Here is a 60,948-nt window from a genome sequence, read left to right as displayed (position 1 = left end):
TCCTCTCCAAAAGTGCTTGAGCCCAGGAGTCTGAGGTTGCGGTGAGCTATGGTCGCACCATTGCACTCTAGTCCAGGCAACAGAGTGAGACCCTGCCTCAAAAAAATAAGAGCAGAGGTGATGCAAAAAGGAAAATGAAAAACTCAGTTTACTGTTAGGAATAGCAAAGATAGTTCTGTTGAAAATGAGAGACTATATTTCCAACATACTGAATAAATTTACAAATTCAAATATCAGAAAACAGAATTTCCAGAAAATTTTTATGCATATTCACTACCAAAACCATATATAGACAGTCAATAAAAACATTTTCTAAATTAATTATGCATGTAAATACATCTGCTAATTAAATGAGACTGGTAGATACATCTTCGTTAAGGTGTTAGTTTTATGCTGGCTTCTGTATATTTTCAATTATGAATTAAGGGCAAGAATCACCATCTGCCTGTGAATACACTGCAATAATTTAAAAATTTCATAGAGCTATATTCTATCTTCTAGTTTGTAAACAAATGTCTCCATGGACCTTTCAAGTGTTTATAGTTGGTGCACTGTAACTCAACACTTTTGTGTAATACTGCTCAATGGAGCATAGGACACTGTAATTATAGCACAATTATAATCATAGTCTAATTATTGTAAAACTCCAAACCATTTTATTAAGATTCTTTTGGCAATGATGAGAACCTACATGAAAGTGTGCCCAAATGATTTCAGATTGTATACTAAAATTTATTAGACTTGTAATAGAGTTTATCCTAAACATATACATAAAATATAGATAGTGACAGTTGACGAGGGTGTGCTGGTCTAAAGCTTCCCTATATCCATATTTATGTATGAGTTCCGAAAACATAATAGTGGAGTATGATCTTTTCAAATTGCAGTAAAATATACGTAAGATAAACTTCACCATTTTACCTATTTTTGAGCGTACAGTTGCAGTGGCCTTAAGCACATTCACAGTTGTACAACCATCACTACTATCCACCTTTTCATCACCCCAAATAGAAACTGTGTCCACTAAACACTAACTTCCCATCCTCCCACCCCCCCAATCTCTGGCAACCACCATTCTACTTTCTGTCTCTACGAACTTGACTCTTCTAGGTACCTTGTATAGGTGAAATTACACTTGTCCTTTCGTGATTGGCTTGTTTCCCTTAGCATAGTGTCCTCAAGGTTCATCCATGTCACAGCACATGTCAGAATTTCATTCCTTTCTAAGCCCAAACACTATTCCATTGTATAAAAGTTAATTCAAGGTGTACAGTACTATAATAAAAAAAAAATTAGGGGTGGAGTTAGCACCATATGGCTTGGGGTCAGAAGGCAGTTTCCTCCCTAAAATCTTAATGCCATGCTACATTCCTTAAAATGTAATGGCAAATTCAACTCAGAAGCTGAGAAGAAAGACTAACACAAGCACTGATAATAGCAAATTAAAGGGAAGTATGTGTAAATGAAGAAGAGACAATGAGTTCTGCCTTTCACATGGTGGCTGAAGAAAAGATAATTAATGTGCACCTACACTTTCTGTGACCTCCTGATGGAGAGGTAATCAAGAATTTAGGATTATTTTTTCTGACATATTCTTCAGACTGTTGTATAAGTTGAATGATGATAATTTGGTTTAAAATAATATATGCCTTTGTTTAAATGAAATAAAGGAACAAAACATGCACTATGTGAAACAGGCTAGAATTAGACTCATCATTTTAGAATTAGGAATAATTATACAAAAACAAATTAAAATGATAAGATTCATAAAACTTCTTTAATTAACATACAAAAATATACAATTTCTCAGGTTCATTATGGTAAGCCTGTTAGACACTTTATAAAATATTCATGTAGACATTAAAATCCTAATGTTCCTAAATTTGTTTATACCATGATATTATAAAAACATTTCACATATATGTTTACCAGTTTCATATGAAAATATATTCTCCATAAAGCATAACAACAACTTGCATTTTATAAAATATAGTAATATAAATTTTAGAAAAAATTTGACATCTTTATCATAAATTCCAAATTTCAAATCTGTCTTATAATAAAGACAGATTAAAATAATTTAGTTGAATTTCATCAGAATTAGTTCAAAGTAGAATTTCAGAACTACTATCTGGAAATGAAAGTATATGAAGACCATCTTTCAGTGTTGTTTTAAAATTACTCATACAGGATTTTGATTAGTTTAGCTACCACATGCACATTGAGACTATTTCCAAGCAGGCGATAACGCTGTTTCACTGTTATCTTCTCAGGAAATCCTAGAAAAGAGAGATAACAATTTATATACAATCATTTGTAACAGTAACTTCCAGAGATAAAAGGATGTATCCTTTAGTAAAGGCACAGTGGTCACTCCATAAATAAATCAGTAAGGTCTCCATGAAGTTTTATTAACAAATAATTTGGAGCCAAAAATATTATATATCATTCATTACCTTACCTACACAATGAGATAGTGTTGTATCACATTATGTTATATCTCATGCTCAGCACACACACATACACATAATACTCACAGAGCTCAGAGAAATCTATGTATTAATGCACTTTTATAAAAAGCAGTGAATACCATTATTTCAGTTATTTCTTTTACATAACACCAGCTGTATGGAGACATTAATAGAATTTACAAAATGCCATAAAATTCACCCTTTTAAAGTGTACAATTCAGTGGTCTTTAGTATAGTCACAGAATTCTTCAAACATCTCCACTATCTATTTCCAAAACATTTTTATCACTTCAAAAAGAAACCTGGTACCCATTAACAATCCCCCTCCATTTCCTCCCTACCTGCAACGACTTATCTACTTTCTGTTTCTATGGATTTGTCCATTCTGAACATTTCATATATACAGAATCATATAATATTAAGATGTTGTCTTTGGTGTCTGGCTTCTTTCACTTACCATAATGTTTTCAAGGTTCATTCATGTTGTACAATGTACCAATACTCCATTCCTTTTTATGGCTGAATAACATTCTATGGTGTGGATATACCACATTTTATTTATCCATTCATTTAATGATAGACATTGGATTGTTTCTACTTTTTGGCTGTAATAGATAATGCTGCCATGAACATTTATGCATAAGTTTTTGTGTGAATGTATGTTGTCAATTCTCTTGGATATATACCTAGGGGTGAAAATGCTGGGTCACACAATAACTCCATGTTTACCTTTGAGGAACTGTCAGGCTATTTTCCAAACAGCTGTACCATTTCATTATCTGACCAGCAGTGTATGAGGGTTCTAATTTCTCCCACATCTTTGCCAACACTGCTCTTGTTTTAGCCATCCCAATAGGTATGAAGTGATTATCACATTGTGGCTTGATTTACATTTCCCTAATAACTAATGAATAACATCTTTTTCATGTGATTATTGGCCATTTATCTATCTCTGTTGGAGAAATGTTGATTTAAATCCTTTGCCCGTTTTTAAATTGGATTGTTTTTCTTTTCATAGTTGAGTTGTAAGAGTTGTTTAAATATTCTAGATATAAGTCCCTCACAGTTGTTTTTCATACTCTGCTTCCACAAATTGCCTTTCTCACATTGGACTTCTATTTGCTACATTCTTTTTCAAAACAAAAAGGCCCACAAATACTACATATACTGGAAGAAAGCCTTACAAATATCAGCATAAAAGACTGCCCATGCATAAGAATGTGCACTGTAATGTCAGTTACAATGCCAGGATTTTACATTCAGTAACCTTTGGCATAGAGAATCAATAAAGGAAAAGTAACTCATACAAGAAAGTGAAAAATGTAATTAAAGAGTATTAAGAGCAGCAATATTTCATATATTTATAAGGGCCAGAGGTAGAGTTGGTTATATTAATAATAAAGTTGTTTCATCAACACTTAACATTATATGAACTGTAATAAAATAATAGTAATTACTATAATAAAACTATATGTACAATTGAACATAATTATGAAGTTGCTATTCTAAGGATAATGTCTTAGGCAAGCACATTACTCATCTCAAAAATTATTTAGTTCGAAGTAGCCAGAGGAACAAATGCACCTACAAACAGACTTTTACAGTATCTCAGAGATGGTCTTTTGCAATATTAACATTACATCAGAAGGAAAGAAAGGTTTGAAAACAAGTCAGATTTGTCAAAATTATATGTGCCAGTGTGCAATTTGTATGTATTTTTAAAAATCTAAACTAACTTGTGGGAAAAAATTAAATAATTTTTTAAGTTAAAGAGTGACTTTTTAAAAACTTAGATACCTTAAAAATAACAATAATTGTCAACACCAAAGAAACAGAATTAACAAGGTCAAGATAGTAATTTTCATCCAGCAAGCGTAGACTGGTGTCCCTGTCTTCCAAAGCCTGCTGCTACATGGACACATGCCGCCAGTCATAAAGAGAACTGGGACGAAATGTACAGAAGGATCGATGCAGATCCATAATTGCCAGTGGACAAACGGCTCAAACAATGCTCGTTTTTGGACTCATAGTCAATGATGTTGGAAACAACATGACAGACAGTTGTGTCACGGTGCTACTGAGTGGCAACATCAGGGAAAGTTTGACTACAAAATATACCACATATTCTAAAAGAAGATTCAGCTATTTAAAAGGCCTTTTTGCCTTTTACACATATATTCAGACAGCTTTGAAAAATTATCCTATTTTATCCACCTAAAATTTAAAAATGAGAAAAAATATATATGAAATAAAGGTTATGAAAGTAAATTTCTCATTTAAAAAATAAAAGCTAATGCAAATTTTATGTCTCAGATATTGTGTGAGCATTTCATTCATATTAATTCACTTAACTGTTACAACAACCCTATGTAGTAGTTGCTGTAATTAACCCCATTTTACAGATGAGTAAACTAAGGCAAGGAGCAGTTAAGGTGGACCTAGGATTCAACCTCAGTCAGTCTGGGTTCTGTGTTCCTTACCAAGTTTCAGTATTATCAAAGTGACTAACACTCCTTGAAGAAAACAAGCACTAGAATAAAATTTTATTAGTTTTTATTAGATAGTTAATCTATTTTCTCTCTTTAGTAGTATGTCTGATTGCTCATGTGAAAAAAAGAAAAAAATAGTCACTAGGAAAGCATACTGGGAATAAAATTCTTGAGTCCAACTCTCAGCTCTTTATTTGTTTTGTGATGTTTTCATTCATTTTGTGACATAAACTAAGACAAGGAAAGTTTGTGTTTCTTCTTAAATAACACTCCCATGATATTAGGGATGGAATGAGATCACCAAGAAAGAGGTAGGGAGTAGAAAATAAACCTGGTTGCTGTGACTATGCACGGAGAATCAATTACCAAGAGGGCACTCAAATTATATTGGAAGTTTGTTCCCCACGTACAAAAGGATTGTGTTGCTAACTTCACCTGCAAATCCATTATTTAGAATTTGAAACATGATCTATTTAAACTCATTGTTTACCTAAAGAATATTAACACAGTATCAGATTTAACAAAGTTTGTCTTTTCTGCATTCAAACTCTTAATCAGAGCTCTCAAAAGCACATTTCCTCCTTCTGTAGCTCTGCAAGCATGTTAGAGAGGTCAGTCTTTCTCCCTTCCCTCAGCCAGGTACTGGGAGCACACCCGCACCCAGGCCTAAGAAAGTGGTGGCCTGGCCCCTTCACTCCTGAGAGCACTGCCCCTCAGCAGGGAGGGGCAGGGGCTGCTCTAAGAAAGCAAAGGCAGCAAGTCCCCTCTCTTCACAGTGCTAATCCCCAGATTTCCTGGATTGCCAGTGGAGTTAGGACTTTGTGTTTCTCACTCCACAACTACATCTTCACTTTTGTTCTTGAGATTCCCCGCTTCTGATCCCCTAATCTTTTGTCAACTCTAGTGTCCATGCCCCTGGGTCACCCTTCTTCCCTTCAGGAATGCCCCATCCTAGATGACTGCTCACTTTCCCTTTTCTCCACTTCGACCTTGTAGGGAAGGAAAAAGGCACACAACTGATAAGAATGTATCCTTGAGGAAGAGAATAAATACAAACAACACACTCCCTACCCTTCCAAAATAATTCCCCAACTGCCTTTAATTTCTTCATTAAAAAAGGCAATCAAAAAGTATTAGTTCCTTCCCCCTGGGAACCTGGTGAAGATACATTAGTGGGAGAGCATTGCTTTTAATAAATAAATAGCAGATCTTATGGAAAAAAAAAAAAAAGACAAGCAAAGGCTTTCTTTCACAAGCTCTACTGTGAGGTTACTAGTAAAGGACCTCTGGAGGCAAGAAAATGAGCTGAACGGGGGATACCATTAACAACCATCCCTAGAAAGAAGTGAGGAATTGCCAATGGGCTCCTTCTGCCCATGCAAACCACTCTGGCCACTGGTGGAGTTAAGTGACAGGGAGAATTGAGTCAGAAAAGAATGGAATAAGGCAGTTATAAGGGAAAGGGGAAAGAAAGCAGGAAGATGCCCAAAATCCCACAAATAGGGAAAGAAAGAAGTTTCTTAAACTAATCTGTCTGAGCAAGGGTTTATTCACAAAACACACATGTAAGTCCCTAATGAATTCTGGAAACCTTAATAAAGGCTGAAGTCTATAGGTATCCCACATACCAAACTCTGGAGGAAATCCAAGGAGATTTGCTATTTCTTTAGGAGTGAAATATCGCAGTTTAAGCATTAACAACTTTGTTATCTTTTCTTCTTGTGACAAATTGGTAAGAGATTTGTAGATATTCTCAATCTGTAAGAAAATATACAAGATAACTGAAAAATTAGTCTGCAACTAGATTTAAGATCTCCTATTGTGAGACAGTTTTGAAACAATAGACATATAGTCTGAACTATCACATGGTAGCAAAATGTACAGAGCAAAATTTCTCTGTGTGGTACACTATATAATTGGCTCAATAATAGCAATGTAAACTTTGAAAAAGAAAAAAGTTAACATTGAACAACACATAGGATACTTTTCAGTATCTGCCATTTTGATCCCTTAAAATTAAATCATAACAATATAAGCAATAAATGATAATATAACAGAAATATACTTAAGGATAAAAGAAACTTGGCAGTGAAGTCAATTTTATAACACTAACCACAAGATCATTAAGACATTTATTATTTATAATCAATTTCATCAAATTAAGATGAAATTTATTATTTTTTAAACTCAGAAAATATATTAAATATGATTTCACAAATCTAGACATCCATTTGCTTATAATAGGGTTTTTACTATGGCTAAATTTTATTAAGAGCCTGAATCAGTATAAAAGAAGATAACGTGATCTCACTTTAAAATCATTCAAAAATATATAAAACTTGCTATATATCAGGCTTGTACTAGTTTTAAACCATGACACCATGAATAATTAATGACTTAAATATTAATAAACACCCTTGCTAAAACAGATTTTTTTCCTTAATAGGGAGTTTGATAGCATGTGCTATAAAGAAAGGCTCCAATATTAAGATGTTTATGCAAAATTTTAGAAAACACTAACTACGTTAGGCTAAATTTCAATTTACTATTTATGGGATGAAAAAAAACGTAGAAAGTAAAAATAAAAAAAAGAAAAAACATAAAACATTCCTTGTGCATAATCATGTGTGGCAAAAAGAAAAAGATTTATTCTACAGTAGAGAAATAGTAGCTATATGAATATTTATCATATATATTCCCATCCAGTTGAACATGTATAATTATTTTAATGTTCTCAATTAAGTATTAAACATAATTTTATTTAATGATTTTCAATTATTTTAGTTTTAAACCACACATAGTACCTGCACATCCTCTGCAGTCTGCAACACAGATCCTGTCCCTTCTATGTAGCTTCCATAACTGAAAAATTAACATGGATATTATGCATCACCTAATGTATTGGTTAATGCTAAATTTCTTAAATATTTCTTGAATGAATTCATGCACACAGTTACATTCTTCTGAAGTATCTGAATAATACCATAAATATGCTTTGTAATTATAATATTACTAAGTAAAAGATATAATTAAAGTTCTCAGGAACTAAACATGGCACAGTATTTTGAGCTGTATAAACACCACTGAATTATGTATTATCAATTATCATTTATTTGCATCAATTTCTTTGTATTAATTGTCATGTCTTTAATGTTCACCACTGGAAAGTATGTACTTTATGTTCAAATGCTATTCAATATTGGCATCCCTCCCACATTAAAGCAAATGTTGTATAGGTGAAAATAGATTGCTGCTATTTTTTATAATGCCTGAACTATCATTTCTTCTCAAGAACCCAAAACCCTGCTCTCCAGTACCATGACAAACACAGTTCCATTGAGCTTGTGTCTGCCTGTCATTTAACATAATATGTTTTTACTATCATTTTCATACAACAACCAGACCATTATGTAAATAACTGTATAGAGAATATAAGATATTAATACTTAAGAAATGCAAGGTATTCATTATACTTCTCTCTCTAAGATCATTGCCAACCTGGCTGTTAAACACATTAAGATTTTTTTTCCAAAAAGAACAATTTAAAATATAAATTAGAGCAAAAAAGACAAAACAGGGAAAAATTTTTTCAAATTGTTTCTTCATATTTATCATACATATAAATATGTATTTATATATTATCTACACTAAAATAAACTTTCATAGTAAAGCTTCCTTTATACCATCTTTATAATTACAAAAGAATTTCAAGGTTGTTTTTTATTACAAAATTGATAAGTCTTGTTTTATGAGAGTCCTAAACAGAACCTATTGGACTTGGTTAGACAACAGCTGGGTGAAGTGCTTTTAATGGAAAGCAATAAACCCTTTCCCCTGAAGTCAAGGGCAGAGTATGATAAAATGAGATGAGTCTGGTATGATTATATCAGGGGCAGTATCTTGTCCAAGATACCTAGCTAGTAGGTAAGAAGAGAATGTTTGAATTGTCAAAGCACACAACTATCTAGCAAATGAGTTTCAATAGCATTTACAAAGTGGATGTAGAGATTTTTGGCAAAAATTTCCAAAAAGGCCCAAATTCCCCTTCTTTCTAGGTTTAAAAAAATTGATGAGAAATAAATTAAATATTTGAGAAATAACTCAGAGGAAGTCCCCTAAATGTTTATCAATAGATAACCAGTAAAATAAATTATGATATACCTATAACATGAGAATAGAAAAGCCCTTTATGTACTGATATGCAGTAATATGCAGCATATACTGTGCAGTGAAAAAAGTGCATATAAGAATGTATATCGTATGTTACCATTTACTTAAAGGGGAAATAAAATACACACATATATTTAAATATACCCTCACACACAATAACTTCTGGCAGATTATACAGTAAATTGACGTCATTGGTTGCATGAAGGAAGAGAAACTGAAGGGCCAGAGACAGAAGTGGAAAAGAGTCTTACAATCTTTACATCTTTTGAATTTTGAACCATGGGAATATATTACTTATTCAAAAAGCTGAATAAATTTTAAATTTAAAAGTTATTCTAATATGCTCCAGATAATTCAAGTCTATTTCTTTAGATTAAAACTTAATTTCTTCTTATAGACTGATCATAAGAATACATATCATTCTTTGAGGTTTGATGTGCCATAGAAAGAAAAGCGCTACAAAATTAGCAAGCAATTCTATCTATAGAAAGCATGTTTCCAGTATGGATATTTAAGCTCCTGTGAAGGTCACCAAACAAATGACTTTGTCTTTTATGGCACTTTTGAGGACGGTGCACATAATGTTCTGTCAGAAGGAATTTTCACTCATGTTCTATTGCAACACAAAGCAGGCAATTAAGGGCAAAAAAAAGAAAAAAAGAAGTTATTCCAGCAAAAACATTTTATAAAATGTTCCTTGTTTTGAGAATAAAAAACATTTTATAAAATGTTCCTTGTTTTGAGAATAACTAAAAAAAAAAAAAGATAGCTATAAAAATCTAGTAATTATGGATATAACATGAATAAATCTTCAACAAACTATAGAAACGATGCCTGAAAATACAGTCTTATGAATGATCTTTAAAACCTACCCTTTGGTAAAGCACACGGACCTTCTGCAAGTGGGTTTAACAATGTCTAATAAAAGAGCATATCGCAGCAATGACTTTGGAGGTAAAAAGTACTGATTCATGTCAATGTCATCTTCAAGAAAATCTTTTAGCATTTGCACAGAGAGATCACTGTCTTGTTGATTTTTCCTTTCAAGTTCTTCTGCAGTTTCAAGCTTAAAAAGAATGGCATCTTTTCCAGAACACTGTGTGTCGCTGTCAAAGCAAATATTTGGTTCAATTTTTTCTTCAATTTTCTCTTCTGCATCTATTGCATATTTTTGTGGGTGTTCATATTCAATTTGGGGGAATTTCGTGAGTACCTGACATTAAGTAAAAATACACAAATTATCAAAATATTTATTAAAAATAAAAGTCAAATAATAATGGCCAGTCAACATTATGCAAAAACTTCATTAGCCTTCACAGGGTTGTCATTAAAAGATAGATAATGTGGTTTACTTATATTTGTATAAGTTATTACAAGCTATTAATCATATAGCTATAGTGTCATCAGGCTACAGATGATTTATTTCTTAGAGTTACTGCTTTCTGTATTTATTAACAAAAGATTCAGCAAAGTAATAGAATATACAAAGGGCATCATACATGGAAGAAGTTTAGGAAGCAACATTAACATTTCCAGAAAATGTGTTTTGGATCAAAGTTTGCCATACTCCTTCATTAAGAAGGAAAAACTGGAATATACCCATGAGCTAAAGGAAAACTAGTAATTAAAAAAAGAAAAGTGCTTTTCACCATGGAAGGTTATATCTACTCATGAACTCTACTCATAAGGAAAAATTTGTTTCTGTGAAATACATAACTATGTATGAAGTCCTATATTGTAAAAGAAAAACCATTCTAGGCATTTTTAATGATGACGTCTTTGAAGTCAATGTATCACGTTAATATACTCTATACATTGTTTTCTGAATTGCCTGTATGGAAAGGGAGATATATTAGTATTATAGAGGATTCAAATGACACTACTGATTTCCTATTAGTAGGACATGAGTTCTTAACCTATGATAGTTATAGAGAGCTTCAATGAACCACCAAAACTCAGTTATCCACTCCCATTTTTGACCAAAGCACATAAAATTGCTCACATGATTAAAGACTACCATAGCAATTCAGCATTTCATTCAAGCTTATACTAATCATTACTATTAATATATTTTAATCAAATAAGCTAAATAGCATTGGCTTTAAAGAAAATACAAATAATGTGTTAAAATACTCTTAAGCCATTTTTAAGATAGAATATTAAATTTTATCAAAGTAACCAATGGCTTCTATCAGGGAAGGAAAATGAAAAATACAAAATAGTTAATGGTCAGAAGGAAAATTATGGGGGGAGGAAGGGGATAACAGTTCTAATGGCTTTTTTTTTTTTTTTTTACTTTTAATTGATTTGTTTTCTAATGAGAAAAGAAAAAAAATTTTAATTTTTTAAAATTTTGTTTAAACCAATACAAATGGCATCAGGAGAGGAAAAAAAGGCCTTGGAGATGGCCTTAGGGCATGGTCTATACTTTAGACTCTATAGGACACAAATAAACCTACAAAAAGTAGTGTTTGAAAATAAATTAGAAGACTGATACATATTTGCAATAAATAAACCATAATCCTACTAATAACAATACCAATAACAATACCTGGCCAGGGACTTGAAAAGGTAATGGTTCTGACTGAAGCTTTGCAATAAGGAAATACCGTAGCCTTGAATTTGGAATGCCAAGCTGCAAGTAGAGTAGAGTAGTTAGTTACTACAGAAAATTCAAGAGATCTGCACTAACTTCAGCACCTAGTAAAAAAACTCATAGAGGTATATATTTAGCTTCTGCCAGAGCAAAAGCTGCTAGCAATTTGTAGAAGACTTCTTGATAGCAAATTCTAAACCTGTTAAGCTTCTGCTCTGTATCTTTATTTGAATGAGGTAAAGACTGACTCTGATGAATATGTCTATGAGTTACTTTCATTTTATATTTTCCAGATAAGAATATAGATATTTTTACTTTCATTTTTGATATGCAGTAATCATAAAAAAATGAAATTCAAATATAGCTGTTCTTGGCTATTTATTCGTTCATTTACTAAAAAAGGAGAATTCACTATGTTTTAGAAGTTAAAAGGCAATAAATATGAAATAAATTTAAAAAGATCAGATATATTGGCACTTTCCACAACTTGTATATCTAATTTTTGAAATGGGGTTTCTTTTAATTTCTGGGCAATGAACTATATAATATGGCTAAAGCTGATAAGAAACTAATAAGAACAAGGACAAAAAATAGACAACAACACTTATAAAATCAAAATCTGTCAAATAACTTATCATGGGCAACAACTTCAATTTCTTACCCATGAAATAGAAGCAATGTTTTCAGTTTAATGTTATGTCCTCAAAGGAGTAATTAGAAAATTATCATATGTTCGTTTTGTTTTGTATCTTGGATTATTTTGAAGCATTATTAAAGTACAGCACATGTAGTTTAGAAATACCAAATTTTACATATTTTCAAATGTTATCCTTTATTCTCCAAAAGAAAAATATATTCTTTATGACCTTCAAGCTATATAACTGTTTCATAAAATATGTATAAATGAATCTATATGGATGTACTACATTCTTTAGAAAGTAATTCCCATTTCTGAATGAATTTCAGAAGGTACGGATAACATCCAAAATAGAGCCATTCTGTTTATTGAATTAAATTTCCTTTGGGGAAAAAACCCTTTAAATTGTAATTTATATAAAGGTTTATAATTATGGTACTTACAGAGGTTGGAGATAATAGAAACTCTTGGTACTGAAAGCCACAATTTTCTATTGTTTGTATCAACAGGTCTCTGAAAAACAAAAGAAAAAAAGAAAATCTTTCACCCTTTACTTGGAATTGGGTTCTTATATAAATATTGTACATCACACTTTAAGTTAAAAATGTGTAAAACTGTACACAATACTTCAAGTTGTTTAGAATGACAATGATCCTAAGTTTTTACTAAGTCCAATACTTGAGAAATTATATTTAATAAAAAGATACAGACATTTCTCTATTATAAATAGATAAAGCTGCCAGATAAAGTATCCAAGTTGATAAAAGTTAGAATCAATAAATTTGCCATAGGAACTAAAACTGTATCTTCAAAGTAGCAATCAGATGGGAACATTGTTATAGATAACAGCTAAATCAAGGACTCACACTGATGCTTTTTCTACAGCGGGGCTACTATCTAAAAGAACTCTGACATTGAGCTTTTTCTTGTATCCACCTGCAAGGCAGAAAATGCCTGTCAACAGCACCAATTTTTACTGAAAACATTCCTACTACGAAAAAAAATAGGCAACAATATAAGTGACTAAAATTGAGAAACACCATTCTCACTAAAATGAGTGCTCATTCTAAAAATATTCAAAGATATCAAAATGGGAGAGAATCAGTTGAATATAAGCTTTGTAATGTTTTATGTTAGTAGTCAAAATCAATACTAATGAATAAAATATATAACATATATAAATGTCAGAATGAATGCATTAATTTTTAAGATCTTTATTTCACAACAGTTCCTATTATAAAACATACCTAATCCAAGATACAAGCAAGACAAACACATACTTTTACCTTGTAGAAGATACTTCAAAACCTTTAACATTTTCTAAAAGAATATACTTTGGTAATTTCTGTAATCTAAAAAAAAAAAAACAAAACAAATGGAATTCTAAATAGCTCACTACTAGGAAGTAAAAAGGTAAAAGTAGAGAAAATCATCACTTGTAAGAAACATGAGGTAATTTCCCAAACTCTCCCTTTTTATAAAGGAGTTTAAAAGGATGGTGACAACTCATATTTCATTCATTTTCCCTAAAAACATGGTACACTTGATAAAGTTAACATTTGAAATGTTAAATTCCATTGAAGCTTATCTCAAAACATGGGTTTGCACAGGGCCTCTGCACTGCACAGCCCAAAGGGTTGCCATTCACACAGAACGGCAGCTTCGAGGGTTAGCACAAGTTTTCAAACCATGAGTAACTGCATTCACTAACATTAGCATCATTTGTATTACTACTATGAGCAGAGGCAATAGAATTTAGCTAATAGGCTGTAACTTCCTGCCACTCACTGTGGTGGCGAGTGTGGAATTGTGAAACATTTACAGTTACTCTATTAGTCATGGCAGAAGAAGATAAATGGCATGCACAGTATCTGAAGGGAGCATGTGTAAATCGCTAATCTCTATACAACTATAAACACCATATTCTTCCAGACCCCAAGTTTTAAATTTAAGGTAAGCTTCTACAGGAGTCTAAGATTTTACCTTGGGAGAATATCTAGAATATATAAGAAGCTATTCGTCCTTGGATCAGTCATATCACCCTGCAGGCCAATTCTAAAGGGGTAAAGAAAGCACAAAAAGTTTACCTAGAATCTTATATGGAGATATCTATCACTTTTAAAAAGTCGAAACCAAGAGAATTAAGTTTGTCCTTATAAAAAACATGAACATCTTGTTGCTATAGAGAACAAAATTCATTTATTTATTTAATTAAAAAGAAAAAAAGCCCTACATATCTAATAAACCACACTTAAAATTTAGTTTTACAAAACAATATGTCAAATGAAGCCAAAAAAAGAACAAGAAATCAATGAGGAATAAAACCAATTACCCTCTTAAAAGCACTTAGTTCAGGAAAAATACACACACACACACACACACACACACACGCACACGCACGCACACACGCCAACAACACCTTTTGCTCTGCCCCAGGTGATCAAGAGTTTAGCTGAATAGGGTAGCAATCTGGAGCTAATGGCATTGGTGACTAATCTAAGCAAATCAGAGTAGCAGATAAGGCTAAGACAACCCGGTCCAACGTAAAGAGGAGAGACTTAAGCTGAGGACTTGATTCTATAAGCAGTAGTTGCAACTTGGCTACACTAACCATGGTCAAAATAGGTCATGTAAAGCAGTAGTATTTGGGCTAGCAATTAGATCTTACAACTAAGAGTCACAATATGATCAAGGATTGAGCAGAAAAGAAGACTTGGATTGGGCCTAAGTAGCAGAAACAGGACCAGAGTTTAAAATCATGCTACTTATTATTAATAGCTTCATAGTGTTAAATAAGTTACTTGGCATCACTAATCAAAACTGACAGCAGGGCCAAAGTCATCAGTGAATCTGAGGCTCAGCCAGGGTATTATACTGGACTTGAACAGATTCCTCACAAATCTTTAGTTCTTCTTATTCTGTCCCTTTCCTCTCAGAGTTTCAAATGATAACTACAAAATCAGTTCCTGCTGCCATCAGCTGCTGGAGTTGGGCTAATACAGGGTGGGGGGATAGAGGGAAGATACTGGGGCCCACTGCAGTGATATATGAGGCTTCACAGTGCTAAGGCTGCCCTCTGTTTGGATATCCTACTTATTGTACTTCACAGGCCATTCCCCTGCATATGCTTAGAATCATCTTTAGGTGGAATGGCCTCTGCCTGCTCTGATAAATTCCTAATCTGACATAGCTCAGAAACCACCTCTGAAAGAATTCCCCTCTCCTGGTATGCAGCAACCTCTTTTCTCCTTTGTGTTCTCATGGTACTTTCAGCATTCTTTTATTATACAGCTATATCACGTTGTAAGATAATTATTTGTCAGTCATTCCATTAGACTATAAGCTATCTAAGGACAGGGACTACAGCATCGAAAACAATAAAAACAATGCCTGGCATTTAGATAACAATAAATCCTTGGGGAATTAGTTTCCTAGAGAACTGTTTAAATAAATCAAAACTTAGATGGAAATTTATGATGAGAATATTCATTTGAATTAGAATGTTTATTATAAATGACATTCTACTTTAAATCATACATATTAGGAGTATATAAAATGATTGACAAATCCTGGCTCTGATACTTTCTAATTGTATAACCTTGAGAAAGTTACTTAACCTTTCTGTTCCTCAGTTTCTCACCTGTAAAATAATGGTAACAGCAATGCCTAGCCCATAAGTTTGTTAAATTAAATGATATATTCCATGTAAGACACTTAGAGGATTACTGCTATTACTATAACATGATTATTTAAAATAATTTAAAATACTATTAGTAAAAGTATCTAAATAAATATGAATTAGTCAGATTTCATTTAAGATATAATTCCCTGAAACATATAGCCAAATAAATACTATGTAATTTTTTTAAATGAAAAAATTACAATGCGCCTATGAAAAGCAAGAATGTAAATATGAATTTTAAGAAATGTAAAATATACAAGTACATGCCTGACTAGCTTTTTAATTTTACAGTTAAATAATTTAGGACTTGAACATTTATTATGGAAATATACTTTGATTAATCAGTATTAGAAAGATATTCCTAAGTGCTCACTAGTTTAAATAAATTAAGGTAATTTAGGCCAGAAATAAATGTTGTATCCTAGGTAGATATAAGAGAGGTCTCCTATACTCTTGCATATCTACTTCTGACCAAGTCATTTTGCTCATCTGGTAGTAACTGCTATTTCCTTCATGACTAATGCCGATTTATAAATATAAGTAGATGGAAAGAATTATTTATGAAAAATCTCAAAACTATGAAAATGTAACTGAACTTCAAAGTGTCCATGCTTGAAACCATGATATTATGTGATTTAATGAGTCCTTCAAAAGTACTCTTTCTTGACAGAGAAATATTTATTATGCATACCTTGTGAATGGCTGGCATGGAGGGCTCATTAAAATCATATTGAAAGATAATCTGTCAAACTCTTCTAGCGTAATCCCCTAAGGAAAGAACATTTGAGGAAAAAAAAGAGAACATAAAAACATGGATAGAATGAGGCAGAAGGAAAATACTAATGAACTATAAGTAAATATGTCAGAACTTATAACAGTTTATATAACACAATACTTTTCAAATCAAATGCCGTTAAACTTTCCACAGTAATCTGGTGCAGGACATGGGGCAGTAAACTGAAGCTATGAGAAATGAAGTCACTTCCCCACCAGGTGCCAGCTCCAGCCAAAGCAGAGCTAGAAGGGTAGTTTCCTGGATTCTAAGTACTTCTTTCCTTTATCATGCCTCAAGCATAACACTGCTGTTTTCTGGGGTGAAACATGGAGAATGTTATTTTATAATTAATGCTTTTTGGCATAGGGTAGAGGATATTTTAAAATATATATTAATCAATAATTTTCTTTTATTTAGTAAATGTGATATACAGACTAGTCACCAGCCCTTTTCATGATGTCTGTTGTTAAAGGCCTCATTTTTAGATATCCACAATTATTTCATTGTTTTGCAGTTGTACACAAAGAACTTTAAAAGACTATACATAAGATTAATCAAAATAATCCCTAATGGGCTAAGTGGTTGAAAAATGTGCTATTTTGATCCTTTTTATATATCAGAAGACAAACATAGTGAAGCACAAGTCATGGGTTTGCCAACTCTTATTAAGCACTCTTAGTGCACATCCTTAGCCAGGAATTTAAAGAGATCAGCCCAGAATTACAACCTTTCTAATTATAATCCACTTCTAAGAAGTTCAAGTATATGAGTAAAGCAGGAAAAGCTTTCCTCTGAGTTTTGTAAAGAGTGAGTTAACTTGATCCATGTCAGTTGTCTCCATTGTAGTAAAAGTCTGAATGTGTATGTCTGCCATTTTTTGATCACAGGGTTTTTAAATAATTTAAGAGATATTTGGAAAATGAAATCAAAATTAAAATAGAAAATTTCCCAAAGCACTTCTGGAATCCTGCATTCTCAGGAAAGCAATTTGAAAGTCATATACTGAGCAATGTATGGGGCCTGGCATTAGATAGCACATCATATTCAAGTTCAATAGTTTTTCCATATAGAGCCACTATGATGAGCAACTGGATGTGGACTGATTATAGCTAAATTCCTAAAACTAAGGTAAAATTAAAACAACAATCTTTTATAGCAATAATACCAGGAGAATCCTGTCTAGAATCTAAAGAAATTAAACAGAGACGATGTCTCTAACATAGACAGACACTAAAAAAAATCACAATTTTAAAGGATCTTTGAAAACTGATTTTTTTAAATAGTGCAGGCCAAATAATAAGACATGCCAAAAATAAGTTATGCCAAAAATAATCAGTAAATTGGACCATTCACAACTTAATTAATTTAATCTGGTATGCTAGGTTAATGAATACATATTTGAATTCAAGAAAATAGTCATGGAGATACACAAGTTATCTTTAATAATTCAGAATTTTAAAGCTAATGGAAATTTATTCTTTTTCCATTACATAGCCATACAAATTAATGAAAACACTTTTGCTTTCATACAGCATTAGATCTAGTCAGTGTGGTAACAGCGTTTACCCCATGTGCATGGGCAGCTGTTTCTGTCCCTCTGCCTGCCTTATTGCTTCTTTTCTCAGAAAGTTTCCTGGCTATTCTTACACTTAATTTTCATTTAAACTTTAGAAAGAACTTGGCAGATTAGAAAACAACAACCTTTGACTATTTTATTGAACTTAAAGAGAACTAATAATTTTATAATATTCCGCCACCCTTTCCAAGGCTACAGTACATTTTCCAGCACTTTTCAAGTCTCTTTTACTCCCATGTGAATTACATAGATGTCTTGTTAATGTGTTTCTAGGTGTTTCTAACTTTTGTGTTGTTACTAAAAATAGAAATTTTCTTGTATTATATTTTCTAGCAAGTTTTATTTGTATATAGAAATTATTGGCTATCATATTTTTATAACTGGACTCCTTATTAAATGCACTAATTGTTCCTCATACTATTCTCAGTTAACTTATTTGTATATTTTTCAGGCATATTCAATCATATTTTTGATTTCTTATTTCTTTTTATATACTATATCTTTTGTGTAAGTACATTAGCTAAAAGATCCACAATATTAGGTAATAGTGCTAATGGTGGACATTCTTATCATATTCATTATTTTAATAAGAATGCTTTTAAATTTTTACCATTTAGCACGTTACTAGATTTGAAGATACACAAGGGCTGTCCGGAAAGTATCCAGCCATATAACCATTCTCATTATATCAACAGTGGCTGGATACTTTCCGGACAGCCCTTCTATATGTACAAGCGTGTGTGTGTGTGTGTGTGTGTGTGTGTGCGCGCACACACTCTTAAACACAAATATAAACATACATACTCTCTAATCCCCCCACAGATATATATCTCTCCAAAAGTCAGTAACATATATAAGGCCAGTAAGCAACATATATATGAAGGTAACATTCATTTTTCCTAATTTTATTAAGAGAGATTAAAAACTTTCAGAAAAATCTTATTTTGTAGAATATCAGGTATTCAACAAGAACTTAAGTGGATGTTTCCTATCACTGCCTGTCCTATGAACTCTGATGTTATTTTATGGATATATACTCATGACAATTAGACCTTTCTTGAGGACTTTACCAATTATCATCATAAAGTAAATTTCTATGACTCTCAAATGGTTTTTGCCTTGAAATCCATGTTATCTAATATCCGTTTTGAAACCTGTTGCTCTTTATTAGCATTTGCCTGATATTTTGATATTTCTTTGTCTATTTTTTAGGTACAATACATTATTCACTAAACAACGTTCACAAATTAATTCACCAATATTTCAGAGTATCCATTACATATGCCAAGCATTGTGCTAGGTCTGGGAATACAACAATGAACAAACTGGATAATGTTTCTGCTCACATAAAGTTTATATATAGTTATTTACTAGTGACTAGTAATTTCCCATTTGCTCCCTAATTTACTGATTGTAATTTTATTACTTGTTATCTTTATAACTGAGGAGTCATGCTTTTTGTTAGAAACCTATGTGTGATTTTTCAGGCCTAACCCTGTGCAATTAAAGGGCTTTCCCTGGCAGGGCTCATAGGGCAAGCTGCTCACTTCACAGCAGTCAGGGTGCACAGCTGGTGCATCGCAGTCTCTGAAGGGAGCTGCGGCCAAGGTCTCAGAGGGCCGCACCAACCGGTCATGCTCTTGGCACATTTGTATTCCTGGTCCCAGAGGCTTCATTCCTAGGTTGCTTTATCTGAGACATTGGGCAGAAGTTCTCTGCCTGCCAAGGCCTTTTAATGCCCAGAGGAGGAAACCTTGAAGACATTTTTCCTCACTCTCAGTCCCCAGCACTTTAGCACTCCTAGCCCTCTCCTTACCATCCCCTGAAGGCCAGGGGCTCTCTGATCAGAGAGAGGGCCCCCATTTCTGCACTGATCCATGGGGAAATGGATGGGGGGGGGGAGAAGAGTTACACTCTATGGTTTTATTTATGATATACTACAAAGGGAAAATTTAATCTATAATAAAAGAAAGCAGATCAGCAGTTGCCTGGGTTAGGGCTGGAGACTGACCAAAATAGGGCACTAAGGAACAATTTAGTGTGATGGAAATGTTCCATGTCTTAATTGTGTTGGGGTTGGTTACACAGTTTAGATATGTTGGTGAAAACTCAAACTGCACACTTAAAATGGGTACAATTTATTGTATGTAAATTATGGCTTCGTGACAAATTTGTAGTAAAATTTTTCATGATAAGAAATTGATAGAAAAAAACACAATTTCATATTATTTTGAAAGTAACTTAATGTACATCGGTGTTAAAACTTCCGCTGAGTTCATAACAGGTGAAATGGGTAATGGGTTAATTTTGACAAATTTGCTAAAATAAGAAGCATTCAGTAATAGCCAGTGACTGCCTCCCTTGTTTTTACCACATACTATATATATTTTATGAGTATTGAATAAAAGCAAAGAATTAAAGTTTAATATCACCATAGACAGAACTAAGCATCTAGAAGTCAAGCATATTCTTACATTTTAATCCTTCCTCTCAGAGACTGGAATATTGACCCCTTGGTCTCTACAGCTGGAAATAAAAAAAAATAGCATGCTATCTTCTGATAGACTATAAAATGTTAATTCCCTTCTCCTAAACTTTTTATTTATATATGCTTATCTTCCAAGTTAGCCACCAGAAACCAGTAGTTGGCAGTGTTTTTCCATCACGTTTTTCAATGCCATATATACTTGTTAAAATGGTAATAAATACTCACTTCAATTGTCTTGGCCAGTAACTGTGTCTGAGGAAAATTATACTTGTATACTTCATTAGCAACAGTATTTACATCAATGGCAGCCACCACTTGTGCAGGTACACCACTTTCTGTAATGACAAATGGAATATCCTAAAAAGAAAAGTTCATTATAGCAAGAAGTCAAAATAGCAGAATTTAGTAGTACATTTCCTTACTTCCTCATTTATCTAGACAAATCTCAGATTGTTGATGGAGGGCCAGGAGCTCAGGCATGAAGTAGAATACTTGAACATGCACTTCTTGTTCATCTCTTTGATAGCATTCCAAGACTAAAGATAAGATTTAAATGTTTTAGTCATAACTTCTTATATTTGCTTTCCTCGCTCATTAAGATAGATGCCTATGAGTTGAACAGAAAGTTTTCCTAAGTTAAAACAAAACAAAAATAGGAAAGTGGAGTATATTCTTAAAAGCTATATCATTTGGAACTTACATAAATAATTTACCATTTGTTCCTTACTTTCTCACACTAATACAAAGTTGCTTCGCAATTACCACTGAAAATGTTTTCAGGTAAGTTTTTTTTTTTTTTTAATAGCCTTATGGAGATATAATTTACATACCACAAAATTCACCCAATTAAAGCTTAGAAAAGTTTTAAAATGAGGTGAAAAATTAATTGGTATCAAAATGTAAAAGGCTCAAAGACCAAAAATTTTAAATTTTGACAGACCAGAGAGAATATGAGAAGAATACGGAAAATAATCATAAAGGCGTGCCTTTCCTGCCCTTCTGTCTTGCTGCTGAAGAAAAACATTTTCAAAATGTGTTCAGGTTCAGAGAATTCTAGAATATTCTTTAATGGCAGTCAAAATCTGAACTCTGTAATTGTAGCTGTTGCTATATTTGTAATTATATTTTGTTTCTTCACCAAAACATATATAAAACCAATTATGTGCGTACTCTATCCTAAATCAGGAAAAAATGGGAAGAGTTTTAAAAAGAAAAGTATTTGAGCCTTAAGAAAATCATCAGAGAAAACAATTACATAATAGCTCCAAATAGTTATTTCTTTAAGTGGTTACTTGCTGATTAATAGCTTAGCTTAGCCCAGTATCAAAAAAGGGAAAACAAAATTAGGATCTGAGGAGCTGGAGCTCATGCACCAGACACCTGGAAATAAAACCAGATCACAGCAATATAGAGGAAGGAGAAAGGCTCCCACACACAACCAAACAATCACAACCTTACACTGAGGCCTAGAAGAGATGAGGCCAGAGAGAAACGGGCACAGATGTCTCCAAGTAGTACTTCTAGTGTCTGCTAGGCAAGACTAACTGGACCTGCTCAGGCAGGACCAGTGACCCCAGGTATCCTGCTGAAAAGGAAGGTGCCCTAGGCTTTGCACCCTAGAAGCTTTGAGGTCTGGTTAGGAATACCATAGGTAGTCTCCACTGAGTTTAAATTCAGTAATTAATTACTTGCTTTAGTATAAATTTAAAGTTATAAATGATATCTTGTCAAAGGCATCAGATCTTGGAACATAAGTCAAGGAGGCTTCTAAACAAAAAAAAAGTATTAGTATATAAGGGATCAATTTGCAAACTCATAGAACTGTTATAATTCAGGTCAATACCTAAGCTAATCCTTGTAAGAGTTCAAAATTAAATAAACTTCACTGTACTGTCTTACTATTTTGCTAAATATATTGCAATCATCATGATATAGCCTGCTTACATTCCCACTACATATGCAGCAAACTGGAATTACCCTGGAGTTGATTAATATGACTTTTGTCTTTTGTCAGGCCGAGTGAAAATCCACAGAGATGTGCTAAATCTGTACCATAATCAATAATTAATTTTATGGTCTTGTATTATGTGCCTAGAGGTCATAAAACTGACCAAAAACCAACCACCGCATTGAGTGTTTTGTGTAGAGATCCAAAAACCGATGAACTGAAAATTCCTTCAGAGGAAAGACTGAATTTTTAAAGCCAATAAGCAAATGTACTCTTGGCATAAATTGATGTATATATTTTAGACTGTTATAAAATTAGGACCTATTGTGTAACCTAAAAAGTTACTTCCATAAAGAGAAACAGAAGTATTAAGATATTACTGACACTAATTCAACTTGCCTTTTCAAATCATTTGTTTGGGGGATACTGATGTGTTTCTAAAGAAAAAGTTATACATAACAATTTTCAAAAGGAAGTCTGTCACTTCTGTCAAAATCTTAAATTGAGCTCCAAAGATAAGCTGTCTTTACAATTCCTAATATATAATTTAAATATGTTCTCTCTAAAACTCTTTACTTTTAAGCTGAATGCACAGATTTTTAAAATATATAACTAAAAATGTCAAAGTGAAAATTCTCTAGAATTTAGGCTAGGTGAGCTCCACCACTTAAGCGATCTCACAGTAGTAGTTATCAAAGGGAGGAAAGAATCAGGAAAAGGGATCTGTCAGGATCTTTTGGTAGAAGTGGAAGGAGGGGATGTGTTTTCAGCACTTTGACCTATTACTACTTTGCCTGGATTTTACTCATGATATTTCAGTTACTTTTCAGGGTTTCATATTTATCAATAGGAAGCATGGGTTAAAAAAAAGTGAGACGTCATAGTTAAAGAAACACAGTAAATATTATTTTAAAAGGTTGTCAGACTAGATCTATAAGGAAAGGATAAGGATATCATGCTTCCATTTCTATAAGGACAGAATTTTAAAAGGCAAATTTAATTATATCAAGAGAGACTTCTACATGAGATGTTAGAAATCCCACTGAGAATACATACATAATTCTTGCTCTCAAGTATGTTTCTTATTAAAGTAGAAAAGCGTCATGTTTCTTATTAAAGTAGAAAAGAATCACACATACACCCCACGTTTGAATATCAATAATTTTCCTTCTTTTCTGGTCACTCTCTCTGGAAAAGGGAAGAACTTCTGGTTGGTAACAGTGAAAAGGTTTATAAGTTCACACTCTACTTGATTTTCCTAACCAAACAAATAAAAAAATTTAATTGTTCATGTGTAGTTATTTAGGTAGTAAGAAATCAATATTTAAAAAATATAAATGTAGAACTAACCAGCCCACTTTGAAATAAGATAAGAAAGTGATTTTTAAAGATTCTTTTCCTTCTTTATTATTTATTTTCTGATCTGTATCTCATATAGGTGAGTAACTATTTGAATTACTCATAATACTCACACCTGAGACATTCAATCAGGTATGTTAACACTGACATCTAGTTGTAAAATGGAAGATTAGTTGAATACATCCAATGCCTATTTCCTTTCATTCAAAGTGATAGCTTAATTAGGAAAGAAAGTATTAAGCACAACACTAAGCAAATGAGTATTTTAAAAAACAGTATGGAAGGTGGATGGTAAACATCACATTCTTCCTATCACAGAATTCAAAGAACTTCCCAATTTCTTCTTAGTGCTCAATTTCTCTGAAGTAAATTTTACTTCAACCCAGTATTAATGACTCTTACCCTGATTTGATATAATGATTTAAAATTCACAGTCCAAAACCATAATTACTTTTGCATCAACCTGATTAATAGATAAGATCTATATCCACATTGTTTCATCTTCCTAACAGGCGCATAGAGTTAATATTATTGATCCAATTTTATCAATGAAGAAACCTAATACAATTAAGCTAGTTACAAAATGGTGTAGAAAAAAGACAAGAACTAACTTTACTGAGTATCTACATTATATTTTGGATATCAATTGTTTTATATAAATCCCATAAGATCCTCAGCCAGCAAAGCCGAGGAAACAGACTCTCCCCTAGAGGATCAGGAGGAACACAGCCCTGCCAACACATTGATTTTAAAACTTCTGACCTCCAGAACTGTAAGATAAAAATGTTGCGTTAAGTCACTGAATTTATGCTTATTTTTTACAGCAGCAATAGGAAACTAATACATAGGACAATAACTAGACATGTGAAGAAAAGATTTATATATAGGATAAATGATGCTATTTTATTTATAATAGTATAAAATTATAAACAATCTAAATGTCCAAAAATAGATGATTAGTTTGAAAAGTATGGTACATTTCCATAAAATGGAGTGGAATGCAACCATTAAAAACCAAGTTTATAAATAATATATTTAATCGCAAGAGAAAATATTTAAGATATTCTATGTAAAAAAGAAGGCTGTAGTTTATTTTAATTTTCATGAACACATTAGAATAAAGATTAAAAAGATATAACCTAAGTCCTTACCAGTGTTAACCTCTGCATTGGCATCATGGGTGTTTTGGGGGGAGGGGTTGTTTTTAATTTTCTTCCCTATTTGTGTAGCATCTGTACTCCCCAGTAGAGCATAATCTCTGGAGGAACCATGCAGTCTCGTTCAATGCTGTATCCCCACCACATGGGACAATAAGTGACACACAAAAACCACTTCTTAATTCTATACTGAATAAATAAATGAATGTTTTCAATGTGCCCCAATTTTTTAACAAATGTATTACTGATACAGTTAAAAATAAAAAATAATAAATGGAAATAGTAATATTTAAATATTCAACTTCACTGGTAATAAAAAAAAACTTAAGATAACTTTTTCACCTAGTAAATTATATGTTTTAAAATATTATTGGCATATTTACAGTCACATAGACATTATTGAATATAAACTAGTATGTCTTTTAAAAAGAAATTGGACAATATCATCAACAACCTTTAAAATATTCATGCACTGTATCTTACTCATTCAACAAATATTTATTGAGCATCCACTATGCAACAGCATTATTTTAGGTACCAAGGATGCAACAGTGAACAAAACAGCACAAAACAAAACAAAAATATCCCCACCCTACAGAGCTTACGTTTTAGAAGAGGAGGCAGTCAATTATCCATTCCATGCTCTTGGATTGGCAGACTCAACATCATTAAAATGTCTATACTACCCAAACTGATCTACAGATTCAATGCAATACCTATTAAAATCCCATCAGCATTCTTCACAGATATAGAAAAAATAATTTTACGCTTTGTATGGAACCAAAGCAGACCCCGAATATCAAGAGCAATTCTAGGCAACAAAAACAAATTGGGAGGTATTAATATGCCAGATATCAAACTATACTACAAAGCTGTTGTAATTAAGACAATCTGGTATTGGCACAAAAATAGGATTATTGACCAGTGGAACAGATGTGAGAATCCTGATATAAAACCATCCTCATATAGCCATCTAATCTTTGACAAAGCAGACAAAAACATATGCTGGGGAAAAGAATCCCTTTTCAATAAATGGTGCTGGGAAAACTGGATAGCCACTTGTAGAAGGTTAAAACAGGACCCACACCTTTCCCCTCTCACAAAAATCAACTCACGCTGGATAATAGACTTAAATCTCAGGTATGAAACCATTAGAATTCTAGAGGAAAATGTTGGAAACACTCTCCTAGACATCGGCCTGGGCAAAGAGTTTATGAAGAAATCCCCAAAGGCAATCAAAGCAGCAACAAAAATAAATAAATGGGACATGATGAAACTACAAAGCTTCTGCACAGCCAAAGAAACAGTCATGAAAGTAAACAGACAACCTACAGAATGGGAGAAAATTTTTGCATCCTACATATCCGATAAAGGGCTGATAACTAGAATATACTTAGAATTCACGAAAATCAGCAAGAAAAAATCAAATAACCCTATTAAAAAGTGGGCAAAGGACTTGAACAGAAACTTTTCTAAAGAAGACAGAAGAATGGCCAACAAACATATGAAAAAATGCTCACCATCCCTAATCATCAGGGAAATGCAAATCAAAACTACAATGAGATATCACTTAACTCCAGTGAGAATGGCCTTTATCAAAAAGTCTCCAAATAACAAATGCTGGCATGGATGTGGAGAGAGAGGAACACTCCTACACTGCTGGTGGGACTGCAAACTAGTTCAACCTCTGTGGAAAGCAATATGGAGATACCTTAAAGCGATACAAGTGAATCTACCATTTGATCCAGCAATCCCATTGCTGGGCATCTACCCAAATGATCCAATGACACTACAAAAAAGACACCTGCACTCGAATGTTTATAGCAGCACAATTCATAATCGCAAGGCTGTGGAAACAGCCCAAGTGCCCATCAATTCAAGAATGGATTAATAAAATGTGGTATATGTATACCATGGAGTACTATTCAGCTCTAAGAAACAATGGTGATATAGCACATCTTATATTTTCCTGGTTAGAGCTGGAACCCATATTACTAAGTGAAGTATCCCAAGAATGGAAAAACAAGCACCAGATATATTCTCCAGCAAACTGGTATTGACTGAGTAGCACCTAAGTGGACACATAGGTACTACAGTAATAGGGTATTGGGGAGGGGGGAGGGGGGCGGGTATATACATACATAACGAGTGATATGCACACCATCTGAGGGATGGTCATGCTGGAGACTCAGACTTGTGGGGGGAGGGGGGAAGGGCATTTATTGAAACCTCAAAATCTGTACCCCCATAATATGCCAAAATAAAAAAAAAAAAAAAAGACAACAAGTAAAGCACATAGCATGTGAGGCAGTAATAAGTGCTAAAGAGAAAAAAATAAAACAGAAAGGGGGAATGGGGGTAGGGTAAAGGATGCAATTTTTTGTGCTAAAGAACAATACAATGTGCATCTATCCTGGCTATTCTTTTTATTTCTAAATACACATACATTACACACAAAGACCATATGTGCCCAAATATAAAATAACTAGAATAAAAGTCAATCTCCCATCATCCCCACAAGAATGCCCAAAATTAGATCTATGGCCATTTTTATTACACAAGTTTTTAAGTATGTAGCTGAAATAGTCAAATGGCTTCATATTGTATAATTTATAATTTAGTTACATAAACTTGTTTATATTTGAATTAATGATGATTATGTTTAAATTAAGCTTTACATTAGAAAAACAAGTTCTATAATATTTATTGAACATTTTTTAACCAGCACGAAGAATTGCAGCTCTTGTATGTCACCACGGGAATGGTAAAAAATATTTAATTGCCCCATTTGATAGGTTTGGCTTTTATTCAATAAACATTTGCTTCAAGAAGCTATCTGAAATAATCCTCAGGATCTGCTGTGAGTTTATGAAGCTACAATCCAAGATAATATCCAAAAAGAAATACAGAAAGGATTTCTTATCCCCTGACTACTGAACTGGACAATCTTTATGAAAACCTTTTATCAACCCTGTCAAGTGTTTCTTCAAGCCCTGCAAAATACTGTCTGCAAGTATTTCAGGTGAGTTTATAACCAGGTTCATTTATAAATTAAAGAAATATTTATTGAGAATGATAGACCCTGTATCTGGCTCCAGGAATAAATTGTAAAACAATGAATCCCTGCTCCCACAGAGCTTCAGACAAGGAGAAGGTTCCATTTTAAATAACAGTATGTTCATTTAGAATATTGCCTTTTTTTCTACTCAAAGTTCATGAAACAATTTGATTCACACATCTTTGAATCAGGGTCTTTATCACCAATAGAGCCACTTTTTAAGTCCTCTAACAGTGTTCAAGGGGACATCAACTTCCCTTCAAAGTTACTTGAGATCTAGCCCTTTTTGAGTTTATGCATGATGATGTCACTGGACATTTTATGCCAACCATAAATAGCCATTAGCTATTTTGATTTCCACAAAGTAACCACCTACTGTATTACTTTGTAATTTTCAAAAGGTCTGTTTACAATGACATCTGACACTTGTAATTGTGAGGTCATCCCCTTGAAAATTATTTCTGAATCTTTAAATCCATATGTATGATTTTGGCCATTGAGTGACGTCAATAAGCATCTAGAACTGGTATTAAGTTTCTTCAGGCTAATGTAACTTATTATCCAAACAACATTTTATTGCTTTGCTATTTAAAATTAAGCTCAAATTGAAGAATATGAAAATCCTTCCTGAATTCTAAATATAAAGCCATACTCTCCTGTTGAAGTATAATTATTTGGATAAAATGAGTAGCTTATTTTGAAGAATTTATGACAAATGTGTCTATAAGAGTATATGCATATATGTTTGGAATTTTTTTATTTAAAATAATGGGATTATAAGCCTTTCAATTTTACAATCATGGGAGAAATGCAAAAGTTGATCTCTTTATAGAGACTAACCCCTGAATTTAAAGTATATTGCCCTTACCATATATTGAGATGCCAAACCACATAACAATCTAGAAAAATGGTAGACTCACAGCTTTTCCCTCAAACCATGGTCATCAACATTCTGACAGTTCAGAATCAACGGAAAGAAATCACACTGAATGGAAAACAAGCTAGAGATAAAGGACTATTAAGTCAAAATCAACAAAGAGCATCATTAAGTTTGAATATTCAAAGGATACAGTTTTAATAATTGACTCCAAAAGCAATAACTATGAAAATAAACTGGGGACACAAAAATAACATGCATTCTGAAGACGTAGGGAATTATTCTGGTACTTTATTATTACCTAAACCTCGGAGGTTTTAGGATAAATTTTTTTTTTTTTTTTTTTTTTTTTTTTTTGAGACAGAGTCTCACTTTGTTGCCCAGGCTAGAGTGAGTGCCGTGGCGTCAGCCTGGCTCACAGCAACCTCAATCTCCTGGGCTCAGCGATCCTACTGCCTCAGCCTCCCGAGTAGCTGGGACTACAGGCATGCGCCACCATGCCCGGCTAATTTTTTGTATATATATTTTTAGTTGGTCAATTAATTTCTTTCTATTTTTGGTAGAGACGGGGTCTCGCTCAGGCTGGTTTCGAACTCCTGACCTTGAGCGATCCGCCCGCCTCGGCCTCCCAAAGTGCTAGGATTACAGGCGTGAGCCACCGCGCCCGGCTAGGATAAAATTTAAACATGGTAAAATTATATATTTAGTAATATTTGATCTATTAAAGTTCCAACTACTTCTAACTAGAATAAAATACAAATACCTCGAATGATGGGTTCTTTCTGGACCAAAATTCACCTATAACTAAGGCACACTCCAGAGCCTCTGAGGGCTGTGTCAGTGCTGAGAGGCTCTGGTGTCTGTTTCTCAAGTTGTCTCACTCACTGAGCACTGGGGATCATCAACTTCACTACTGAGTTTAAAAAAGAATCACTAATGGATGCCCAAGAACCATTAATGCTCAACTCTCTAATGGAGCTGTTTTACTTTAGGCCAAAGGGTTTTGCCAGGTTTGTCGTGATTTAAAGTCCCAGAAGGAAAAGAATTAGTGGATAAAAGTAAAAGCAACTCTTGGTCCAGGTGAAGTAATGGTATTTTTTTCGATCCCAACACACACTCTACCTATTTCCTAAAAGTAAGATGTAATGTTTTGCTTTTAGACAAGATGAGAGCTGGTTGGTACTGTTCCTGAATAGCACTTTTCAGCTTTCTGATAACTTTCCATGGGTAAAGCAAAAGGCAACAGAGATTCTAAGAAGGTTGTAGATACCAACAAATTCCAAATTGTACATATAATCTTAATCTCACATATCATTATGATAATAATCATTTTGTAATTATTTATAGATTTGCTCTCATATATCAACTTCTTTTCAACTTTGTACACAAAGAGGTCATATTTCTTGACAGGAATAAAAGAGTGAAAAAATAAAACACCTAAACTTCCATTGTGTGACCACAGCTCATTTCTAGCATATGATTTAAATTCTATATTGAGTAAGGACCAATTTATTCTCAAAAGACTTGATTTTTTTGAGAATATTTATAATTTTTTATCATGTGTTTCTGAAAAATCTATTATCTATTAAAATTTCACACACAATCAAGCATACAAAAACCTCTCATGATTTAGACTTAGTACTAAAGTTTAAATCACAGTAGAATGGCATCTACTTCAAGCTATACATATTTCATAGCAAACATGACTCCAGTTCATTCTTTCATTTGTCCATTCACTCATTCAACAATATATATACCGTGTTTCCCCGAAAATAAGACCTACCCATAAAATAAGCCCTAGCAGGATTTCTAAGCATTTGCGCACTATAAGCCCTACCCTGAAAATAAGACCTAGTGATGGGCGTGGCTAACCAGCGCATCTGCACAACCCACGCATTTCGGCACAGAGCGGTAAAGAAGATGAGCAGCCCTTCTCATCTGCCCCATAATGACAGCTACTATCCCAGAGGTGACCGGAAAGGTGCGAACAGCCCCACCAACAAGGCCAGCTCCCCCTGTCAGGTCCCGGCCATCCTGTGCGTGCTGCAAGCTGAGGCTTTGAGGGGAAAATGACACATCCCCTGAAAATAAGCCCTACGTTGTCTTCTTGAGGTAAAATAAATATAAGACCCTGTCTTATTTTGGGGGAAACATGGTATATATATATAAGTAATGTTCTAGACAAAGTCTGTCCTATCATGGAGACAGATAACAAATAAGTATATTATATGCCTAACAATTAAAAACACTACAGAGGAAAAAAAAAAAAAAAAAAGCAGAGTCAGCCCGACAGCCTGGGAGAAGGGAGTGGTTCTATTCTTGATATAGGTTGATTGGAGAATGTCCCTTTAGCAGCAACCTCGAGGAAAGGAGGGAGCAGGCCTGGCAAGTATCTGGGAAGAGAACTGTCTAGGACAGAACAAGAGACACTGCAAAGGCCAAGAGATGGGAGCACGCTGGTTTTGTAGCAGGAACAGCCACAAGGCCAGAGAGCCCGGAGTAGAGCAAGCAAGGGGACAACCACAAGACACGTGGCCCGAGATGGAAAGATGCTCTAGCCTAAGCAGGCCTGGGAAACTTGTTCAGGATTCTGGCCTTTATGGAGTGATATGAGAAACGCCTCAGGAATGTTAATCAGAGAAATGACTTATCTGACATTTTTTAAAAGGTCACTCTGGCTACTCTACTGAAAACAAACTTGAGGTAGTAGAGCAGAAGCAAGGAGACCAGTCAAAAGACCATTACAATAAATCTTTGTCCAGGGTCCCTGGAAAAGCGGCTCAGGCAGAGCTTAGCTGCAGATGCTTTTTCTGGGAGGAAAACTCCAGAGTATCAAGAGTGAGGGCAGTGAGGCAGGGAAGAAGGGAAAGCCTCCTGAAGGCAATGATTACCAAGTTGGTCACAGTTTCACAGGCAGCTCGACCAACTGCTCCGGCATGAGGGACTTGGTAGGGCCAGACTGTCTGGGGCCACCACACCTCAGAGCTGTCAAGGGGAGAACTATATAAGAGATGATGAGAAGCCTTGCAGTAGAGACACTCCTGAGTCTAAAATAGCACTTCCCATGTTCCCACATGCATTTGAGCAAGGAGCACTGCAGGCAGGAAGGAGGATGGGGATGTATCTGCTGGCTTTCTCCTCCTGTCCCTTACTGGTCAAAGTCACCCCTGAGGCATGACTCTCCCCACTTCCCTGTCCCCCACCCCCACTTCAGATTATGTTATCTGGCCCCTCTAGACAGCTGCCGGAGCAGCCAGATCCCAGGTCCACAGCCTGGCACTTCATCTGAGCCCACAGAATAGAGGTAGACTGATCACTCTGAGGCCTCAGAGCCCAGTCACCACCCCCTTGAGTGTTGGATGAAGCAACAGCAGCATTAGCCAGGATGCGACATTAAACAAGCAGCCCAGGGCCCAGGAGGCAGGTGGGGCCAAGAGAATCTGGGGTGGAATTCTGACAAAACAGGAGAGATTATTGACCATGCGTTAAAGGTGAAAATGGAGAGAGATGACAGAATTATAAATATAGTCTGAAGGTGGAGCCTATGGAATTAGCTGATGTGGGTAAAAAAGAAGAAAATAGGCTGCCTCCAAGGTTCAGAGCTGGACAACTAGAGGTATAGAGCCACCTGTTATTGGGATTAGGCAGGCTGGGGAAGGAGAACAGCAGTTCAGCTTTGGACATTCTCAGAGTGAACAGAGATAGTGGGAACAATACTAAATCCTGCCTAACAGAAAAATTACAGAGGCTTACTTCAAAAGTTAGTCCAAGTTGTGAACATACTCAGCCACTATGTGCAGCCCTGCCATCTCTTCTCACTCACAACTCCAGCATCTCCTCCCACAGCTCCATCACCTCCCTCTTGCTGCTCATCGGACGTTTCCTGAAACATGCACCAATGAACCCTTTTTTCAGGATGTTAATATATGTGCTCCCTTTCCCCACTAAATAAAAGGTGGGGGTGGGGAGGCAGGGCCCTTGCTCAAATACATATGGGAAGCACTGTTTTATACCAAACAATGCCTTTACTGTAGGGCTTCTCAACACCTTTGATACAACTTGTCCTGAGAATGTCTCAAGGAAAGGTGTCTTGTGAAGAATTTCTAAACTTATTAGAGCATGAAGGCACACTGATTAATTGCTCTCAGAAGACAGCTGCACAGGATACCAGCTAGGAAACAGCAACCGGTCCAAAAACTCATTTTAATCTTTATTTCACTTAGTTTGTATCATCTAATCCCTCCTTCTTGAAATCCTCTCTTCCCTTAATTTTCATGCACAAGGTTTTTTGGTTCTCCTCCTTAGTCTCTAGCCTTTCCTAGCTCAGTTTCCCTCCTTGAATACTCTTTTTCTGCCTACCCACAAAATGCTATTGCCTTCAGTGTTCCACCTTGTTAGTCCTCTTCTCTATGCACCTTCCATATATACACCAACAAATCTTTATCTCCTTTCTATTTCTCCCCCAATCAAAAATGCACAAGCAGTTGCCTACTCGACATTTCCATGGGTCTCATGGGCAAACTCTGTTAACTCCAACATGAAACCTATTATTTCTCCGCCATCATGACTTGCAACTATACTATAAGTCACCCAAACAACCACCAAATTTTACTGATTTTTAGCTCCCATATATCCCCTGAATAAGAGCCTTCTCTAATCATCAGCTCTGCGTAAAGCCATCATCTCTAACAATCATCTCCTAACTGGCTGCCCTGCCTCTAATCTACCCTCCTTAGGAACACAGAGCAAAATGTCTAGAAATAACTGTGGTAGGTCCATTAGTTTTCATTAACTAACGAAGCTTACAGGATAAAAATCCAAGCACCTTATCAGAAATGCCAGTTTATAATTTAGCATCTTTATCGTAATTTAGCAACTTTATCTTCTTCTATTTTTTTGTAGTGATTACATTGTGAAAGTATCTTACTTAGTAGTACAGCACATATACACCTCCCCACAGAAAAATGCTATTTCTATAGGATGTCTATAGGATGCTGTCTATAGGATGTTCCCTCTGTGTGGTACACCCTTCCCCTTCTTGATTATCTGGAAAACTGCCAATCATCCTTAAAAATCCTGCTTGAAAAAATAGGACAAAATTGAAGGGCAAATCACCAATTAGATAAAACAAAGTAAAATATGTTAAAAGTAGAAATGAGGCAGTTGATGTCCAAGATGTAGATAGAGCTCTTACAAAGCAATAAAAAAATAAAGATTATACCAATGGCATTACGAACAAGTTACAATAAATACCAATAATAAGCATATGAAAATATTTAATTTTCTAAGCAACTTCAGCAAGACTACTTATATACTATGTACCAGGAACTATAAACTTAATGATTTAAAATTCATGGTCCAAAACCGCAATTACTTTTGCACCAAACTAATATATATAAGGTCTGTGTAGTACACGTTGTTTCATCTTCCTAACTGGCCCATAAAGCTAATATTATCATCCCAATTTTACCAATGAAGAAACCCAATACAATTAAGTTAGCTCCAAATGGTGTAGAAAAAAGACAAGAACTAACTTTACTGAGTAGCTACATTATATTTTGTACATCATTTGTTTTGTGTAAATCCCATAACACCCTGTGATAAGGTACTACCATGTCCATCTCACAGTTAAGGTACCTGGGCTCAGAAAGGTTAAATAACCTTCCAGTATTCACATAGCTAGTTGTGTGGCAGATCCGCCTGACTCCTAAACAATGGCATCGATGGTATCACCCAGAGAAACACATGGAGTAATTCAGAAAGCATTGGGGAAAAGGCCGGGGAAATGAACCCAAAATGGATATAGGTTGGGAGATCTGTCCCCTAGCAGAGAAGGTAAAACATTTTCTAGAGAATCAAGAGGGTAAATGTGTGTAGAATAGTCTATTCTCTTCACTGCCATCTCTTTTACTTGTTTGTATTCATCTTATGTCATCATTTATGGCTATAAATAATGCTTTCCTTCATTAATCTATTCCTATGTAATTCAAATTTAGTCTGAAAGTTCTTTGACAACTTCAAATATTTAATAATCAATTTCTTCTAGAGGCCACTTTTAATGACACGTAATAACTTTCTATAACTTCTAATATTTATGAATAAAAGTTGCTCATATTTATTGAGTACTTACTACATTCTAAGCACTATTTAAGTACTTTTAAAAAATGAATTTATAATCTCACAACTCCCCTTGGAGATAAGTACTATTATTGCCCCATTTTATAGAAGAAGAAACTAAGGCAAAGAAAGTTTGGTTTTTGTCTAACGTCACATAGGTAGAAGTGACAAGCAAGATTTCAACCAAGGCCTTCTGACTACAGAACCGTATTCTTAAAGTAGTAGACTAAACTGCCAGATTTCATCCAAGGCCTTCTGACTTCAGAACTATACTCCTAAATTGGGAGACTAAACAGCCTCTCCCACAACTGTCTTACATAAATACTGTCTACTATTACTATTTCATAGTACCAAATTATATAATAACACAATATAATAAAGACCAAGCTGATATAAAAATAATTTTTCAAACTATTTGACACTACCAAATCACTATCAGAGATAGTTTAAGTATCAAATACTAAAAAATTGATAGAATTTACTAAGTAGAGAAACCATAACACCTGATGGATTCCTAAAAGCATTTAGCAAAGGTAATGAAGAATGTAAGATGCGTGTGTGTGTGTGCATGTTCCCACTACTGATATGTCTTCAAAGTGAGTGGTTTCCGTTCATTTTTAAACTCTTCCCTCATCCCATCCCTTTACCTCCTCTTCCATGGAAGGAGGAATAACTTATCTAACTGACTAATTTGGGAAGAATAAACTGCGCATGCTTGGCTCTGCTCCACCTATCTTCCTTTTGGGAATAAACCAGCTACAGGGAACATGTGCTCTGCCCAGAAGGTATGATACTTAATTCTCTAATTCAATACTAGCTGACCCATTTTGACCTCTCACAAAGCTACATTGTCCAGCTCAGCCTTTATTAATAATAAAAATGATATAGAAGTTTATTTCCTATTTGCCTTACTCTTTTCTTTCTCAATTCGTTCAGCATTGGGAAGTGGAGTGCCATTTATTGAGCCTCCTTTAAAAAACCCAATAGATAGATCCTAAAACAAATTAAACTGGTCATCTATTCATTAGCACTGAGGAAGTAATTTGATCTGTGGACTACAGTAATGAATACTCTGCAGTGAAGTAAGCGTACATTATTCATCACATAAAAGATAAGTAATTCGATCATCCAATGGGAAGTGAGGATTCTCCTTTACTGAATACACAAAATTCAATCTATGTATGTCTTCTTTGTATTTCCAGTTTGGAAAAACACACTCTACTAACTTCCATATATACCAGAGAACAGATTAATGTAGGGTGTTTCCCAGTGAAGGGAGGAAGGCCATCTGAACTCACCAAGTGGGTTCTTGGATTCACAACGGAAAGAATTTCAGAGCAAGTCAACTTGCGACAGAGACAGAAAGTTTATTGAGAGACAGACAATAGATCTACTCCACAGACAGGGTAGGGGTCCTCTCCTGAGTAGGAGAGGTACGAGAAATGGTAATGTTTTTAAATATTCAACAGTCATACGTGACCACCATCGTCTTTGAGGTCAGGCCATAAAGGTTAGTCACAAATGGCAGTCATAGAAAGGTAAGTGCAAGCAGTTTGTAAGACACCTGGCTTAGTAATTCACTCATCCTTAGGTGGTCCCAGGCCAGTGACTTGCTGTCAACTTCCCTGTTCAGGGTGGTTAGGGTCTGGCATCAGTCAAAATGGCTGCACTCAGGCTCTCTTGACATTCCTTTTCTGCCTTATCCCAGTACATTAAAAAAATGACAAATATTTTTAAATGGGACAAAGTTTTACGTTGTTTCACTTTAAATCTGACATGTTATATAAAAGTAACTATGGGAAAATAGGCATAAAAAAGAAAATTTTACAATCCCATAGACAGATAGGTATAAGAAGAAAAAAGAAAAGAAGAAAACTTAAGTAGTTCATATTCCAGCTCCTTACAACTGATGTTCCAAAAATATCCCTAAGTGACATTCAGATCTACATGGAAAAACACTTTATTATAATGTACTTGCCTGATTCAGTTATAAACACATCTAGTTACAAAGTGGTTTGGTAGAGTCCCAATTTGGCATATAAGTAAGTCATTGAGAAATAAAGACAAAGAGATTCAGCAAATGAATAGCCTACTGAGTGACAAACAAGAGGCTTAAAATTTTAACAGACAATATTAAAGCTGAGCAATTCTTATGATTATGATTAAGTATTTTGTGGCTAAAACTGAAAACCAACACTTTAGAAGACCTTTAGAAATTATTTGGAAGGGTAGGTCTTTTGATTTTAAGGCTGCCTGCAATATTTGACTACACAGAAAACAGTCTAGCCAGGCATGGTGGTGGGCGCCTGTAGTCCCTCTATCAATTCAATGATAAATTTAACAGTCACCTACAGAGAATTGGGTACTGTGCTGCTAAATGCTATACAGAAACAAGGAGGAATAGCACAGAATATGGACTATGTAAATACATGGGCATGCAGATAAAAAATAAGTTAAATGAAATTTAGAAAATATAGAAGCATATACATTAGTGACTACAACAATGCAATAGTATATTGCATAAACTGGTAAAAACAAAAAAATTTTAATAAGGAATTAAAACGTTCATTGGGTTTGGGGTAAATCTATCATGCTGTGAAAGAAATTAAATATACGTTGTATAACTATTAAAATTCAATAATGTGAGGAAATGGATGGTGGTGACAGTTGTACAACATTGTGAATGTACCTAATGACACTTAAAAAATAGTTAAAACAGTACATTTTATGATATGCATATTTCACCACAATAAAAAATTCCATTTTAAACCTTATATAAAAATCACTCAAAACTGAAGTTCATTACTATTCCCCTTTTGTCGCTTCATACAATGATTTAATGTGTAGATTCAAGTTAAGTTAGTGGCTCTAACCAGAACAATGACAACACAGCACGGTTAAAAGATCAGGTAGACAGACCTAGGTTAGAATACTGGCTCTACCACTAGCTAGTTCATTACATACTTTGAACAAGGCCTAACAGAAGTTCCTTAATAAACAATGAAGTTAGCTGCTGTTGTTGTTAGTCTTGACTACTATACAAAAACCACATGGAAAGGAGCAATGCATTTTATTACAGATAAATTTACAACTTTAATATATCACATAAGTGAACACTAGAAGACAAACAAGTGTGGGAAAAATATTTGCATGAATATGATTAAGAGTCAGTATCCCTAATATGTAGACCTCAAACCAAAAGATAAGAGAAGAGAGAAGCAGAGAGAACAGGAAGGTTACCTGGATTACAGGGTCAGCCAAGGAAGGTCTCTCTGAGGAGGCCACAAATGAATGAAGACATGAAAGTTATCAAGAAGCTGAAGTGGAAAAATCAAGGGTTAGAGTACTCCGGTTGAAGGTAACAGCAAAAGCAAAGGCCACAACATAAAAGGAATTTGGAAGGTTTGAGGAACGGAGAAAAAGAAAACTAGAGAGCCTAGACTAGAGAAACAGGGAAACAGTAGCAGGTAAGACTGAGGAGGAGACAGAAGCCAGATTTCACAGTCCTAGTAGGAATATGGGACTGTGATTCTAACCTCGAAGAGAAGCCATTTAAGCAGGGAAGTGACATGATCTGATTTACTGTGGAAAAGATCATTCTGCTTGCAATGTGGAGAATGTATGGAATAGGAAGGCAGAGTGGAAGGAAGAACAGTTGGGAAACTATTTTAATCATTTAAATCAGAGATGATAGTATCTTAGATTTAGTATAGTAGCAGTGGCAATAGAAAAACTGTAGAAATTCAGGTTGCATTGGCTAACAGGATAAAAAATATTTAACCGTTCCATTAACTCAAAAAAATTTAGTTAAAATTATACAATTTCCCCAATCAAATTAGCAAAAGTTGAAAATGGATAATGTGTAATCCTGATGAATATGTAGTTGAGCAAGGCACTCATAAACCTCTGAAAAGCAACTTGCTATCTTAGCTTATGAAAAGCCTTTAGTTTTTCACTCAATAACTAGCACATAATAAATCTCATTGTTGAATGACTTGATTCAACATTTAGAAAACCTTTAAGAGAAAATCAGGATTTATGCTCAAGGATGTGGCTACAGCACATTGTACTTGCTAAAAAAATGAGGAATAATCTACGTATTCAACATTTAAGGAGTAGCTGAATTACAGTTTATGATAAAGTACTAAGCAACTTTTAAAATCATCTTCATGGTTTCAAGATACTGGAAAATGCTGAACATTATGTAACCTTACAAAATTAAGAGTGCAAATAGTATTAGAGTTTTTGTTTTGTTTCATACTGGTAAGTTTTAGTATGAGAAATGAAGCTAAAAAGCTAGCAAATTAAGTAGTAAAAATTTAATATTCACTAACCTAGTCTAGAATCAAAACTCAATACATCTGCTCAAAAAACTTACATGCTCAACCCATTATATACTGTTTGTGTCTTACAGTGTTGGTTTTGTGTTACCCTTGGTACCAAACAAGGAAGCAGGGAAGTTTCAGTTTGGTGGTTGTCTTAGTAATTTAAGAATAAACACTGGGCAAGTTCAAAGCTTATTCGTCACTCCATATCTCAGTGCCTAGCACGGAACGTGGCACAGAATAGGAACTCAAATATTTTTGAATGAATATCACCAAAAATAAATCTTTCAGTTCCAACTTAGCACCAAAGAAATTTAAAACCTCAAAATGAAAAAGGCACATAAAAAGTGATAGTGATAATAATTTATATTTGGAGTGACTACAAATGTGTAAGGCACTAATAAGCAGTTTACAGGCCTCATCTTTAATAATCATCATAATCCTCCTCTGAAAGTACTACGTTTCATACTTTAAAACCAGGAAACAGGTTTTAAAATTTTAAAGAACTAGCTAGAGGTCACACTGCAACAAAGCTTGAACTCCAGTTTGAACTCAGTTCTCTGGCATCTAAACGCAGAACTACAGAAAAACCACATACTTCTTTCCAAAAATCAGACTTCCCAGTTTTTCCTCTATGCTTCCCCTACAGTCCTATTTAGTATTCACTAACTAACTTCTACCTTGAACTGGGGTTAATCTTTCAAGACCCATCTCTCAAGGGCGCTTCCTGCTCAGCTCCCTCCCCTCCCCCGCTGTGACATCCTGGGGTAAAGGACCGAGTCCAGGCTTCTAGGGGACGACACACTTAGCACTGGGGCTTGGCACCAGGCCTGGAGCTCGCCCGTCTCCCTAACTTTGTCGATACCTTTTGAGTTTGATTTACAGCCCTGAGACTCCCAGCTCAGAAACTGGGCCCTAGGAGGCGGCTCGGCGCCGGGCGATGGAAGTCCCCGGCTGGAGGGGCCGACGGGGCGGCGCCCGGGGGCGGTTTCCAGGACAACCAAGGGCTTCTTCCTCCCTCCCCGCTCCCCGTCTCCGCCCCCGGCGTCTCGCCGCTCCGCCCCTCCCTGGCGCCGGTGCTTGAACCAAAGGCCTCGAGCGAATACTGAGAGGGCCGCGCGGTCGGCTCTCACCTCTCAGCGCGTGGTGCATGCCGCCCACGCCGCTGTACAGCTCCAGGACCCGCAGGGGCTCCATCCCCGCGCCGCCGCCGCTGCCTCCTCAGAGCCGGGCCTGCGGGTCCCTCCGCTCTTCCTTCCCCCGCGTCCGCGCCATCTCTCTGCCTCTGGTTCCGCGGCTTTTCAGTTCCCCCCTCTTCTGCCTTCCTGGGTTCAGTCTTCCCAGGGCTGCGCGGGGCCTCAGGGCTGGCAGGGATCGAGTTGGGGACAAAGGACAGAAAACAATAAGGCCTCCCAACTGAATTGCAGCCACTCAAGCCTAATTTACGCTCTATCTTCCTTATTTGGTGTTTTCCTGGGCCTTACCTGGAAGAGGAAAACGGGGCTCATTGGAGGGGTGAAAACTGCCTTTGCTTCCAGGTGAATTAACACTGGTTAGGACCCAGAAACAGCCTGCAGTTTTTCAGGCAGGCTGCTTTTCTGTCCCTTGGAAGTGTTCAGACATTGCTTCAACTAGTCTTGAGCACATACCGCGTGCTTGGTGGTGTGCCTGCATTGAGGTGATGGAGATAAATCAGTCCAGCTTCTTCCCTAGAGAAGGTCCCAGAATTGCAAGGACAAACACAGATCCAGAGGAACAGAGCCATTAGTGCCTGCTAATAATACAGAGGACAGTTGCAGTGACCATCACATGGGGCTTTTTATGGGTCTCCAAGTGCTACGACCTTGATGCTCCAGGATGGCCCAATGACCAATTGTTAAAGGCTCGATTACAAACTCAGATAAAGTAGCCATAGGGAGGAGAGGAAATGTACTCATTGTGAACAGTGTCCTTCTGTTTGTTCCCAATATTGCCACAGGTTAACTTTTGTTAGGAATTTGGAGGTACCACTTGTAATAACAATAACAGATTTGTTAGACACTATGCCTGCCTGCTAATGTAATGCCATTAAGTAAAATATGACTACTGTACCATTTTGATGTGGTCTATGAAATTAACTTTGTAAATGTGCACTGCCTTTAAATGCTTTGGCTTTTAATAGTCACTGATTTCAGATAAGAAGGGGTATGTGGTAGAAAGATACCAGAGAACCCAGTTTTAGCCCTGGCATTAACTGGTTGTGTGACTTTGGGACAAACCTCTTTCCTCATCTGTAAAATAAAGGGAAGGAAGAGAGGGAGACAGTTGCTGAGTTACAAGATTCCATAGCTGAAATTAGAATGTGAAAGAGTGAGTCTTAATTTGGTCACATGTTAATTATCTGTTCAAACTGAAATATCTAAAAAGAAAACATGTTTTATTTTCTGCTTTAAGCAAATGTACTCTTAAACCAACTCTACTTACAGAAACTATATACACACTGACATACATAATGCATGAAACAAATTTTTCTAATATTTATTACGTAACATTAGTACCATAAATTAATATGAATTCATAAAATATAAAAGGAGCTATATAGTCACAGTGATTTATATATAGTCAACAACCAACATATTAAATCTAGAATCTGTTCAGCAGTAGTGCTATAAATCAAAATAAATATGATGAAGGATCTCATTCATAGGGGAGAGAGAGTACATATACATGTGGCAGAGTTAATGAAAAATACCAACCTCCGGAGAGGAAGGGGGCTAAAACACCAGGCTGATAACAAACTTTCCACTGATACTTAAGGATCTTCACAATGTAGCCCCAAGCTTACTTTCCTTCCTTAACTTTGGTTTCTCCTCTTCTTGAGCTCTGCTATAAGCTAAACTGCCCAGCAGTCCTCAAACATACCCTTTCCTCCCCCACTTCTCTGCTTATGTTCCTTGTGTTCTTTACCTTGCCTAGAAATGCCCTACCCTTCTTCAAAACCTGTACTTCATATGGAACCTCACTTCTAGACTCCCAGGATAGAAATCCCGACTCAATTCCTCAATCTCCCTCATCTTCTGAAATACTGATCTCACCCATGCTTGTCATTAAATCCTGTAAGTTCTATCTATCAAGCCTAATGTTTCACCTCATATGTGCCACATCTTTATGTATTATTTCCTCTCTTAAGCTTATTACATGTGATAATCACTTCAAGAATAAAAGCTTCCTCCATAATCATCGTTTACAACTATCTCCATGGAAGAAGCTGTATATAAACCCCCTCAGATTACGTATGCACTTTCTTCCAATCACTAGCACAAATTATGTAATTTAGGAGAGAGTAGGGAGGGTTGGCTGGAGATGGCATGATAAGGAGTAGTTGAGGAGGAAAGTGGGATAAGCAGTAAGAAAATATATTATTAATACTTTTTCCCAAAGCAAATCCTGACTGTTCATAAGGGGGAAGATCTCTAGTCCCTTAGTTATGTCAATGTTATGTCCAATAGTGCTTATATTCTAATTAGAGAAACTCAACACCCTTTCTGAAAATACAAATATATATCAAACCTGGACTTTAGTATACTCAGTGCATTTTCTTGTAAAACAGAAAATGCATTTGTAAAAAAAAAAAAAAAATCAAAATGTCAGTTCATACCTGAAAAATAAGGGCACATATGAAGTATATCAGAAATAATTAAGGGGCACATCACAATACTAAGGGTTATATTAAAATAATAATAGCATATACTCAATTATTGAAGGGCTCATTGCATAACTTAGAATCTAATGACATTTTCTCCTTCTCCTACCTCTTATTTCACTGATCATTAATAACCAACAAAGTTAAATAAAGTTTGCCAAGTGCTTAAAATACTTTTTGCAGTCGCCTTAGAGTTTCCATGATCCATTCTTTATTCCTCAGTGAAAAATTATTTGGATTCCTATACAGGCTCATCTACAGGGAGAGAACACCCTGCCTATGGCAGTATCAAGGCATTCTGGCTTTACACAGAAAAAGAACCGTCTTTATCAATTGGATGGAAAATAAAAAAGTCACCATATGAGAATAAATTGACAATGAATGTCCTAAAGGGAGGAAATTATATTCAGAAGAAATTTGATTTGGAAGCACCCAGAGAGCCCATCTACTACTTGTGAGCTCCCACTTGTTCAAGAATGCTTTCCACCATGTTCCTGATCTGTCAGCGCTAAGCCAAGGCTTGCAAGCAGCTAATGAGGGGCCCACTGTACTACACAGAGTGAAATGTTGGGTGGTGAATAGCTTGAATTATTAGAAAACCTTTATTTATAGTCACCCAGAATCCAGTTTCTTTTAGATTCGTCCTCTGCATTGATTTTTAAAAACTTTTCCTCTTCTATAATGCTTTGCTTTGTGGTTAAGAATACAAGCTTGAAGCTAGGTGTGGTGGTTTACACTTGTAATTCCAGCTCTTTAGGAAGTCGAGGTAGGAGGATTGCTTGAGGTCAGGAGTTGAAGACCAGCCTGGGAAACATAGCAAGAGCAAACATAGCAAAATAAAAAAAATTAAAAAATCAAGAGGAATGCAAGCTTGAGAGCCAGGGTGTAGACAGGAATCACAGATCTGCTGCTTCCTAACTAGATAACCTGGAGAAAGCCACGTCACCTTTTTGAGCCCAAGTGTACCTCTAAAATGTATAAAGAATAATATAAATAAAGAACACAATAAATGTAATGTGTGTGAGTCATCTTGAAACAATCTCCTTCCACCAGGATCTGTGGAAAAATTGTCTTCCATGAAAAACAATCCCTGGTGCCAAAAAGGTTGGGGACTGTTGCTAAGTGATGCATTTTTAGTCCCTTCAACTGTGCCATGTGGCATGATTCAGACCTCTCCTGTTGATCAGACCTTAGTTTGGTGATGCCCATTTTAGGATCCATAACTGAACACTGCATGAACCCAACCGAACAAGGTCAGGGCAGCATACTGTAGAGTGGTCCAGATGGCTGCAGACATCCAAGGATTCTAGGGGAGCTTAGGCCTTGTAGGAGACATTTAGGAGTCCTGGGTTGGACCAGGGTGGAGTAAAGGTTGGAAGTCTGGAAGCCACACACCTGAGAAGGTGCTAAGCATGGAAGCATAGGAAGTTAGAGGACAGTCAGCAGCACTCATAGTAAGAGAGACACCCCTTAGCTGTTAACTTCCAGAAAGACCAGGATAGCTGTGAAGGGTGTGTCTATAGCTCTGGCAATCTTCAGGGAAACATTTTTAAGTGACTTTACCCTGGAGCTGGGGAGATCTGGTGTGCAGGGGAGGGGGAACCTATTAAGAGCATCCAGTCTTTTATTGACTCTTTCACATGCCAAGCACTGAAGACAGCTCAAATTAACTTCATTAACATTAAAACTTAATTCATCCCACTAGGCACATTTGAACTACTTAGCACATTTATAGAATATTTCCATCATTGTAGAAAGTTCTATTGGGTGGAGTTGTTCTAGAATGACAGTCTCTTGAAGCTACAATCTTTATGAGTAGTCCATCAATAAATAGTCCATCAATAAATAGTGTTGAAATAGGCATTAATTGCTTAATCATTGAAGACTGAGCACTGATTTAAAACAAGTGCCCCCAAAATATGGACTCAATAAAAGCAAACCTTTCAGAAAAACATTCCATCTCTTTCTCTAATATCAGCCACCATATTGATAGACTGTCACAAAGGAAAAGAAACAGGAACCAGCTGATGTGTCTATCAGTGACATGATAAACTTTGAAGGGAAAAAGAACAGATGGAAAATGAACCTCATGGTATCTTTAAGGATTGATACTTTTCTGTTGTAAGGTATATTCTAGTGACTTCTGACTGTGAATGATATCTTACAGTTATCTCTGAAGAAGAAAAAGGATAAATATTTTTAAAAATTAGAATCAAAAGTAAATTGAATTATACATCTTTTGCTGAAAAATGTAGAAACCATGCAGTTGGCCTTATAGGTTGCCATTTCCAAGTATTCAGGCACAGATTTTTAACATTGATTTTGCTCTTTGAGGTTATTTCTGAAATTTCTAATTTAAAAAGATTTTGCAGCAAATTTTAAAGATCATGTTTTAGTTAAAGATAATGCAGTTCTCTCTTTAAAACTGCGTTCATAAGCTCACAGAAAGTTAGAACTAGAAAGAAACTTAAGGACTATTTGGTGCATTGTTTTTCAAAGTATCTTTAGAGATAGAACCTTTTGATCAAACAAAATCTCATCCTAGAATCAGGAGCAGAGGGAGACAGGTAGATCAAGTGCACACACACACACACACACACACGCACAAACAGGGCTGTTCTGTCATTGAAGCGTGAATGCTAGCAAGCCCACAACACTGCCAGATCACCTCTTCTACTTCCATAGACATCCATGGCTGCCCCTAAGAGACACTGTGGGACACAGATTGTAAACCACTGATTTCATCCAACCTGCTTTAGAGAAGAAGACATGGTAATCCAGAAAAGTGTATGTCCTGCCTGGTAGCACAGCTAGGTGGAAAACAGGGAATTTCAGCTCAAATTCTTCCAGAGCTTTTTCCAGGGCTGGCTACACTATAACTCAGTACGAAAGATACTAAGTAAGCTCAGTTTGCCCAGGCCTGCGGGGTCCTTACACCCAGAGGCAAAGCCAGGGATTTTAAACCACAGCAGCCCTAGGAATGAGAATATGTTGCTTCCTGAGAATGGGCTGATCTGAGGACTGAGGACACCTTTTGAGATCTATGGAGCAAACTTGATCTGATGTGGCAATGCGTGTTACAAAGGCCAGGCAAAAAGATCAGTGTTGGTGCACAATAAAAGAGACTACCTCAGGGAATAATTTGTAACATTTATAATAGATTCTCTGCCCAGTCACTCCTGCAAAGACAGCTTGATACAATGTGAGGAATATGGTCCTTAGAATCTGATGGATTAATATGAACCCTGCCTCTAATACTCTTTCTTCACCTATGAAATGGATAATATTTGACAACAAGGTAGTTGTTGTATTCAACTATTAATTGACATATGTATGTATATCAGTAATGTACCTAGAATAATAAATACTGGTTTCCTTCCACTTTCTGAACAACTTTGTCATAACATAAAATATAACCCATTTTTTTCTAAAAATACATAGAATTATTTTCCTAGTATGTTTTCAAAAAGGGTATATTACCAAGAGATTAACATGTGTATTACCTTACAAGATGCCTTTCCTTATTGTTTTTTTTTTTTTTATTACAGCCTTCATCCTTTTCAGGTGGGAAAACATGACCCATGTTGGGAATATGAGAGATAGAATTTAGTGCCTTCCAGGGCTGCTGTTATTACTTTGTTACTTTTCTCTAGTAATTCACTCGAGCATTCAGAACTGTTCCAGGTAACCAAATCACACAAACAAGACCCAGCAACACCAGGAATGGGAAAACACACACACACACACAACTTCATAGTCTTTTTTTTTTTTTGCAGCATCATCAGACCTGATAAACTACAACCCAGAGAAAAATCATAGACAAAGATGTTTACTTTTACCTGTGCTAATTAGGTACTACTTTAGCTAGACAACAATATCACTTAAAATCCTTCTCATATGATCCAATAGTGATAAAAATAACTAAACTGTAATAACAGTTCCATAGTACTGCCATCACTATATCTATTCCTTCTATCAGAAAAAACTTTGTATTTATTTAAAATTGTTAAAATTTACCTTCTCAGCGTTGAAAGTCATTTATGTGGGCATAATATAAACCACACACACACTTTATCCTTTAAATTTTCTTGTAATGTTCCAGAGGTTATCAAAGCCTTACTTTAGAGAGTTAAACTTACTCCTGCACATCCAGACGAGGGGTATTTCATTACCATCTAAGGTAATTACCGTTAAAAGTTAAAATACATAAATCCCCAAAGGGATTTGTACTATGTTTAGTCACTCAGACAAAACTGAGGGACTAAAATAGACCATATTTCACTAGATGGCAAAAGTATGCTTGACTAATAGGATAATATCAATAAGACAATATAGACCTATAAGTTTCAAAGAACTTTATAAATGTTAAAAATGTTTATTAACCCATTTTAGACTTATGGGCTTTTCTTTTTTAATATTCAGGGTTTTACAAAGAATAAAAAGTAGAAAACTTCATGTGATTCACTCAATGTCACATAAATAAATATTCTGCATGTTGACAGATTTATTTACAAATCACACTATGATATTTTTAAAAGAAGGGAAATTAGAAGGTAACACTAGTTTGGTTTTTTCCAAAAAAAATGTCTGGAAGGCATCAACAACAAGTGAAAGGGAGTTAGTACATATTTTGCGGAAGAATTTCACTTTAGGAGTTAAACATGATTCTGGTTAGGAAAGAATGTCAGGAATCTGCATGTCATATCTTTTTTTACTCCTTTCATTTTAGGACCAAATCCTAGCATAGGGTGGAAAAAGAATGCAACAAAGAACATTATTTATATCTTTGTGGAGTTCACAGTTTTAAAATCCAAAAACTTACGATTGCAGTTTTATCATATCGCTTGTTGCCTAGAGGGACGAGACACTAGTATTTGGAAAAATGTTTAATTATCACCTAAAGTTCCAGGGGCCTAATCAGCAAACATTAGAAAAACCCAGAGTATTAGAAGCCCAATCCAACTGCAGGAATGTCTCTTCTGACCATTCTGTCTCTTTTTTGCTAATAATAAGATATTTATGCCCATTACACATAATTTGGAAAATAGGGAAACATATAAAAAAGAAAATAAAAAAGCTACAAGAGATAACTATAGTTAACATTTTGATGTGCCTTTCTGTAGTCTTTGCATGGGTTGTATTTTATCCAAATCAGAATCATACATATATATTTTATACCTTGATCTTTCACGCCTAACATTTTATATTATCAGTTCAGTAAGCATATCAAAGAGATATATAATTTTTAAAATGTTGTCTTTATTTTTCCTGAATTTTAAAAATAATACAGTCCAGTTTCTAGGAGTAAAACAATTTACAAAAATATACAAAATAAAAGAGACATCTTTCTATAAATCATGATTCCATCCTTCCCTCCAAGAAAACCCACCACTTTTAGGTTTGTGGAATATCATCTTCAAAACTATGAAAAGAAAGTCATAGGTATGTGCTCAGGGTTGCATATATATGTCTATGTGGGAGTTTTCATGTTAAAAAAATAGTTATGCCTGAAATGCGAAACATAATAATAATTTAAACATAATACATTTTGTTTAGTCTGTCCTAAGACTACTGTCTTTTAGTATACATGGGAATCTAGGATCACCTTACAACTGTGAAAAGTTAACAGTTTTCTAACTTCCTCCCAACACTATTTTTAAACACATTTTAGCTCCTGAAACAATAAGTCAGTCCCAAAAAGTCTGCTATGAGGAAAAGATTACACATGAACATTTCTAAGATCTCACTCACTCACCTTTAAAGCTTTACTTTGTGAATAGGGCAGGCACAATGACAGTCACAATCACAGTCCTGCATATATAAACCATCTTGTCCTCAGCTGTATCAGCTCCTTTAGTGATGATTAGTTGAAGTCAGGCCCTCCTCAAAGTGATTCTCTTTCATTTTACCCTTCATGTGATGTTAAAGAGCATGTTTTGGCTCAAGCACCCGAACACTAGAAACCACATTCCAAAGTAAAATACAAGAGGATAATGCAAAATTTTCAAAGGAAGGGTTCCAAAAAGAGTTACATAACTCTTAGAGCCATTTACCCATGTTGAAAGTATAAAAGAGTGGGAGATTATTGGAGAACGTTGTACAGCATGCTCCAGACTGATCTTTCTCCTAGGAAGATCTGTAGGAGCTGTCTGTTCCTCATCTCAAGCCTAAGGCAAGGAGCTTCAAAGAACCACCCAGAGAGTTTAAAACTGTAACCCTGTCACCCATGAGTTTTGAGTTTTGCAAGAGAGAGAGCTGTCTTAAATCTTGTTCAAGGCATCCCCAGCAGGAAAAGAAGGTACCATCCCAAAAGAAGCAAGAAGTGTACGACTGAATGACTCCTGGGGGCTGTGGAGACAGTCACCCAGAAGCTGGAAGGCATGTGCATTTCTGCATGTCAGGGGAGCTTTGTGATAGAGAGAGATCCCCAGTGGTGAGATGTCTCCAAAGAAGCACCTGCTAAAAAAAGGGGCCAGTTTTAAATACGTGCCAAACCCAGAGTTGTAAACACCAGATTGCCAACCATACTTGTCAAGAAAGAACTTTCTTATCTCTGCCACCTCTTTCCCTCTATGAGCTCTAATCCTGGAGCAGCAAGCAAAGTTAGTTAGCAAGTTGGCGGAGGAGGAACGAGGTACCTAAGCAATGACAGTGAGAAATCCAGGACTCCCTTTTCCTGAGGTTTCAGCACAGTCGAGCCAGGGGAGGGAAGACAATTAACTTTAAAGCAAGATTGAAACTCCCAGTACTACATAGACATGGACACTATAAATTACTATGATTATGTTCCTCATTTGAAGCAATCAGAGAATTTGGTTTTCGCAAGGGTTTCCAAAAAAGTCATGGGAACTACATGAATTTGCATTTGTAGAATGATCATTTATTAACTGCCCACTTGCCTTCCTATTCCCTCCTGCCCTTTGTTTTTGGACACGGGTCCTTTTTTTCACCTCTTTGATGCCATAATTTAATAACAACAACACCAACAACCACCACCTCCCACACTTATTGAGTGCTTACTGTGTGCAAGACACTCTACTATGTGTTTTGTCTACATTTCTCATTTCATCTTCATACAACTCTCTATTATTAGCACTCCCATTTTCCATATAAGGAAAGGGAGGCTTTCCCGAGGTTGCACCATTAGGAAGCAGAGGAGCTGGGAATTTAACCCAGACATTCTGACTCCAGCGCCCCCCATCTTCCCCTGAAAGAATGAATGAAATATAGTCTCCAAGTTTGAAAGATACACAATATCAGACTTGCTTTCTTTACTAAAACGTATGCGGATCTCCTCCATTTCATGGGAAAATTGAAATTTTCCATTGAAGGAGAATTTGAATTAAAATTCCACTGAAGGAGAATTAGTAGAAAGGTAAACATAGCTATTTTTTTGTAATCAGAAAATCTGCTGAGGTACAGACTTATTCCAGACTTCAGGGTGATGTCATTATGTCAACAATCCTAAAGCTTTCTTAATTTAGACAAAAAAAAAAAACAGCAATCACAACAATAATATCTAAAAATGATAAAGCTTTACTTTTAAAAACCAAATTTCCATAATTTTTTAAATCAGTTGAATCAATTTTATTCTCATGACAATCCTGTGAGTAGGTGTTGTTAATATTTTTGATGAGGAAAATAAAATGAAAAGCTTTCAAAAATTGTGATTTGCTTAAAAATCAAACAGCTAATACATGACAGCACTAAAAGACACATGTATCAACTCATTTTTGTATCAACTTCTAAAAACCTCTTCGTTATCAATGGTTACATTAATCATTCTTGATCTTTAATGCGTCCTATTTCTCAGTCATCAAAATGCTTCACAAATTCTCTTACACATACTGAATCCCTCACTTCCTTCAATGAGATAATTCATGACGAGTAGGAATGCGTGTGGTTTTCGGATACAGAAACTCGGGTCTCAAGAGACAACCAAGTCAGCCAAGTCAACGGAATACAAGAATCACATAGGATCTCACAAACCTGAGTTGGGTTTACGTCCTAATATGGAAAGGCATGCCTTTTCTCACTAGCGAGATTATCCTAGAATTTCAGAACCATGCCCATATATTTATTTCACAGCAACCTAGTCATCTGGATTGCCCCACTCTGAGAAAGCAAAGATCCATGCAAACAATTAGTCCTGCAAATTAAATGCCTGACTTTTTAATATTTTTTTCTGTTTTGAATTCCCAAAATTAAATCATTCCTTTCTACCTATTCTTAATTTTCTCATATGCAAAAAGACTCATCAGTTTCCCCATTTTCCAACCCTATACTTTTCATCCTCTATGTGGTACCACAGTATCGATTCACTAGCACAGTGGTTCTCAGAATCAGCTGGAAGTCGTGTAAAAACACAAATTGCTGGGCCCCACCCACACCCAGAGTTTCTGATTCAGTCCGTCTGGTGTAAGAACTAATAGCTGGAATCTCTTAACACATCCCCAGGTGACGCTGACGCTGCAGGTCTGGGTGGCACACTTTGAGAATCACTGCACTAGTGTGTCCCACACACGTTCTCCTAATGGATCCTTCCAGAAAAGCATTCAGATGCCAAGGCTCATGCATTGCACACATGGTGCAAAATGGCTTGGCCTCACATGGAAGGCTTCTATCTGGAGAACAAAGAAATATTTGTTATGACTCATTGCCTTTTTCAAGCTTTTCCAACCCCAAAATTAAAAACAGAAAAGGACTAAATTGAAAGCAAAATGAAAACAGCTACAGTAACACTGTCTAAATTTTGAGATCTATGGCATAGTTTCTGCAGTTAGGACAGAAGATATGCCTGCAATTCAGGTGAGTCCTAGGCTGAACACACCGGAAGCTGGGACCTTCGAGGCTCCCATCAAAACCTGGAGCACAAGCTAGGGGGCTCCTCTACTCCCCCAGAAGCCAGTTCAGCTTCCTGGGTTCTGGCTTGTTTTTTCTGTAAGTTCTTCCATACAGCTCTCCAAACACATAATCAACCTGTAACTCTTTTAATTAACTAACTTTTTCTACAACTTCTCTCCTATTTGTTAACACAGAAAAAAAAAATATCAATCTCCAATAAAGAACTGCTATTGGAACAGCAAACAGGTAGACTGAAAATTTGAAGAGAGAAACTACCGAAGGAATTTCCTTAGAGTTCCTTCCTTTTTGTAATTATCATCTCTAGACAACTGTCAGAGGAGACTTTAATTCCATTTTTCATCTCTTTGGGGAAAAGAATAAGGCATCTTATGATATGGTATAATGCATTTCAGGATTCTATTTTAATGATCAAAAGTATGACTTAATATTTTAAACAGCACTGTTACATTAAATAAAAAATAATTGACAAGAAGTATTGTTATTATAGGATATAACATTTCTGCTTAGAAAAAAAAAAGCTCTACCTTTAACATATCAATATATTCCAGCAAATACTGACCTTTCACTCTGATCACCATGAGTCCATTAAATTTCAAAATACAGGCCAGCCAACGAATAAGATGCTACTAAGTAATAAACCTATGCCATCCAAATGGAATTTTTCTGTCTGGGTCCAAAGAAAAGAAAAGAGAAGCATAATGGTAAGGTTACTGAATACCCAGATCTTGAAGTAAGTCATTCTGTATGAGCATGAGTCACAAAAACTATTTCCTTAGTGATAAAAGTTGCCTAAGTAACATCAATGCCTTCCTCTGCTAAGAAGCGTATGGGCAGTGTGTTGGGTTTCTAACCCAAACCCACACTAGTCATAGTCACTTCCTTTACTTAATTGCTAACTGCTCTTCCCAGCTGCAGTTTGGGGCCCGTGTTTTATGTAGTAACCCAGCAACTAGTGATTATGCTCTATTTTATCAAGAAGAACAAAGCAGGAGACTTTACATTTCCATGGATTTCAGAGTAAAAGTCAAGGCTCTTTCACCAAGGACTTTAGGGAGTTATTAGGAAACTATTCCACTAGATCTGAACGCGGCCACATCATTATGCAAGACTTACAGACAAAATAATGTAACAGAGAAGAGAGGAGTAGATTAGGTGCCCTCTGAGAGAGAAGGAAGGTAAAGTTTTATTCATTTCTGTGTCCTTAGCACCTAACAGAGAGCCTGGCATATACATAAGGACTCAGAATACATCCACTGAATGGAGTTGCCGGCTCTCTTCAGAATAATCCAATCTATGAGGTGATCATGTCACCTACTGAGTTAGGATTTCACCAGGCTTTTTAACACTTGTCTGCATTCATTTCCCCTATATCCACTTTAGGACTGTGATATGGGCTGCTCTTGCCTTTGCATACACGTGAAGTACATTAAGCATGCTTTATTTTATAATAAAGCTGGTGTCCATGAGCCTTACTTGGGGAAATCTGATATACAAAAGCAACGCGATTAGTATTGCCCAGGAAAACTTAAAAACTGGGTAGTTAGCTCATATAATCAGGAATGCTGCTTTGGTTTGATCTTGAGAATCTTAGTAGCCCTGTGATTCCCCAAGTCTCCTCTCACTTCAGCAAACTCTCCCATTATTCTTGGAATTCTTGGATTGCAAAATATCAGTACTAAATTAGAACTAAAACCTTAACAAATTTCCCTAAAATTCATACTAATAGAGAGAGAGCATGGGGAGAAGTTGTTCTTACTTGCAGAGGTAATGTGTTTCAAAAATGTGTTCAGTTTCTTTCTTTTCCACTAGCAAATGTGGTTAAGCATTGCTATTCATTTAAATGTAAGCAGGATTCAAATGTCATAATTATCAATTCATTCTGGTGGGTTGAGTCAGAATTAAGAAATGAGATCTCCACAGAAAACCCCTCAAAATGTCTATGGACTTCTTGATGACTCATGAAGGGCACAATATTCTCCGAATCAAAATGGGTCCCATTGCTGCATCAGAACAGGAAAAAAGAAATACCCCAAAGAGGTAGGCAGACACCATGATAAGAACATCAAAGGGAAATAGGGGTGCCACCAACAGCAGTACAAAATTACCATGGCATATAATGTACCTTAGTACAGTGAGGTTTAAGCTTGGAGTCTGGAACCAGAAGTCCTGGCTTCAAATCCTAGATCTGCCACTTCCTGGCTGGATGAATTTGAGTAAGCTATTTAACTTCTCTGTGACTCAGTTTCTCCATATGTCAAATAGGGCTGTTGTGAGGATTAGCTAAGTTAACAGACACAAAAGTACTTAAAGTAGGCACTCGATATACGTAAGCAATTATTATGATTACCATTTTCCTATCTAAGCCAGACTCTGGGTCTAATCATGATATCACAGTATGCTTGGTTATCATTGTTTAGAGTTCACTGAAGGACTCAGAGTTAATCAAGGACTGTGAAAGTCAGCCCAGAATTAGCAAAATAAAAACCCTGATCAGACATATATAGATCTCTGCAGTGTATTCTAATTGCACGAGTCTAACCTCCTAAAGTTCTAAAGATGGCATATGAGTAAGTTATAATATACTATCAGATCATTTTTTCATCATTTATGTTATGAAGAATATGTACTTAATCTATAGTAAGCTCAAATTCCACAATATTTGTTGTCTTTATTCCACATATCCATATAAATCACATTAGAGTGCATATGTCTAGTAGTACTTAGCTAATTAGAAATATAAAACCTTACTCAGTGGTTTAGAAACCATTGCAGTAGAATTACCAAAAGGGCTGCCAATCCCTTTATTCTACTACAGTTAACTCCAAATGGTCTTTCTTGAGTTACATCTTATTATTATTTAATGAATTTTCTTAATCATTTTGCCTTGCATAGTTTTATCATTACACCATTTGATTTCTTACATTTGCTACATGACTTCATTTAGGATTACTTGTGTGAGTTTTTTCTTACACTTTGTCTTTTTATTTTCATTTTAAAAAATTTTTTTATTTCAAAATATTATGGGGTACAAATGTTTTTGGTTACATGGCTCGCTTTTATAATGCTTGAGTCAGGGTTATAGGTGTGCCCATCACCCAGATAGTTAGTGTTCATTGTACCCCTTAGGTAGGTTTCACCCATGTCTCCCACCTCCTCCCCACTCCTTGATTTCCACTGAGTTTTACTTCCCTCTGTTCATATGTGTGCTCATCAGTTCCAAGTTAATAGCAAGTCTATGTGGTGTTTGTTTTTTCCATTCTTTAGATACTTCACTTAGGATAATGGCCTCCAGTTCCATCCAAATTGTTGCAAAAGGCATTAATTCATCCTTTTTCATGGCTGAGTAGTACTCCATGGTATACATATGTCACATTTTGTTAATCCACTGAAGAACTGATGGGCACTTAGGTTGATTGCAGAATGTTTGCATTTGCAATTGTGAATCTTGCTGCAATAAACATCCGAGTGCAGGTGTGTTTTTGATAAGACTTCTTTTCCTTTGGGTAAATACCCAGTAGTGTGATTGCTGGATCAAATGGTAGCTCTATTTTAGTTGTTTGAGGAATTTCCATACTGTTTTCCATAGAGGTTGCACTAATTTGCAGTCCCACCAACAGTGTATAAATGTTTCTTTCTCTCTGCAGCCATACCAGCATCGATGGTTTTTGGACTTTTTAATAAAAGCCATTCTAACTGGGGTAAGGTGATATCTCATTGTGGTTTTAATTTGCATTTCCCTGATGATTATTGACCTTGAGCATTTTTTCATATGTTTATGGGCCATTTTTCTATCTTCTTTTGAAAATACTCTCTTCATGTCCTTTGCCCACTTTTTAATGGGGTTGTTTTTTTTTTTTTTTTCCTTGCTGATTTTCTTCAGCTCTTCTGGTAGATTCTGGTAATTAGCCCTTTGTCAGATGTACAGGTTGTGAATATTTTCTCCTATTCTGTAGGTTGTCTATTCACTATGTTGATTATTTCCTTACTGTGAAAAAGCTTTTTAATTTAATCAAGTGCCATTTATTTATTTTTGTTGTTGTGATTGCCATTGGGGTCTTCTTCATAAATTCTTTGCCTAGACCAATATCTAGAAGCCAAATTTCATTTCTAACCTCCATAAATCAAACTTGTCTTTGTCACCATAACTAGAAACCAAAGCTTCATGGGATATATTTTAAGCTCTGAGTCTATCAAACATTTTCATGAGTAAATGTAATACCCAATATGCTGAAGAAAATCATTTCACTGGATGAGTGAATGTGACATGCCAGAGTTAAGGCATCTCTCAATTGTCCATTTTTGGAAATATCCATCAATTCATTTATCAGTTTTAAATAAGTAGGATGGAGTTCTTTTATTTTTCCTAAATAAACAGAAAAGAGATTATGACCATATAGGTGACCAATGCTTTCTTTCCAATATCACAGGTTACCATAAAGACAAATCAGAAATTATTTAATAATTTTTTTCAGTTCTTTTAAAGAAAACTGGACTATAAAACAAAATTATTATTATTATTATTATTAGATCCCTTACATAAATATTTCCAGAAATAAACTTCTACCACTTAGGAACTACATGACCTCCTTGAAATAGACAGTGTAAATTCCCAGGTTGCAGTATCATGACCTTTTTCTCTATCCCCGCACCCCCCCACACCAAAAAAAAAGGCAAAAACAACATTATGACACACTAGGTAAATACCTGCTAGAGTTCTTGTGACAGTCTCACTCAGCTAGTAACTAAAGTGTGATGATATCTTCTAGGGATCTCTCAAATGACATCAGGTTTCATAACTGCACTGGTGGATTTTTTTGTTTCTTGGTTACTATTGTTTTTGATCAAATAAACCAATCCTGAAAATCTAGCTTAGCTTCTTTGTCTAATATCAGCTGAAATTTTGTTTTGTTTTGTTTGCCCTCCATATGTTAATTAACATCTTTTGTTCCTCCTATATACTTCTCAGCTTCTCATTCCCCTGTTAGAGATTGAGAATTAGACCTCGATGAAGTTAAAAATTATATATCTGTTCAGTAGAGAACTATTATCTGCTCCTCCCCAAATGTTCAAAGACATCTCTCAGAAAGGAGCTTTACATTTCTTTTACTCTGATCTTTTGAAAACTGTTTTAGAGAATACTAAAGAAGTTCCTGATTTTATATTAGCTGTGGAATCCAGACTAACAGACTCAGAACAGCTAAAGGACAATATAAGATGGTCAACATTAACTATTCGTTAAGTGAACAGATTAGAAATGCTGTAAAATGTAAAGCCACATGATCCAGTTATACTTCAGCTTCATGAGATTTTAATTTATATAAACAAAAGAAGACATTCCCAGATTAGGGGATCTGAAAGACCATTCTTCACTTCATATTAACTTCCCATCTAAATATTTCTGCCTAGAATGCATCTGTTCTCTCAGTCACCCTGTCCAGAAAGCTCAGAGCCCACTTGATTTTGCTTGTTCTCCCCCTAACCTCACAAGCTCCAGTAGTCATTTCTGCTTCAAGCTCCCTTTACCAACTCACTTTATCTACTACAAGCAGCCCTCAAATCAGCCTCCCCAATTCAGCCTCCACCCCCTAAAATACAGCTACAAAACATGTCTTTCTCTTAGTCAAGAATTGCAGTGAATTCCCACTGCCCACCATCTTAATTATCAACTCCTCTCTGTGGCATTTCGTACTCCAACGCATGGTCCCATGGCAGCTTTCAATTGCCTTCCCCCACTACAACTGCTCCATAATCCAGCAACCCTGAGATTCTTCCTGGTTCCCTAAATGTCCCTAGCACTCTCTCATCTACACAATTTTTTTAGAATGTTTAATCAGCACAAGCATCCTTTCTCTAACACGATAAGCTGTAGAAATTGTACCCATTCCTCAAATACCATCCTTCCTAACTACATTTTCTGGTCTCCCCCAAATGGATACGATTATTTCTTCATGCAAACCCTTCAGCATTTCATTCTTATCTTTCCCACAGGACTCACTTACCACATTCTGCTATGTGTTCCAGGTCTATATGTGCCTCCTAATTCTTCTACAAGGCTATGAGCTCCCTAGAGGTATAATGAGTTTCTTACTAACGTGAATAGACTAAGAAGCATTGCAGGCAGTGTGAAAAAATGAATGCATCTACCTGTTGAGTGGACTACTACCAGGAAAGACCAGAAGGTGGGGAAAATATGGCACATTCATGGAATAGTGGGGATCTTGGGGCCCTACTGAAATTGCTGCCTAGTGGGGAACAGTGGAAAATGAGGACGGCTGTGCATACTTAGCATAGCTTTCAAAGGCCACGCATTAGCTATAAGCTTCAACCTCCTCTTCAGCAAAACGTGTGTTTATTACCACTTGTGAGTATTTTGTTTGTTCCTTGGCTTGAGTATTGTCTCTCTCTACCACATATACACACATGCAGACTCAACTCTACGTGTCAGGAAGCTTTGGGCCATGACTGCCTTGTTCACCTTCCCCAGTGTCTGGCAGAGGGCCAGGCACATGGCAAATATTCAATAAATATGTTCTGAGTAAACAAATGAAAGTTGTGATTCATAATACCTAATAAAGATTAAATGCAATCATAGCTGCCGTGACTAGCACAGTGCTTAAACATAATAAGCACCAGTAAATATTAGTCCCATTCCCCATTCTTTCCTTCTAGGAACCTCATACTGTGTTTCTCCGAAAATAAGACCTACCCATAATATAAGCCCTAGCAGGATTTCTAAGCATTTGCAGGATAGAAGCACTACCCTGAAAATAAGACCTAGTGATGGGCGTGGCTACGCAGCGTATCTGCACAACCCATGCACTTCCTTGCAGAGTGGTAAAGAAGAAGAGCAGCCCTTCTCATCTGCCCCATGAGAGCTCTAGTGCTCGACATGAGAGACTGGGGCCAATGGTTCTAAAGGCAATAGAGCTGCAAGAAATTCAGGATGGAATTCGGGGTTTGGAGAGTTATGATGTTCCAGAAGAAGACGACTTAACTATATTTGAATAAATGTAGATTGTTGTGCCGTACTTAAAAAAAAAAAATAACACATCCCCTGAAAATAAGCCCTAGGGTGTCTTCATGAGGAAAAATAAATATAAAACCCTGTCTTATTTTCGGGGAAACACGGTACATTCGACAATTGTGGGTGCCTCTTCTCTACTGGTTAGAGATTGAGTAGTGAGTGAGAGACCAATCCTTGCACTCATGAAACGTACATTCGAGGGATGGGGTGAGCAATTGATCTCTTTGGATCATCGGGGAGTCTTAACAACAAAGTTTTTAAGAGGGTTACAGCCGAAAGATGCATTGGTGGCAGAAAGGAAAGCTGGAAGGAAGGGAAGCCAGTTGCAATACTGCTGGATGATGCATGAGATGGCTTGGACGAGAGGGGCAGCAACGTGACAGGAGTGAATGGGAAAGCAGTGGTACGTGACACCCGTTAGATCTGAGGGATCCAAGAGTAAGGAAGTGGCAATGATGAAAGTTTCCAATCTCGTTACTTTGCTGTGTTGCCCTGAATAGAAAGGGAAATTAGGAAGGGAAGCTGCTGTGGTTGGTGGGTTTTAGGGCGAGAGAAGAGCTAAACCCAACGTTGCACGTGATGCCGCTGAAAAGACAGAACAGAGACTGGGTGAAATTGTTAAACTCACAAATAAAAGTAAGGGTTTAGAGTGCAGATGAAAACGAATCTTCCTTCTTATGTATTATGGATCATTTGAAAAACATAAAATATGATATTCTAGGTGTCTGCCAAGTTCCTCTAGGAATCTGCTCCTTCACGGAAAGATCCATGTTAATCGTCCTGTCTCTTCAGTTCCTGGAACACAGTCAATCCCGAAATAGTATGTGTGAATCGAACCGGTGGATAGAAAGCAAAATTTCGTCTTCAAGGCAAAGAGAAAGACAAGTGCCATTGACTGCATTTAGAATGAGAAAGGCCTCAATTCAAATTCTTGTCCCCTTCTTTCTTCCTCTGCTAGTTATACAACCACGAGGAGATTGTTAGCTTTAGTCTTAGTCTCATTTGTGAAACGGATGTTGGAGTCTATCTTGCAGGATGCTGTGAGAACATTAAGTTAAATGGACACACCGTGCCTGTCATTTAGCAGGTACAAAAATTAAAGCACTTATTAGATCATTTGTTGTTATCTTTATTTCCATGCCTTTTAGCTTTTGCCGCGGTTTCCGCCCTCTCACTTTTCCCCCCTTGTCATTTCTAACATTCCACCCAGACAGTCCTGTGAGCAGCTGTCCTCTTGGTGTGACCTCCTGCTGGCCAGCTTTCCCAAAGCCTCCATAGGCCACTAAGCTCCTGTCCACACGGCTGGCTGGTCTGTCAGTTCAAGTCACCCAATGCAACTGACATCACCACAGCTTGCAAATTCCAAAATCACTGTTAGTACTTTAGATGTGGTCATGTTTACGCCTGGCCTACAAATCGTGCCACCTCGTCTTCATGAATGCGCAACTTGCATCATGCAGTGGTTTAAAGCCATGTCCTCGTCTAGCACTTAAATATACTTCCGAGATAGGTTGTCATAGCAATCGAAAAATAAATATGAAAACCGAGAAGTCTTTGTCTGTATGCTGGTTACTTCTGAAAGGTGCCTAAGAACAGAGGTAGCAGAGTGAGTTATCTTACGCAAGGATGTGAGTCCAGACTTACTGATTTCT

General features: G+C 35.8%; 1 protein-coding gene across 3 annotated transcripts; it reads right to left on the bottom strand.

The window, feature by feature from the left end:
- Positions 1–1,758: 1,758 nt before the first annotated feature.
- Positions 1,759–50,854, bottom strand: TRDMT1 (tRNA aspartic acid methyltransferase 1). Of its 3 annotated transcripts, XM_075997704.1 has the most exons (14): positions 49,163–50,853; positions 41,210–41,393; positions 40,859–41,089; positions 21,307–21,420; positions 21,110–21,219; positions 16,737–16,813; positions 14,347–14,418; positions 13,650–13,715; positions 12,807–12,876; positions 11,682–11,765; positions 10,003–10,343; positions 7,765–7,822; positions 6,589–6,718; positions 1,759–2,279 (listed from the first exon to the last, which is right to left on the bottom strand). In XM_075997704.1, the coding sequence occupies exons 6-14, from the start codon at positions 16,772–16,774 to the stop codon at positions 2,179–2,181; spliced, it is 960 nt and encodes a 319-aa protein (XP_075853819.1). In that variant the 5' UTR covers positions 16,775–16,813; positions 21,110–21,219; positions 21,307–21,420; positions 40,859–41,089; positions 41,210–41,393; positions 49,163–50,853; the 3' UTR covers positions 1,759–2,178. The 3 variants fall into 3 exon arrangements, with proteins under 3 accessions (XP_075853819.1, XP_075853817.1, XP_075853818.1); XM_075997702.1 differs by lacking the exon at positions 21,307–21,420 and having other exon boundaries at positions 49,163–50,827; XM_075997703.1 differs by lacking the exons at positions 13,650–13,715; positions 14,347–14,418; positions 21,307–21,420 and having other exon boundaries at positions 49,163–50,854.
- Between the last annotated feature and the right edge of the window lie 10,094 nt (positions 50,855–60,948).

This window comes from Microcebus murinus, chromosome 25 (assembly GCF_040939455.1).
Source record: "Microcebus murinus isolate Inina chromosome 25, M.murinus_Inina_mat1.0, whole genome shotgun sequence".
NCBI classification, from domain to species: Eukaryota; Metazoa; Chordata; class Mammalia; order Primates; family Cheirogaleidae; genus Microcebus; species Microcebus murinus.
The sequence above is the reverse complement of the archived record's forward strand: the minus strand, read 5'-3'. Positions and strand labels throughout refer to the sequence as shown.

Bases quoted from the DNA above. Each gene is read 5' to 3' on its own strand.
- TRDMT1 (XM_075997702.1), bottom strand. From the start codon at position 40,922: ATGGAGCCCCTGCGGGTCCTGGAGCTGTACAGCGGCGTGGGCGGCATG. The intron at 16,814-21,109 runs GTGAGTATTTAT...TTCTTTCCTTAG, and splicing joins TACTGGCCAAGACAATTGAA to GGGATTACGCTAGAAGAGTT. The intron at 7,823-10,002 runs GTAGGTTTTAAA...TTAATTTTTCAG, and splicing joins TCCGTGTGCTTTACCAAAGG to TTATGGAAGCTACATAGAAG.